At 40.4% G+C, this 72,089-nt stretch overlaps 1 protein-coding gene across 2 annotated transcripts, besides 4 other annotated features; it reads right to left on the bottom strand.

Annotated features, from left to right (window-relative positions):
- Positions 1–14,708: 14,708 nt before the first annotated feature.
- PBDC1 (polysaccharide biosynthesis domain containing 1) lies at positions 14,709–19,961 on the bottom strand. 2 transcript variants are annotated; one of them, NM_016500.5, is made up of 6 exons: positions 19,855–19,961; positions 19,373–19,438; positions 18,074–18,133; positions 17,410–17,550; positions 16,031–16,142; positions 14,709–15,407 (listed from the first exon to the last, which is right to left on the bottom strand). In NM_016500.5, the coding sequence occupies exons 1-6, from the start codon at positions 19,882–19,884 to the stop codon at positions 15,115–15,117; spliced, it is 702 nt and encodes a 233-aa protein (NP_057584.2). In that variant the 5' UTR covers positions 19,885–19,961; the 3' UTR covers positions 14,709–15,114. The 2 variants fall into 2 exon arrangements, with proteins under 2 accessions (NP_057584.2, NP_001287817.1); NM_001300888.2 differs by lacking the exon at positions 16,031–16,142.
- Positions 19,092–19,949: an enhancer, noted in NCBI's record as "H3K27ac hESC enhancer chrX:75392909-75393766 (GRCh37/hg19 assembly coordinates)". NCBI's record gives its function as "activates a minimal SCP1, AML or CMV promoter by ChIP-STARR-seq in primed H9 embryonic stem cells {active_cell/tissue: H9 hESC(primed)}" and the evidence as "EXISTENCE:reporter gene assay evidence [ECO:0000049][PMID:30033119]".
- Positions 19,579–19,878: an enhancer, noted in NCBI's record as "active region_29775". NCBI's record gives its function as "activates an Ori minimal core promoter by ATAC-STARR-seq in GM12878 lymphoblastoid cells {active_cell/tissue: GM12878}" and the evidence as "EXISTENCE:reporter gene assay evidence [ECO:0000049][PMID:35858748]".
- Positions 44,042–44,576: an enhancer, noted in NCBI's record as "H3K27ac hESC enhancer chrX:75368282-75368816 (GRCh37/hg19 assembly coordinates)". NCBI's record gives its function as "activates a minimal SCP1, AML or CMV promoter by ChIP-STARR-seq in primed H9 embryonic stem cells {active_cell/tissue: H9 hESC(primed)}" and the evidence as "EXISTENCE:reporter gene assay evidence [ECO:0000049][PMID:30033119]".
- Positions 46,900–47,719: an enhancer, noted in NCBI's record as "H3K27ac hESC enhancer chrX:75365139-75365958 (GRCh37/hg19 assembly coordinates)". NCBI's record gives its function as "activates a minimal SCP1, AML or CMV promoter by ChIP-STARR-seq in naive and primed H9 embryonic stem cells {active_cell/tissue: H9 hESC(naive and primed)}" and the evidence as "EXISTENCE:reporter gene assay evidence [ECO:0000049][PMID:30033119]".

Genomic DNA, 72,089 nt, shown 5'->3' with positions numbered 1-72,089 from the left:
AAGAAAATATTGGAGAAAATCTCCAGGACATTGATCTGGGCAAAGATTTTCTGAGTAATACCCCACAAGCACCGGTAATCAAAGCAAACATGGACAAATGAGATTACATCCAGTTAAAAAACTTCTGCACAGCAAATAATACAATCAACAATGCACAGAATAGGAGAATATATTTGCAAACTACCCCTCTGACAAGGGATTAATAAGCAGAATATATAGGGAGCTCAAACAATTCAAAAGAAAAAAATATGATCCAATCAAAAAGTGAGCAAAAGATCTGAATAGACATTGATCAAAAGAAGACATAGAAGTGACAATCACATGAAAAGGTGCTCAACATCATCGATCATAAGGTAAATGCAAATAAAAAGTACAGTAAGATACCATCTCACCCCAGTTAAAATGTCTTACATTCAACAGACAGGCAGTAACAAATGCTGGTGAAAATGTGGAGAAAAGGAAGCCCTTGTATACTGTTGGTTAAAATGTAAATTAGTACAACCACTATGAACAGTTTGGTGGTTCCTCAAAAAACTAAAAATAGAGTTACCATATGATCCAGCAATCCCACTGCTGGGTATATACCCAAAAGACAGGAAATCAGTATATCAGGGATATACCTGCACTCCTATGTTTGTTGCAGCACTGTTTACAATAGGTAACATTTGGAAGCAACCTAAGTGTCCATCAACAAATGAATTGATAGAGAAAATGTGCTACATACACACAATAAAGTCTGCAATAAAAAAGAATGAGATTCTATCATTTGCAACAACATAGATGGAACTGGAGATCATTATTTTAGGTGAAATAAGGCACAGAAAGACAAACGTTGAATGTTCTCACCCATTTGTGGGATCTAAAAGTCCAATAAATTGAACTAATGGACATCAAGAGTAGAAGGATGGTTACCAGAGGCTGGGAAAGGTAGTGGGAGGCTGAGGGGGGGAGGAGGTGGGGAGAGTTAATGGGTCCAATAAAATAGAATGAATAAGATCTACTATCTGACTGTACAAGAGGGTGATTATAGTCATAATAACTTAATTATATATTTGTAAATAACTAAAAGAACATAATTGGATTGTTTGTAATTCAAATAATAAATGGTTGAGGTGATGGATATCCTATTTCCCCTTATGATATGCTTATTTCACATTGCATGCCTTTATCAAAACATCTCATGTACCCCATAAATATATACACCATGTACCCACAAAAATGTTAAAAAATAATTTAATTTTTTTAAATCTTTTTAAAAAATATATATGACAAGCCTATAGCTAACATCATACTTAATTGTAAAAAACTGAAAGTTTTATCTCTGAGATTGAGAAGAAGAAAAGAATGCCCACTCTTGCCACTTCTATTTAAAAGCACTGGAAGTCCTAGAGAGCAAATAGAAAATAAAAAGAAATAAACAGCATCCAAATAGGAAAGGAGTAAATTATCTATTTATTTATTTGTTTGTTTTTTATTTTATTATTAATATACTTTAAGTTTTAGGGTACATGTGCACAATGTGCAGGTTTGTTACATATGTATACATGTGCCATGTTGGTGTGCTGCACCTTTTAACTCATCATTTAGCATTAGGTATATCTCCTAATGCTATCCCTTCCCCCTCCCCCAACCCTACAACAGTCCCCGGTGTGTGATATTCCCCTTCCTGTGTCCATGTGTTCTCATTGTTCAATTCCCACCTATAAGTGAGAACATGTGGTGTTTGGTTTTTTGTCCTTGTGATAGTTTGCTGAGAATGATGGTTTCCAGCTTCATCCATGTCCCTACAAAGGACATGAACTCATCATTTTTTATGGCTGCATAGTATTCCATGGTGTATATGTGCCACATTTTCTTAATCCAGTCTATCATTGTTGGACATTTGGGTTGGTTCCAAGTCTTTGCTATTGTGAATAGTGCTGCAATAAACATATGTGTGCATATGTCTTTATAGCAGCATGATTTATTTAAAGATAGCACTGTCTTATATATAGAAGGCCCTAAGTACTCCACCAAAATAACTGTTAGAACTAATGAATGAATTGAGTAAAGTTGCAGGACACAAAAGCAACATAAAAAATTGTAAGCATTTTTATAAACTAAAAATGAACTATCTGAAGAAGTAATCCAGAAAACTGCCCCATTTGCAATGGTTGTAAAAAATAAAATGTCTACGAATAAATTTAACCAAGGAGGTAAAAGATCTCTACACCCAAAACTATACGACAATGATGAAAGAAACTGAAGAAGACTCAAACAAATAGAAAGATATACCATGTTCATGGATTGGAAGAATTAATATTGTTAAAAAATCCATATTACTGAAAGTGGTCTACAGATTCAATGCAATCCCTGTCAAAACTCCAATGAAATTTTCACAGAAATAGCAAAAGAAATTATAAAATTCACATGGAACCACAAAAGATCTGAATAGCCAAAGCAATCTTGAACAAAAATTTAAAAACTGTTTCTAATTATATTACAAAGCAACAGTAATCAAAACAGCATGGTACTGATATAAAAACAGATACATAGATCAATGGAAGAAAAGAGAGAGACCAGAAATAAATCCAACAGTTTATGGTAATTTGATCTAAAAAAAAAGCCAAGAAAACACAAGGGGGATATGACAGTCTCTTCAATAAATACTGTTGGCAAAAGTAGATATCCACATGCTGATGAATGACATTGGACCCTTATTCACCTCATATACAAAAATCAACTCAAAATAGATCAAAGATTCAAATGTAAGATTTGAAAGCATAAAATTACCAGAAGAAAATAAGGCCAAAGCTTTATGACATTTGTCTTGGCAGTAATTTTTTTTAATGGCACCAGAAGCACAGGGAACAAAAGGAAAAATATACAACTGAGACTTCATCAATCTAATGTTTCTCCATAGCAAAGAAAAAAATGAAATCAATGGAAGCGTAGGTAATGAGAAAAAATATTTGCAAGTCATATATCTGATTGGAGGTTAATATCCAAAAATATAAGAAATTCATACAACTCAATAGCAAAAAAAAAAAGAAAAGAAAAATTATCAAAGACCCTGAATAGAAATTTTTTCAAAGAAGAAATGCAAATGGCCAACAGGTATGTGAAAAAATGTCCAACATCACCAATCACCAGGAAAATGCAAATCAAAACTACAATTAAATATCACCACACACCTGTTAGAATGGCCATTATCAAAAGTAAAAAGATAAGTATTGGTGAGGATGTGAAGAAAAGGAACCCCTTGTACACTGTTGTTGAGAATGTATTATAAATTGGTAAAGTCATTATGAAATTAGTATGGAGGTTCCTCAAAATCTTAAAAATAAAATAACCGTATTATCTGGCAGTCTCCCTTTCTGAGTATATATACAAAGAAAATAAAATCACTTCTCAAAGACATACTGCACCCCCAGTGCTCACTGGAGCATTATTCACAATAGCCTAGAAAACAACTTACATGTTTATTGATGGGTGAATGAATAAAGAAAATATGGTGTATATATACATATGTATATATATACACACACCATATATATATGTATACACCATATATATATATATATATATATATGATAAAATAATATTCAGCCTTAAAAATGAAGAAAATTCTGTTATTTGTTACAACACATATAAACCTGGAGGGCATTATGCAAAGTAAAATAAGCCAGATACAGATAGTCAATTACTGCATGATCTCACTTATATGTGAACTCTGAAACAGTTGAACTTATAGAAGCAGAGAGTGGAAGGGTGATGGCCAGTGGCTGGGGTGAAGGAAATGAAGAGATAGTTTTCAAAGGGCACAGACCTTCAATTGCAAGATGAATGAGTTCTGGACTCCTGATGTACAAAATGATGACTATAGTTAATAAAGTATTGTATACGTGAAATTTAAGAGAGTTGATCTTTAGTATTCTCACCAGAAAAAAACAAGTGGTAATAACGGGAGGTGATAGGTATGTTAATTAGCTTGATTGTGGTAATCCATTCATAATGTATTGTATATGTGTATCAAAACATCATGTACAACTTAAATATATACAATTTCATTTCACAATTATACCTCAGTAAAGCTGGTTTAAAAAAAAAGAAGTGTGCAATTAGAAATTCATTGGGTAACAGAGTAACAGACTGGGAACTTGTTTCTAGAATTTGAGAAATGAATAAGCTGAATAAGCTGAAATCAATCATATGCATAGGAGACAAGAATAACTACCTACTGTAACAGTGACTGGGTAGGTAATCATCAAAACATTTTTCTCCTCATTTTCCTGGGCACATGCCTAGAATAAATTTCCCCCTCTCCTCTGCAGTCCTCTTGCAGGGGACTGAGTTATATTTGAAAGAATGTGAGTAGAAGATACATATCAGTTCTAGGACTGGCCAATAAAAATCTCCCATGTAAAATCCTCCATGGGCAATCAGGCAAGAGAAATAAAAAGAAGGTATCCAAATAGGAAAAGAAAAAGTAAAATTATCTCTCTTCACCAATGATATGATTTTATACCTAGAAAACAATACTCTGCCCAAAAGCTCCCAGAACTGATAAATTACTTCAATAAAGTTTCAGGATACAAAATCAATGTACAAAAATCAGTAGCGTTTCTATACACCAATAACATTCAAGCTGAGAGCCAAATCAATAATGCAATTCCATTTACAAAAGCCACAAAATATAAAATACCTAGGAATACACCTATCTAAGGAAGGAAAAGATCTCTACAAGGAGGACTATAAAACACTGATGAAAGAAATAATAGATGACACAAACAAATAAGAAAACATTACATGCTCATTGATTAGAAGAATCAATGTTGTTAAAATGGCTATACTACACAAAGCAATCTACAGATTCAATGCTATCAAACTACCAACATCATTTTTCACAAAAATAGAAAAAAAAATTCCAAATGAAGCCAAAAAAGAGCTGGAATAGTCAAAGCAATCCTAAGCAAAAATAAAAAAGCTGTAGGCATCACATTACACAACTTCTAACTATACTACAAGGCTACAGTAAGCAAAATAGCATGATAATGGTACAAAAACAGACATATAGACCAATGAAAGAGAGTAAGAGAACCCAGAAATAAAGCTGCACACCTACAACCAACTGATCTTCAATAAATTTGATAAAAATAAGAAATGGGGAAAGAAGTTTCTAGTTAGTAAATGGTGCTGGAATAGCTGGCTAGCCCTATGCAGAAGAATGAAACAACCCCTTCCTTTTACCACATACAAAAATTAACATGCTGGATAAAACATTTAAATTTAAGATCTCTTACTATAAAAATCTTAAAAGAAAATCTAGGAAATTCCCTTCTAGATATCAGCTTTGGCAAAGAATTTATGACTAAGTCCTCAAAAGCAATTGCAACAAAAACAAAAATTAACAAATGGGACCTAATTAAAGAGTTTCTGCACACCAGAAGAAACTATTAACAGAGTAAACAGACAGCCTACAGGATGGAAGAAAATATTAACAAACTGCATCTGACAAAGGTGTAATATCCAGAGTCTATAAGTAACTTAAACAATTGAACAGGCGAAAAACCAATAACTTCATGAAAACGTGGGCAAAAGACATGAACAGACACTTCTTAGAAAAAGACATACAAGTAGCCAACAAATATATTTTTAAAAATGCTCATCTTTAATCATCAGAGAAATAAAAATCAAAATCACAGAGATACCATCTCACAACAGTCAGAATGGCTATAAAAATTTAAAAAATAACAGATGTTGGTAAGGCTGTGGATAAAAGGGAACATGTATACATTGCTGGGGGGAACGTAAATTAGTTCAGCCATTGTGGAAAGCAGCTTAGAGGTTTCTCAAAGAATTTAGAATTACCATTCAACACAGCAATCCCATTAGTGGGTATGTACCAAAGGAAAATAAATTGTTCTAGGCCATCACACCTGTAATCCCAGCACTTTGGGAGGCAAAGGTGGGTGGATCACTTGAGGCCAGGAATTCGAGACCAGCCTGGCCAACATGGTGAAATCCCATTTGTACTGAAAATACAAAAATCAGTCGGGTATTGTGGTGCATGCCTATAATCTCAACTACTCAGGAGGCTGAGGCATGAGAATCACTTGAACCTGTAAGGCGAAGATGGCAGTAAGCCGAGATCATGCCACTGCACTCCAGCCTGGGCGACAGAGTAAGACTCTTGTCTCAAAAAAATAAATCATTCTATCAAAGAGCCATATGCATTCATATGTTCATAGCAGCACTATTCACAATAGCAAACATGTAAAATTAACCCAGATGCCCATCAATGGTGTCAGGGATAAGGAAAATGTGGCACATATACACCATGAACCATGAAATACTACACAGCCATAAAAAAGAATGAAATCATGTCCTTTGCAGCAACATGGTCTCACTCGTAAGTAGGAGCTAAACATTGAAAACAAATATACATAAAGATGAGAACAACAGACACTGGGGACTACTAGAGGGGGAGAGTAAAGGAGGAGGTTATGTGCTGAAAAACTACCTATTGGGTACTATGCTCACTATCTGGGTGATGGGACCATCTATACTCCAAACTTGAGCATCATGCAATATACCCAGGTAACAAACCTGCACATGTGTTCCCTGAATCCAAAATTTAAAACATTTCAAAAACTAGCCAGTTATATAGTCAAGTGGCAGCAGTGTAATTCAGGAAACCAACAACGTATTGACAGTCGTAATGTTTTCACAATTCTAGAGATAGAAACATTTAGGCATGGCAAAATGACTGTTTACATAACATACATACATGCCTTTATTTTTGAACAATCAGTTATGATACTATTTATCTGAATGACAAATTTGTGAAAACAATAATGATGTAGCAAAGTTGGGTAATGAGAATTGTCCACACTGAGTGCAGGCTATAAAAAAGGTGTATTCTCTGTAGAAAATTTAAAAACAGAAAAACCAACTTTGTCTGCTTAAATTTTCATCATGCTCTGGCAATTTTAAACAATGTTAATGATAAAATACTTTTCCCCAGAAAAATATTTTCTTGGTCCAAGCTCTATACAATCGATGAAGTTACTGTTGAGTTTTATTAATATGTATACGTCAGCTTCAAATTAGCACATTCTCTTTAATAAGAATCCTATCGTCCATAAAGGTAAATTTAGAGAACTTCCAGTTATACCAATACCACCCAACACACACAAACTCAGCTATAGAGTTCCTGTGGAGAGTAAATTAAAAATGGTTTACAACCATTCAAGCTCACTTTGTATGCAGGTTATGTCTTCAGTCCTCTGGTACGACATATCCCTGTGTTTACAGTTTCAAAATAAACAATGACAGTGCAGTGAATGTCTCTACTTTTGGGGTAGTGCTCAGCATGTCTTCTTTATTAATTTCCTATTATTGATGTAACAAATTACCAAAAATTTTGTGACTTAAAACTTAAATATGGCTGCAGTTTTCCCTTCTGCAAGTGTAAAAAATTACTCTATACCTTTTTCCTGCCTCCAAAAGATGTCTTATTGGAATGCTACCACATTCCGAATAAATAGTTGTTTGCACACTATGGTAAGTCTGAATAACATCTTTCAAATAATTCAGAACAAGGACTCAAATCTCAAATTTCCTGCTAACTACAACGCTACAGTCCCCCTTCCTCTACTTTCCAATAATCTGTTCCTTACTTCCTTCTGAGCCCTCACCAGCAGCGTCCTTAAAGTCCTTATTTCTACTGAAAGTCTGTTTAAGGCAATTTGGGCTTTCTCTATCATGCTCCTCAAAATTCTTCCAGCCTCAATTCAGTACCTGATTTCAAAGCCCCCTTTCACATTTTAGTCATTTGTTACAGTGGCACTCCACTCCAAGTACCAAAGTCTGTGGTCGTTTTCTATTGCTCTGTAACAAATTGACATGTAATTAGTGGCTTAAGACAACACCCATTTATTATCGCACAGTCCTATGGGTCAGGAGTCCAGGTACAGTTTAACTGAGTCCTCTGTTCAGGATCTCACAGGGCTGAAGTCATGGTATCAATCTCATCTGAGGCTTGAGGTCTTCTACAAGCTCACTGGTTGTTGGCAGAATTCAATTACTTGCAACTTAAGAGTGAAATCCTGTTTTCTTGCTGTCGGACAGGGAACAATCTCAGGTCCTAGAAAGCCACTCTCATGTCCTTACCACAAAGTACCCTCCTCTCACAACATGGCTGTTTGCTTCCTCAAGGCCAACATGAGAACATCTGCTGTGGCCACTTGTCTAAGAGCTCACTTGATTAGGCAAGATCCACTCAGGATAATCTCCCCTTTGATTAACTCAAAATAAAATGATCAGTAACTTAATCACAGGAATAAAATTTCTTCATATTCACAAGTCATGCCCACACTGAAACAGATGGGAATTATAAAGGACATGTATGCCAAGTGGTGGTTACCTTAAGTCCATCTTAAGAATTGCTTACCGCACCAGAGCACCATTCTGCCCGCTCCTTTACCTCTAACTTTGGATACTGCCTTGAATTCCTGTTCCCTTATAGGGCAGCCACAGTATTCTTTGTATTTCCCTCCCTTTCCCCAGATTTCATCAACCAGTCTTTGGACAGATGCCTCTTGCTTTAAAGTACTCTGACTTTCAACTGCATGTTTCTTATTCTCTAAAACCAATCAGAGAGAAGTCATTAAGCACATTTTCTTACTGGTGAGCTACCTGGAAAAGGCCATCAGGGGCACAATTGTATGTGGCCAATAATCTTTATTCTTCCTCAGCCTGAGGCAATGTATATGAATGCACTTTTGTTAATATTTAATAAGATATGAACTAGAAAAAGTTAATACAGTAAAAGTTCTTAATAACAAAGTCTGTCTAGTATGAAGTATTTAACATTCTCTTACCCCTTTTAAAAATGACATTTTTATAAAACGAAGACTGTAACAAATGTTTTAAATATTTCTAAGAATTTGCCAAAGACAATTCATGGAGAAACCTATTTGCTTTGTGCACAATTGTTGCTGCTAGATGTATGCATCTACAGTTCAGCTCTTGCCTAGGGCATAACTTGTCAATTAGTTTTAATTTTATTTTTTCCCTGTGTCCACTGGAATAAAAAAAGCCTCATTTTCCCCTTCTCTGCTTTGGTAAATCCTTTCTTGCATCATCATGCTGTGGTTAGCCTTGTATTTACTGTATGTACTATAAACATTGTGGTTTCTTCTAACCAGTTTCAGCAGTCAAGTTCAGTGTGTCTATGAGGTAATGAATAAACTTTTATATACATGTGGAGATAACTGAAGCACGTACTCTGAAAAGCCATTAGACGGTGGCTGGCAAGATGGCCAAATAAGAACAGCTCCGGTCTGCAGCTCTAAGCGAGATCAACACAGAAGGCAGGTGATTTCTGCATTTCCAACTGAGGTACCCAGCTCATCTCATTGGGACTGGTTAGACAGTGGGTGCAGCCCACGGTGGGCAAACTGAAGCAAGGTGGGGCGTTGCCTCACCTGGGAAGGGAAAGGGATGGGGAACTCCCTCCCCTAGCCAAGGGAAGCCATGAGGGACTGTGCCCTGAGGACACTCAGGCCAAGATACTATGCTTTTCACATGGTCTTCGCAACCTGCAGACCAGGAGAGTCCCTATGGTGCCTATGCTACCAGGGACCTGGTTTCAAGCACAAAACTGGAATACCTTTTGGGCAGATACCAAGCTAGCTGCAGGAATATTTTTTCAAACCCCAGTGGCACCTGGAACGCCAGTGAGACAAAACCGTTCACTCCCCTGGAAAGGAGGCTGAAGCCAGGGAGCCAAGTGGTCTAGCTCAGCAGAACCCACCCCCACGGAGCCCAGAAAGCTAAGATCCACTGGCTTGATTTCTTGCAACCAGCACAGCAGTCTGAAGTCCACTTGGGACTCTCAAGCTTGGTGGGGGGAGGGGCATCTGCCATTACTGAGGCTTCAGTAGGTGGTTTTCCCCTCACAGTGTAAACAAAGCCTCCCAGAAGTTTGAACTGGGTGGATCCCACCGAAGCTGAGCAAAGCCACTGTAACCAGACTGCCTCTCTAGATTCCTCCTCTCGGGGCAGGGCATCTCTGAGAGAAAGGCAGCAGCCCCAGTCAGGGGCTTATAGATAAAACTCCCATCTCCCTGGGACAGAGCACCTGGGGGAAGGGGCGACTGTGGGTGCAGCTTCAACAGGCTTAAACGTTCCTGCCTGCCAGCTCTGGAGAGCAGTGGATCTCCCAGCACAGCGCTGGGGCTCTGCTAAGAAACAGACTGCCTCAAGTGGGTCCCTGACCCCTGTGTGTCCTGACTGGGAGACACCTCCCAGCAGGGGTCGACGGACACTTCATACAGGAGAGCTCCGGCTGGCATCCGGCGGGGGCCCCCTGGGATGAAGCTTCTAGAAGAAGGAAGAGGCAGCAATCTATGCTGTTCTGCAGCCTCTGCTGGTGATACCCAGGCAGATAGAGTCTGGAGTGGACTTCCAGCAAACTACAGCAGACCTGCAGGAGAGGGGGCTGACTGTTAGAAGGAAAACTAAAAAACAGAAAGGGATAGCATCAACATCAACAAAAAGGACGTCTAGACAGAAACCTCATCCAAAGCTCACCAACATCAAAGAGCAAAGGTAGATAAATGCACGAAGAGGAGAAAAAAACAGCACAAAAAGGCTGAAAATTTCAAAAACCAGAATGCCTCTTCTCCTTCAAAGGACCACAACTCCTCGCCACCAAGGGAACAAAACTAGGTGGAGAATGAGTTTGACAAACTGACAGAAGTACGCTTCAGAGGGTGGGTAATAAGAAACTCCTCTGAGCTAAAGAAGCATGTTCTAACCCAGTTCAAGGAAGCTAAGAATCTTGAAAAAAGGTTAGAAGAATGGCTAACTAGAATAACCAGTTTAGGGAAGAACATAAATGACCTGATGGAGCTAAAAAACACAGCATGAGAACTTCGTGAAGCATACACAAGGATCAATAGTCAAATCGATCAAGCATAAGAAAGGCTATCAGAGAATGAAGATCAATGTAATGAAATACAGTGTGAAGACAAGATGAGAGAAAAAAGAATGAAAAGAAGTAAACAAAGCCTCCAAGAAATATGGGATTATGTGAAAAGACCAAACCTATGATTGATTGGTGTACCTGAAAGTGACGGGGAAAATGGCACCAAGTTGGAAAACATTCTTCAGGGTATTATCCAGAAGAACTTTCCCAAAATAGCAAGAGAGGTCAACAATCAAATTCAGGAAATACAGAGAACACCACTAAGATACTCCTCGAGAAGAGCAACTCCAAGACACATAATCGTCAGGTTCACCAAGGTTGAAATGAAGGAAAAAATGTGAAGGGCAGCCAGAGAGAAAGGTCGGGTTACCCACGAAGGGAAACCCATCAGATTAACACCGGATCTCTATGCAGAAATGCTACAAGCCAGAAGAGAGTGGAGGGTAATATTCAACATTCTTAAAAGAATTTTCAACCCAGAATTTCATATCCAGCCAAACTAAGCTTCATAAGCGAAGAAGAAATGAAATCTTCTACAGTCAAGCAAATGCTGAGAGATTTTGTCACCACCAGGCCTGCCTTACAAGAGCTCCTGAAGGAAGCACTAAACAAGGAAAGGATCAACCGGTACTAGTCACTGCAAAAACATACCAAATTGTAAAGACCATCAACACTATGAAGAAACTGCATCAACTAACAGGCAAAATAACCAGCTAATATCATAATGACAGAATCAAATTCACACATTAAAAATATGAACCTTAAATGTAAATGGGCTAAATGCCCCAATTAAAAGACAAAGACTGGCAAATTGGATAGAGTCAAGACCCATCAGTGTACTGTATTCAGGAGACCCATCTCACGTGCAAGGACACACATAGGCTCAAAATAAAGGGATGGAGAAATATTTACCAAGCAAATGGAAAGCAGAAGAAAGCAGGGGTTCCAATCCTAGTCTCTGATAAAACAGACTTTAAACCAACAAAGACCAAAAGAGACAAAGAAGGGTATTACATAATGGTAAAGGGATCAATGCAACAAAAAGAACTAGCTATCCTAAATAGATATGCACCCAATAAGGAGCACCCAGATTCATGAAGCAAATTCATAGAGAACTACAAAGAGACTTAGACTCCCACACAATAATAGTGGTAGACTAACAGCCCACTGTCAATATTAGAAAGATAAATGAGACAGAAAATTAACAAGGATATTCACGGCTTGAATGCAGCTCTGGAACAAGCAGACCTAGTAGACATCTACAGAACTCTCCACCACAAATCAACAGAATATATATTCTTCTCAGAACCACATCACACTTATTCTAAAATTGACCACATAATTGGAAGTAAAAACTCCTCAACAAATGCAAAAGAATGGAAATCATAACAAACAGTCTCTCAGACCACAGTGCAATCAAATTAGAAAGTAGGATTAAGAAACTTACTCAAAACTGCACAATTACATGGAAACTGAACAACCTGCTATTGAATGCCTACTGGGAAAATAACGAAAAGAAGGCAGAAATAAAGATGTTCTATGAAACCAATGAGAAAAAAGACACAACATACCAGAATCCCTGGGACACAGCCAAAACAGTATTTAGAGGGAAATTTATAGCACTAAATGCCCACAAGAAAAAGCAGGATATATCTAAAATCGACACCCTAACATCACAATTAAAAGAACTAGAGAAGCAAGAGAAACAAATTCAAAAGTTAACTAAAGATAAGAAATAACTAAGATCAGAGCAGAACTGAAGGTGACAGAGACACAAAAACCCCTTCAAAAAATCAATGAATCCAGGAGCTGTTTTTTGAAAAGATCAAAAAAATAGATAGACTGCTAGCCAGGCTAATAAAGAAGAAAAGAGAATCAAATAGACACAATGAAAAATGATAAAGGGGATATCACCACTGATCCCACAGAAATACAAACTACCATCAGAGAATACTAAAAAGACCTCTATGCAAATAAACTAGAAAACTTAGAAGAAATGGATAAGTTCCTGGACCCATACACCCTCCCAAGTCTAAACCAGGAAGAAGTCGAATCCCTGAATAGACCAATAACAAGGTCTGAAATTGAGGCAGTAATTAATAGCCTACCAACCAAAAAAAAAGTCAAGGACCAGACGGATTCACAGCCAGATTCTACAAGAGGTACAAGGAAGAGCTGGTACCATTCCTTCTGAAACTATTCCAATCAATAGAAAAAGAGGGACTCCTCCCTAACTCATTTTATGAGGCCAACATCATCCTGATACCAAAGCCTGGCAGAGACACAACAAAAAAAAGATAATTTTAGGCCAATATTCCTGAAGAACATCAATAGGAAAATCCTCAATAAAATACTGGCACACCGAATACAGCAGCACATCAAAAAGCTTATCCACCACGATCAAGTCAGCTTCATCCTGTGGTTGCAAGGCTGGTTCAACATATGCAAATCAATAAACATAATCCATCACATAAACAGAACCAATGACAAAAAACACATGATTATCTCATTAGATGCAGAAAAGGCCTTCCATAAAATTCAACACCCCTTCATGCTAAAAACTCTCAATAAACTAGGTATTGATGGAACGTATCTCAAAATAATGAGCTATTTATGATAATCCGACAGCCAATATCATACTGAATGGGCAAAAGCTGGAAGCATCCCCTTTGGAAATCGGCACAAGACCAGGATGCCCTCTCTCACCATTCCTATTCAATGTAGTATTGGAAGTTCTGGTCAGGGCAATCAGCCAAGAGAAAGAAATAAAACGTTTTCAAATAGGAAGAGAGGAAGTCAAATTGTCTCTGTTTGCAGATGACATGATTGTATATTTAGAAAACCCCATCGTCTCAGCCCAAAATCTCCTTAAGCTGATAAGCAACTTCAGCAAAGTCTCAGGATATAAAATCAATGTGCAAAAATCACCAATAAACCAAAAATAGACAAACAGAGCCAAATCATGAGTGAACTCCCATTCATAATTGCTACAAAGAGAATAAAATACCTAGGAATACAACTTACAAGGGATGTGAAGGACCTCTTCAAGGAAAACTACAAACCACTGCTCTAGGAAATAAGAGAGGACACAAACAGATGGAAAAACATTCCATGCTCATGGAGAGAAAAAAATCAATATAGTGAAAATGGCCATACTGCCCAAAGTAATTTATAGATATAATGCTATCCCCATCAAGCTACCATTGACTTTCTTCACAGAATCCCCGTCTCTACTAAAAATACAAAAAATTAGCTGGGCATGGTGGCACGCACCTGTAGTCCCAGCTACTTGGGAGGCTGAGGCAGGAGAATCACTTGAACCCAGGAGGCCAAGGTTGCAGTGAGCCAAGATTGTGCCACTACACTCCAGCCTGGGAGTCAGAGTAAGACTCCATCTCCAAAAAAAAAAAAAAGGGGGTAGCTACTCTGTCTGGTTTTCCCTTTTTTTTTTTTTTTTTTTTGCTAGCTTTCAGGTAACATTCTGGCTACCAAAAGAAAAGCAAATACTGAAGCATGTCCAGTCTCTTGCTCTTCTAATATGAACTGGGCTGCATTCACTAGTTTGACAGGTTCAGGTTGCTGCTATTTATCAAATATTTTGTCATATATAGCAAAGAAATCAGGGAGTTATAGTCACTCAGAGATTAAGAGTCAATTCTTATGTAAGGACTTCTAATCCCAACACCAGGTATAACTTAACAAGTTTAGAGAACTTCACTACAGGAAACAGTGAGAAGCAGTAAGAAACAGGAGTAAATTATCTTATATAAGACATGGTGATGAGATTACATATTTGAAAAAAATTTCAAGTGTCAAATACCTTTTTAAAGTCAGTCACAGATATAGATAATAAGAACCAAAAGAAATTTATTTACAAATTTCTTACTTGACCAGTAGTGTCAGCCAAGAAACAGTATACCAGGAAAAATCAACTAACACCCCACTAACAGTCTTTAGACCAGTTCATACAAGGGAATGACCAGAGCAGCTCCTGACTGTTAGACTAGAAAGATGTCCTTCTGCGTATCCTTCAATTGTACAAGAATTTACATTTAACCAAAGGGGTCTGTGCAAGTAGCACCGTGGTACTTGTAGTCTCAATTGAGTCATAGCTTCTAGAGTGCTGTTCCCTGTATACCTTACATAGCTTTTTCACCACTTTTGTTGATTTCTTTGTCAGCTTCTTTCCCTTTTTCTCCTCCTTTGTCAGTTTTGTCTTCTCTGTTGATTCCTTCCTCTTTTTCTTCTCCACTATCAGCTCCTTTCTCTCCTCCATTCTTGGTGTTCTCTTCTTCTCCACTGTCAGCTCTTTTTTCTCCTCCATTGTTGACTCCTTTCTCTCCTTCTTTGTCCTGAACACTGATATAAACAGCTTTGTTATAGCCTTCCCGGTTCCGAGCAATTTCAATGGCAAAGAATTGTATCCTGGGGGCTGAAAAGTGAACAGAATTGATTATCATCCTACTCTCAGCTTATTCCCTAAATCTCTTTTTTTTGAGACAGGGTCTCACTCTGATGACCAGGGCTGGACTGCAGTGGCACAATCACAGCTTACTGCAGCCTCAATTTCCCTGGTTCAAGCAATCCTCCTGCCTCAATCTCCTGAATAGCTGGAACTACAAACACTCACCACTATACCTGGCTAATTTTTTAAACATTTTTGTAGAGATGGGGTCTCCCTATGTTGCCCAGGCTGGTCTCAAAATCCTCAGCTCAAGTGATCCTCCCATGTCAGCCTCCCAAAGTGCTGGTATTACAAGGCATGAGACACTGTGCCTGGCCTGTTCCCTAAATATGCTGGAAATCTACTGACAAAATTGAAATAACATGCAAACCATTCCAGTATAGTCATAAACTTCAGAGATCTTTAATTCCAATCTCATATTAATGAGATTGAAAATACTTAACTATCTTCAAGTTACATAAAAATAGCAACAAGATCTTTAAAGATGAAACAAGATAAGGTGACCTAACTATACACATCACTGATTCATCAGTAAAGCCAGACTGTTCAGTCTCCTTACACAGAAACAATTCCAGAGGGAAGAAACTCACCAAAGATGGTGTTTTCCTCAGTGTAGCCCTGAGAACAATCTAGTCGCAGCAAAGTACCATAGTTGAAGTCTTCAACAATCCCATTAAACTTCAAGCAGAATGGCCTCCACTTCTATAAAGGCAAAAACGATGCTTTAGCTGACAAATGCAAGAGGCTGACGTACTAAGGCCAGGAGAGGGACTTCCATTTTCCCAGTAAGGAAAATAATCATAGTGAGACTGGGATTGAGGTGATTGTTGGTTTCACAGTGAAACTAGCAATGCGTTTCTGTGCTACCTATTGTGTCTTTAGACTGCCATTTCCCAAGATGAACAATATTTTACTCTGAAAAATATATAAATCCTTTACTGCAGAATTAAAATATTATTTCTTAAGTCAATTGTTTTGTTTTGAAGTTATTGGTCAGTTCAGCCCAAAATGGTCATCTATCCCCACTAAAACACAAATGATTTTAATAAAGAAGTCCATTCAGTAGTGACAGTTTTCCAAAGACAAAGATCACTAACTGCCTGCTAGGAGTTAAAAGTGTAGTTTCTTGGCTGGGTGTGGTGGCTCACGCCTGCAATCCCAGCACTTTGAAAGACCGAGGCGGGCGGATCGCTTGAGCTCAGGAGTTTAAGACCAGCCTGGTCAACATGGTGAAACCCTGTCTCTACCAAAAATACAAAATATTAGCTGGGCATGGTAGCATGCACCTGCAGTCCCACCTACTAGGGAGGCTGAAGCAGGAGGACTGTTTGAGCTTGAGAGGCGGAGGTTGCAGTGAGCTGAGATGGCACCACCGCACTCCAGCCTGGGCAACAGAGTGAGACCCTGTATCAAAAAAAAAAAACCAAAAAACAAAAAACAAAACAAAACAAACAAACAAACAAAAACTTTAGATTCTTCATTAGCCAAGGGTTTACTCTCAAGGAAAACATTTTTTTCCTAACTGTAAATGTGTTAGTTTCCTATCAAAGTATAGGATAATCACATAAGCAATGAAAAACAAAAGTTTTCCAGTTACCCATGGCCTGTAATCACATGAACTTAAATCCAGAGAATCAAAACACCTTCCTATACCCTATTTGCCACTCCCCATCCAAGCCTTCTGGCTATACTACCTAAATAAACTGATCCATCCTCCTCTGAAAGGGCTGATGGGTGGAGATTTAAAATGTCCAAGACAAAAAGGAGAAAAAAATAGACTCAACAACATGAAAAGTCCATAAACTGGAAAAACATTCATTTCCTAACTTAGTTGATTACAACTAGAAAAGAAGTTCTGGTTCTTTACATATTTTTCTCAAACAAAAAAAGAGCTTAAATGTAAAAAAACATTCGCAATCAAAAATTGTTGGTTAAATGCTAAGTAATATTTAAGAAAGAGAATTTTTACCTCTTTGGCTGATTCTGACTTGAGTTCTTCTGGGTCCAACACATCTATCCTAAGGGTCTCAAAATTTTTCCGGAACTCAGAGTAAATTTGGTCATCTACTTTGGTGAGTTTCAGGAACTGTGGGTCAACTGATGAAATCAGCTGCGAAACAGTAAGACAACATACAGATGCTAGTCTGTAATTTACTATACTTCTATCTTCCCCATCCCCACCAGAAAACCTTTATGGTTCTCAGGGCAGAAGATCTCTTCAGGAAGTGTCGACAGTCTACATCCTAGATGAAATCATGACACAGTTTAAGGCCATAATATATTATTACAATCCCTTCCACCAATTTGGCAGTTGGCTTACTTAACCACAGTACTGCCTGGCTATTGCCCTCCGTGGATTGTTCATTCATTCAACAAACATTTATTAAGTGCCTACTATGTATGGGCCAGACGCCCTTTTGTCAGTTAGCATTATAACGCTGGGCAAAGCAGCAGAACTCATTGTAGAAACAAATTTGCCTTCGCTCCTCTGTTGTCTGTGGGTAAGAACTTACATTAATAAAAACGATCTCCAAAACACAACTGTTTAACTTGCTGAGAATAGTGATAAGCAGAGCATCATACACTATAATTACATGTTTAATTCTGCTTAATGATGAAGAAAGACAACTCACCTTGTAATAGACTTCAGCATGCTGCATTGCTCTCATGGCCCAAGCCATCTCAATGTCAGGCTGCAAAGGAGTGAAGAATGCCAGGTCATAAATCTCCCCATCCTACTACTGAATAGCAAATTAAGGAAGTATGTGGATGTCTAGTTAATGCTCAAGAGGGCTACCAAACTTGATGTTACTGTCAAATGATAAAAACTGGAGTAATAAATTTGGACAATAATTATTTTGTCTGTATGACAACCAAAAAAAGCTACCTACACAGTATAATGAACACAATGAGCCACCGGCTATCTTTTCCCAGCTGCTAGTGAAAGCTGGGAGACTAAATAAAGCAGGAGATAAATCACCTTCTCAGGATTGAGTTAAATCATTGTAAAACTGAAATAATATACCCATCAATTCCACTGAGTTGTTGGGAGAACAAAGAATCAAAATGAAAATTACTTTTCACTTTTAAGACTGAAGCATGTCATAATCATTTTTGTTTACCAAACAGCCAATTCCCCATACTGTAACACCTAGAAATGAATTAGCACATGAAACAGGTCAAGGTTATAATAAGTCTTACCAAGCACCCCACTGGAGGTTCCACTGGAATCTCCCATTCCAACGAGACCGAGCTATTTCACTGACTCCAGAAAAAGCCATTTGCATTTGTTACCTCCATGCCTTAGACCATGCACTTTTCCCACGTGCCAATCCATGTCCTTTGTCCACCTACACTTTGAGGATACAGGTAAAGCTCCATTTCCTCAGTCAAGTCTTCCACTGCCTTGGCCCCTTAGGGATTTCTCCTTCAGCTAAATTATTTGGATCTTATGGCCTGACCCACTCATTATATGTATCACACTCTTATTTGGGTGTTTTTACTATTCTCACATCCTCTTGTCTTGTTTTGGAAAATACCTCATATACTTTCTCAGTAATTTTCTAAACCAGACACACCATAAGCTGCACAATGGAATCCCTCAGAGACCCTTTAAAAATACTGATTCTTGGCTCTCATTACCCAGACATTCTGATTTAGGTGGTATGAACTGCAATCTAGGCAGCGGGATGTTTAAAAGCTCCCCAGTAATTCTAAAGCGTGGCCAACTTGGGGAACCACTTCCACAGGCGTTAGTCCTGCGTTTGTGGACCAAGATTAAAACGAACTGAACGAAGGTGCAGTTTCTGGTGTAAGTGGAGAGGGTCTGCAGTAGATTATCAGGACGTGAAGTTATAACTTAGTGGCAGGCAGGTCCTGCAGAGATCCCAGGCTAGCTGAGTGGGTGGGAGCTGTGGGTGAGTCATACTCACATCGTTGCCATACGACTCTGCTGGGAGAGAAAGCGCATGTGCCACAGACACCAACTCCCCGGAAACCTAGAAAGGAGGAAAAAGAGTTCAAGGCTCCCCCCAAGGCCGGGCGCGGTGGCTCCCCCCAAGGCCAGTCGCAGTGACTCGTGCCTGTAATCCCAGCACTTTGGGAGGCCGAGGCGGGCGGATCGCCTGAGCCCAGGAGTTTGAGACCAGCCTGGGCAACATGGCGAAACCCCGTCTCTACAAAAAATACAAAAAATGTAGCTGGGCGTGGTGGCACGGGCCTGTAGTCCCAGCTCCTCGGGAGGATGAGGTGGGCGGAAGATCTGAGCGCTGGAGGTCGAGGCTGCAGTAAGCGGTGATCCCACCACTGCACTCCAGCCTGGGCGACTGAGTGACACCTTGTCTCAAAAAAGAAAAAAAAAAGGCTCCACCTGGCTCGACCTCCCCACTCACCCGACCCCAGAACAGCGTCTCACCGGCTCATCAGTTCCACTGGTGGCCGCCATCTTGCAACCCCCGAAAGCGTGGCTCCTTCCGCAGCTGATTGGAAAGCTGAGCCGGATCAGAGTCCTTCTCAACTGGCGGCTCCACCGTGCGCTCTCCCTCCAGCTGAGGAAGTTGCTGGCCCCGCCTTACCCTCCCCGCACAGGCGCAGAGGTGGAGTACTGTTGCGTAGGCTGGACTGCTTGAGAGATCTGAGGTGATTGACTCGTCAGTAATTTTCGGTGGTGATCACGGGAAAAGGTTGTGTTAAAATAGTGCCCCTTTCTTGTCTTCACTGCGCCGTGTGCCCAGCAAAAATTCAAATTTACTCTCCATTCATATGCGCATATACGCACATGCGCATACACATACACACCAGTACCCCAAACCAGGGAGTGATTCACGAAAATGCATGGTGCTAGGGCGCAGAGTGCAGGAATGAAGAATTTAGTCCCTGCCTTGGAACAACTAGATATAGTGAGGGACCGGATACAGTAGTGCTCACAGCATAGCATCGGATGATGTGGGAGCATGAATGGGGGATACCTAAGCTGAATCATGAAGGGGAGCTTAGCCAAGCAGACAGGGAAAGACAGTCCAGGCAGAGGGAATAGCACAAACAAAGCCATTAGTGGCACCTTGCTGGGAATTACAAAAGCAGTATAGCTGAATCCAAAGTGGAGTCATCTATAATCATTTGAGGGAGCACAGGGCCTTTGGTATGCTGAATGTTAAAGAGTAGAGAGTTTACCCTTAGAGCAACAGTAAGCTACTGAAGATTTTTAAGTAGGCCAGCTTCATGGTCAGATTTAACTTTTATGATCACTCTAACACAACATAGAAGATTAATTTGAGGAAGACAAAATTGGAGACAGAGACACCAGTTTGAAGGCAGTGGGTGATGAAAATCTAAACTAAAGCAGTGGCAGTTGAGATGAATTTTGAGAATTAATGGGGCTTAGAATCAATAGAACTTTTTGACTAATTTCATGTAGAGGATAAAGGGGAATTTGGATTCTAGTATGACTCCCAGATTTCAGAATAGGATTTGGGCATAAATATCGTTGAGCAAGGGAACACAGAGGAGAAATGATGAGTTTAATTTGAGAAGTTAAGTTATAAGAGCCTATGGGTCATTCAGATAGAATTGACCAGGCAGAGGGAGATCTGATCAGAGATAAATTTGATAGTTGGTACTTCAGGTTTAGTTGAGCTTTCATAAGAAATCTCTAAAGTACTGTAAAGACATAAAAAGCAGCAGGTCAAGCATTTATGAAGGAAAAAAGGCAGCAAAAAAAAAAAGTTGTCGATTGTCTGTCAAAGAACAAGGCAGAGCCTCACAGAAACCAAAGGATGTAAGAGCTTCTAGAAATAAGTGGTGAGCAGACCCCAGTACTCTCAGTTGAGTATACTAAGCATAAAAATATAGGGAGGTTGACAACCTTAGCAAGAGCAGGTTTAGTGGAATGGTCATTGACAACCTGAACAAGGGCAGAAGTCAGATGGTAGTGGGTTGAAGAGGGAGTGGGAGATAAAGAAGAGATGTTAGTGATCATGGAAAGTTCTTCCAAAACAGGTGCAGCTAGAAAGAAACATGAGGTCTAGGGACTTTAAAAAAAAAATCGGGGTAAAGATCAGATAATATAAAAATTTACCATTTTAATCATTTTTAAGTGTACACTTAGGTAGTGTTAAGTATATTTACATTGTTGTGTGACAGATCTCCAGAACTTTTTCATCTTGCAAAACTGAAACTCTGTATGCATTAAAGAACGATTCTCCACTTTCCTCTCCTTTTGGCCCCTGGTAGCCACCATTCTATTTTCTGTTTCTATGAATTTAACTATGTTAGACACTGCTTATAACTGGAGTTATACAGTATTTTTCTTTTGGGGACTGAATAATGTCCTCAACTTTCATCCACGTTGTAGCATATGACCGGATTTCCTACATTTTTAAAGCTGAATAATATTCCATTAACGCCGGGTGCGGTGACTCATGCCTGTAATACTAACACTTTGGGAGGCTGAAGTAGGCGGATCACTTGAGATCAGGAGTATGAAACCAGCCTGGCTAACACGGTGAAAGCCTGTCTGTACTAAAAATACAAAAAAATTAGCCAGGCATGGTGGCGGGTGCCTGTAATCCCAGCTACTTGGGAGGTTGAGACAGGATAATTGCTTGAACCTGGAAGGCAGAGGTTGCACTGAGCCGAGATCGCGCCACTGCACTCCAGCCTGGGCAACAGAGTGAGATTCTGTCTCAAAAAAAAAAAAAATCCGTTGTATGTAAATACAACATCTTGTTTATCCATTTATTCATCGATAAACACTTGGGTTGCTTTCACCTTCTGGCTATTGTGAATAATGCTGCTATGAACATGAGTGTACAAATATCACTGTGAGAACTTGCTTTCATTTTTTTGGATATTTACCCAGAATTGGGATCACTGGATCATATAATTAATCATATGGTTAATGGGTCTTATTTTTAATGTTTTAGGAAACCCAGGCACTTCAAAAATTATTTTCAGTTTAGAGAAACTTAAGAGTACAGAGTAACTGGCCTTATGCAAAATACCGTCCTGGAGGATGTGCTAGCTCTATCTCCAGAGAAACTTCATGAATGAAGAGAGATAGCAAAAGTAGGAAATTGTGGTGTTCCCTCCAGACACCTTCTGTTTTCTCCATAAAGTGTAAGAGGGCAGCTCAGCACAAGAGGGAATATGTTAAAGTCTTGTCTTTAACAAGTTGCTTGCTCTGAATAGCAACTCAGGGGAGTGGAAGAACCAATCAAACAGGGAGATGGAGGGAAGTTTTTAGGGAACTACTAAAGCTGGAGGACATGGTTTTTCAAAGGCAGCAGTCTCCATGTAATACAGAACTCTGAATGTAAGATAAATCATCCACATGTATGCCGAATGTTAGTAAATGCAGGGGCATTACCAGGAGGTCAGTAGAGTAGCATAGAGGTATAGACTCAAGTTGATGGCCAAATTGGTTCATAATAAATAGACAAGAATAAATCCAAGAGACCCAACTGGTCTTTTACTTGAGGAAGCATTTGAGTAATTTGCTTTATCTAATATTTTGAGGAAATTCATTGCCTTTAAATTTATTTATTTATTTATTTATTTATTTATTTATTTATTTATTTATTTTTGAGACAGTCTCACTTTGTCATCCAGGCTGGAGTGCAGTGGCACGATCTCAGCTCACTGCAACCTCTGCCTCCCAGGTTCAAGTGATTATCCTGCCTCAGCCTCCCGAATAGGTGGGATTACAGGTGCGCACCACCTGTAATAGCTGGGCTATTTTTTTTTTTTATTTTTAGTAGAGACGAGGTTTCACCATGTTGACCAGGCTGGTCTCGAACTCTTGACCTCAAATGATCCACCCACCTCGGCCTCCCAAAGTGCTGGGATAACAAGTGTGAGCCACCACGCCTAGCCTGCCTTTCAATTTAAAAACCCATTAAAATGTGTAATATGTGAATACTTTGTTTTTTAGGGTTATTTTTTATTGTTTTAAATAAGGTAACTAGGCTGGATGTGGTGGCTCAAACCAGTAACCTCGGCAGTTTCGGAGGCTGAGGCAGGCGGTTTGCTTGACTCCAGAAGATTGAGACAAGTCTGGGCAATATGGTGAAACTCCATTTCTACAAAAGAAAAGTTTTAAATTAGCCTGGAGTGTTGGCACATACCTGTAGTCTCAGCTATTAGGGAGGCTGAGGCAGGAGGGTTGCTCGAGGCTGGGAGGCCAAGGCTAGCTACAGTGAGCCACGACCGTGCCACTACACTCTAACCTGGGTGACAGATCAAGATTCTACCTCAAATAAATACATAGATACATATATACATACATAACTATAAAATAAGATAAATACTCACTACTCAACCACTCAGACTTAGATACTTGTAGAGACCAGGAATTGACTCCTCCCAATATTGCAAAAGCCAACTGCTTCTGTATCACAAAACAGCAGGAGATAAAACTGTCACCTGGAGCTTTTCATATTGCCAGGCAAGGAAACCAGCCTAGGCAAAGTTATCAGAATATGTGTTTGCCTTTACCTTATTTCGGATAGACTCAAAATAGTTGGCTGTTAAAACAAAGGAGAGAGGAATCAGTCAAGAACAAAAGGCAGGAAATAAAAAGGGAGGGTTGGTGGACTTTAAGAGCTATATCAGGCCAGGCACAGTGGCTCAGGCTTGTAATCCCAGCACTTTGGGAGGCCGAGGCAGGTGGATCACGAGATCAATAGATTGAGACCATCCTGGCCAACATGGTGAAAGCCCATCTCTACTAATAATAAAAAAAATTAGCCGGGCGTGGTGGCACACACCTGTAGTCCCAGCTACTCAGGAGGCTGTGGCAGGAGAATCGCTTGATCCGGGAAGGTGGAGGTTGCAGTGAGCCAAGATCGCACCACTGCACTCCAGCCTGGTGACAGAGCGAGACTCCGTCTCCAAAAATAAAAATAAAAAATAAAAATAAAAAAAAAAACTACATCAAGAAAAGACCTTTTGGTGTTGAGTAAGAAAACTGGGGATGGAAATCCACTGGTATGATTTCCTCTATTTTTTTGGAAGGACTCCAATGAGTTGTTCTTTAGCTTCCTAGACGGGTAATGGGAATATGCCATCAGTGGAACCAAAAGGCATCACTAATCCTGATTAAAAGGCTAAGGCATCTATAACACAAGGTATCCAAGGAGTGTGGAGAAGGTAAAAATTATAATTGGTAGGAGACAGGGTAGAGGAAGGCAGTGAGTTATCAAACATGAGTTTGTCAGTAGCAAGGTAGTTAGATGAGTACTGCTATTTGCAGTTGGTTAAACCATGTACATACTACCTAAGAAAATGGATTACATGGTCTTGGTGGCTGTCAGACTATATGAGAAAGGCAATTTGAAAAATGTCGAAGCTGGTCATTAAAAGCTGGGAGGACAAATAGGGCTACAGTGAGAAATCATGTAAGTTAGTTTGCTATAAAAATATAAAATCTGGATAATAAAGGTGTTTCTTGTGACAGGTGTGGTTCATGATAATTACAGGAGATGACTCATATCCTCGTATAAGGCTGCTTAATGTGAAAGCAGGATGTTAAAGAGGACATCTCTATTAATCATGTTAACAGGATATGTTCTATGGTCAGGAGAAAGTGCAACGGTGACCTCGGGATGCCTTCCCAGATTAAGTCTTGTCCCAGACACCTTGTAGTAATACAGCTTCAAGATATATAAAGCAAAAATTGAAAAAAGTACAAGCAGAAATAAGCAAAGTCATTAAAAGATATATTTTAACACGTCTCTCAGCAATTGATAGCTCAAACAGCCAATAATTTAATAAGAATTTAGAAGTTTCAAACAACATAATAAAAATACTTGATTTCATGAGTACACAGCCCTAAACCCAACAATTATATACTATGCATTATTTTCAAGCATCCATGAAACAGTTGTAATAATTACATTACAATATGTGGTGAAGTATGTCTCAAAAAGTAACAAAGAGTTAATACCAGGTATGGCTTCTAGCCTAAATTGATGTATGAACTAGGTATAAACTAGCCATACCTGGGATAATGAGCTCAATGAGTTACTGAACATGAATTGAGTAGCAAAATAGGCCATGTAGACACTCTTCAGGGACATGATTCTTATGGTCTGTTTGGCTATTAGACTACAGACAGGAAAGCAAACTTGGTTGGCTTAGAAACCTGTTACCAAAAGCTGGAAGCAAAAAAAAAAAAAAAAAAAAAAACCCTGGGGCTGTAGTCAGAAATATTGTGATAGAGTATTCCATGAGAGGAGAAAACCTGGTTAACAAAATGTAATGGGGAGCAAGTAAAATAAGTTGTTTGTGCCATCTTGCTGAAACTGTTACATGTGAGAATGGTGATCCTGTCCCCGGACTGTTTTGTGGTCAGGAGTAAGTACAATAGTTCTTTGAGATGCCATTCTGGCCAACCTGACACAGTTGTTACAGGAGATGACACAATGTATTGCATCCCTTATGACATGAGGACTCACAAATCCCTGAAGATCTTGTTGTCTTGAGGTGCAGTGGCCATCATGACACGGATGCCATCAATGTCCCTCCCTTTTACATTCACTAGTCTCCATAAACCCCTCTCGGCATTTTGTCATATCCAGAATTTCTTCTCCATCCTTTCTCTTTGTCATTAACAGTAACTTTAGTGCTCCAAAGGGTACTGTAGTAAGATAGTGCTGCCAGGCTGGCCATGAACTACAGGTACTGCTATATTGTAGCTGGTAAACAGATTTGCTTCTCAGGAAGGGAAACTCAAGAAAAACCATCCAGTATCCATAATACCATCTAGTGATAAACTTAGACCTTGAAATCAAGTCCTAATTCTTTTACATACCATTTTAGAACAGGGTCTCATTTAAAAGAATTAAATGAGCACAAAAATACCTAACTGTGGCATTATTCTGAAATCATTCATGTAGTGTGGAACATAATCTAATTAGGAGAGTGGCTCAATTAATGGAAGTTATGCTCTATAGTATAAATGTTTTTGTCCCCTCCAAAACTGACTTTGAAACTTCATCCCCAGAGCAACAGTATTGGGAGTTGTGGCCTTTGGGAGGTGATTGGGGTAGAGCCCTCATGAATGGGATCAGGCAATCTTATAAAAGGGCCTGAAGAGGAAGTTCACCCCTTGTTGCCTTGTCTGTTCCCTTTGCCATGCGACAGACAACACAGAGTTCCTACCCTCAAGAGGATGCAACAACAAAGTATCATTCATAGAAGCAGAGAGGCCAAGCCCTCACCAGCTGGTGCCATGATCCTGGATTTCCAAACCTCCAGAACTGTGATAAATAAACGTCTACTGTCTATAAATTACCTAGTCTGTAGTATTTTGTTAAAGCAGCACAAATGAACTAAGATACTATGATTTTATTTACTGTAATAAGCAGCTGCATGCAGAAACTATGGGCTGCTCCCTCATGCTATCTGCAGCACAACTGAAAAAAAAAAAAAAAAGCCCTGCATGATCCTTGAACACTGTACCAAGGACCATAAGATATTTCAGGCTTCTTGGAGAGCAGAAAGATTTGATGACACATTGAAAGCAGCAATGTCTTATAAATAAATGGAACCTGAAGAATATGAGATGGGCCCAATCAACAGAACTCACAGATAAATTCTACTATCCCTGGGGAAACTGGGAAGCAAAGTTGTCCCTTCAACCTTGTGCATACTTAGGGAGCATGTAGGTTTTGTGCAAGCAGGTTTTGAGGGTACAAAAATTTTATACTTTGAGAAACCGGCAAGAGAGGCCAGTGAGTCAGAGTAGAAAGTATCCTAGAAGGAAGGGCTTCCTTCCTTCCATGGAGATATTTATCTTTCACATCTCACTTACGCTGTCCCTGGTGTTGTAGGAGATTATGTCACAATCAACAGACCAGGCCTCAAAGAGACCTGAGATTGATAAGAGAGGGCTCCCATTATACAGCTGGATGTAATTTCGCCATCCTATCTAAGATGTATTAATATCTTAGTGTAGAGACCATGGTTCATTTTGCAGAGCATTTTAGGGTAGCACAAGAGATGGTATCCACTTTCAGTGTGATACCATCGCTTTACCCTTAGTGGGGCTTGCATTTCATTTAGTTTACATGTTATCTCCTTTGTGTGTTCCTTATTTCTATATATATACTTTAAGTTCTGGGGTACATGTGCAGAACATGAAGGTTTGTTACATAGTTATACGCGTGCCATGGTGGTTTGCTGCACCCATCAACCCATCACATACATTAGGGATTTCTCCTAATGCTCTCTCTCCCCTAGCTCCCTACCCCCCAACAGGCCCCAGTGTGTGATGTTCCCCTCCCTGTGTCCATGTGTACTCATTGTTCAACTCCCATTGATGAGTGAAAACATGCGGTGTTTGGTTTTCTGTTCTTGTGTTAGTTTGCTGAGAATGATGGCTTCCAGCTTCATCCATGTCCCTGCAAAGGACATACACTCATCCTTTTTTATGGCTGCATAGTATTCCATGGTGTATATGTGCCACATTTTCTTTATCCAGTCTATCATTGATGAGCATTTGGGTTGGTTCCAAGTCTTGACTATTGTGAACAGTGCCACAATAAACATACATGTGCATGTGTCTTTATAGTACACTGATTTATAATCCTTTGGGTATATACCCAGTAATGGTATTGCTGGGTCAAATGGTATTTCTAGTTCTAGATCCTTGAGAAATCACCACACTGTCTTCCAGAATGGTTGAACTAATTTACACTCCCACCAACATTGGAAAAGTGTTCCTATTTCTCCACATTCTCTCCAGCATCTGTTGTTTCCTGACTTTTTAATGATTGGCATTCTAACTGGCATGAGATGGTATCTCATTGTGGTTTTGATTTGCATTCCTTTAATGACCAGTGATGATTAACTTTTTTTCATATGTTTTTTGGCTGCATAAATGTCTTCTTTTGAGAAGTGTCTGTTCATATCCTTTGCCCACTTTTTGATAAGGTTGTTTGGTTTTTTTTTTTTTGGTTTTTGGGTTTTTTTGTAAATTTGTTTAAGTTCTTTGTAGATTCTGGATATAAGACCCTTGTTAGATGGATAGATCGCAAAAATTTTCTCCCATTCTGTAGGTTGCCTGTTCACTCTGATGATAATTTCTTTTGCTGTGCAGAAGCTCTTTAATTTAATTAGATCCCATTTGTTAATTTTTACTTTTGTTGCCATTGCTTTTGGTGTTTTAGTCATGAAGTCTATGCCCATACCTATGTCCTAAGTGATATTGCCTAGGTTTTCTTCTAGGGTTTTTATGGTTTTAGGTCTTACATTTAAGTCTTTAAATCATTTGAGTTAATTTTTGTATAACGTGTAAGGAAAGGATCCAGTTTCAGCTTTCTGCGTATGGCTAGCCAGTTTTCCCAACACCATTTATTAAGTAGGGAATCCTTTCCCCGTTGCTTGTTTTGTCAGATTTGTCAAAGATCAGATGGCTGTACACATGTGGAGTTATTTCTGAGGCCTCTGTTCTGTTCCATTGGTCTATATATCTGTTTTGGTAGCAGTACCATGCTGTTTTGGTTAATGTAGCCTTATGGTATAGTTTGAAGTTAGGTAATGTGATGCCTCCAGCTTTGTTGTTTTTGCTTAGGATTGTCTTGGCTATACGGACTCTTTTTTGGTCCCATATGAAATTGAAAGTAGTTTTTTCCAATTCTGTGAAGACAGTCAATGGTAGCTTGATGGGCATAGCATTGAATCTATGAATTACTTTGGGCAATATGGCCATTTTGACGATATTGATTCTTCCTAGCCATGAGCATGGAATATTTTTACATTTGTTTGTGTCCTCTCTTATTTCCTTGAGCAGTGGTTTTTAGTTATCCTTATAAAGGTCCCTCACATTCATTGTGAGCTGTTTTCCTAGGTATTGTGTTCTCATTGTAGCAATTGTGAATTGGAGTTTACTCATGATTTGGCTCTCTGTTGATCTGCTATATTGGTGTATAGGAATGCTTGTGATTTTTGTACATGGATTTTGTATCCTGCCACTTTGCTGAAGTTGCTTATCAGCTTAAGGAGATTTTGGGCTGAGATGATGGGGTTTTCTAAATATACATTCATGGCATCTGCAAACAGGGACAATTTGACTTCCTCTTTTCCTAATCGAATACCCTTTATTTCTTTCTCTTGCCTAATTGCCCTGGCCAGAACTTCCAATACTATGTTGAATAGAATTGTTAAGAGAGGGCATCCTTATCTTGTGCTGCTTTTCAACAGGAATGTTTCCAGTTTTTGCCCATTCAGTATGATATTGGCTGTGGGTTTATCATAAATAGCTCTTATTATTTTGAGATATCTTCCATTAATACCTAGTTTATTGAAAGCTTTTAGCATGAAGGGCTGTTGAATTTTATGGAAGGCCTTTTCTGCATCTATTGAGATAATCATGTGGTTTTTGTCATTGGTTCTGTTTATGTGATGGATTACGTTTATTGATTTGCATATGTTGAACCAGCCTTGCAACCCCCGGGATGAAGTCAACTTGATCGTGTTGGATAAGCTTTTTGATGTGCTGCTGGATTCGGTTTGCCAGTACTTTATTGAGGATTTTTGCATCGATGTTCATCAGGGATATTGGCCTGAAATTTTCTTTTTTTGTTGTGTCTCTGCCAGGTTTTGGTATTGGGATGATGCTGGCCTCATAAAATGAGTTAGGGAGGATTCCCTCTTTTTCTATTGTTTGGAATATTTTCAGAAGGAATGGTACCAGCTCTTCTTTGTACCTCTGGTAGAATCTGGCTGTGAATCCGTCTGGTCCTGGACATTTTATGGTTATTAATTGCTACCTCAATTTCAGACCTTGTTATTGGTCTCTTCAGGGTTTCAACTTCTTCCTGGTTTAGTCATGGGAGAGTGTATGTTTCGAGGAACTTATCCATTTCTTCTAGATTTTCTAGTTTATTTGCATAGAAGTGTTTATAGTATTCTCTGATGGTAGTTTGTATTTCTGTGGGATTAGTGGTGATATCCCCTTTATAATTTTTATTGCATCTATTTGATTATTCTCTCTTTTTTTCTTTATTAGTCTGGCTAGTGGTCTATTTTTTTGGTCTTTTCAAAAAAACAGCTCCTGGATTCATTGATTTTTTGAAGGTTTTTTTGTGTCTCTATCTCCTTCACTTCTTTGACCTTAGTTATTTCTTAACTTCTGCTAGCTTTTGAATTTTTTGCTCCTGCTTCTCCAGTTCTTTTAAATGTGATGTTAGGGTGTTGATTTTAGATCTTTCCTGCTTGCTTTTATGGGCATTTAGTGCTATAAATTTCTCTCTAAACACTGTTTTAGCTGTGTCCCAGAGATTCTGGTACATTGTGTCTTTGTTCTCACTGTTTTCAATGAACATCTTTACTTCTGCCTTCATTTTGCTATTTACCCAGTAGTCATTCAGGAGCAAGTTGTTTAGTTTCCATGTAGTTGTGTGGTTTTGAGTGAGTTTCTTAATCCTACCTTCTAGTTTGATTGCACTGTGGTCTGAGAGACTGTTTGTTATGATTTCCGTTCTTTTGCATTTGCTGAGGGGTGTTTTACTTCCATTTATATGGTCAATGTTAGAATAAGTGCACGGTGGTGCTGAGAAGATGTATATTCTGTTGATTTGGGGTGGAGAGTTCTGTAGATGTATATTAGGTCTGCTTGGTCCAGAGGTGAGTTGAAGTCCTGGGTATTCTTGTTAATATTCTGTCTCATTGATCTTTCTAATATTGACATTGAGGTATTAAAGACTACCACTATTATTGTGTGGGAGTCTAAGTCTCTTTGTAGGTCTCTATGAACTTGCTTTATGAATCTGGGTGCTCCTGTATTGGGTGCATATATATTTAAGATAGTTAGCTCTTTTTATTGTATTGATCCCTTTACCATTATGTAATGCCCATCTTTGTCTTTTTTGGTCATTGTTGGTTTAAAGTCTGTTTTATCAGAGACTAGGATTGCAACCCCTGCTTTCCTTTTTGCTCTCCATTTGCTTGGTAAATATTCCTCCCTTCCTTTATTTTGAGCCTATGTGTATCTTTGCACGTGAGATGCATCTCCTGAATACAGCACACTGATGCTGTATTCTTGACTCTTTATCCAATTTGCCAGTCTGTGTCTTTTAATTAGGGCATTCAGCCCATTTACATTTAAGGTCAATATTGTTATGTGTAAATTTGATCCTGTCATTGTGATCCTAGCTGGTTATTTTGCCCACTAGTTGATGCAGTTTCTTCATAGTGTCGATAGTCGTTACAATTTGGTATGTTTTTGTAGTGACTGGTACCGGTTGATCCTTTCCATGTTTAGTGCTTTCTTCAGGAGCTCTTGTAAGGCAGGCCAGGTGGTGACAAAATCTCTCAGCATTTGCTTGTCTGTAAAGGATTTTATTTCTCCTTCACTTATGAAGCTTAGTTTGGCTGGACATGAAATTCTGGGTTGTAAATTCTTTTCTTTAAGAATGTTGAATATTGGCCCCCACTCTCTTCTGGCTTGTAGGGTTTCTGCCAAGAGATCCACTGTTAGTCTTATGGGTTTCCCTTTGGGGGTAGCCCAACCTTTCTTTCTGGCTGCCCTTAGTAGTATTTTATTCCTTCATTTCAACCTTGGTGAACCTGACAATTACGTGTCTTGGGGTTGCTCTTCTTGAAGACTATCTTTGTGGTGTTCTCTGTATTTCCTGAATTTGATTGTTGGCCTGCCTTGCTAGGTTGGGGAAGTTCTCCTGGATAATATCCTGAGGAGTGTTTTCCAACTTGGTTTCATTCTTCCTGTCATTTTCAGGTACACTAATCAAACACAAACTTGGTCTTTTCACATAGTCCCATGTTTCTTGAGGGCTTTGTTTCTTTTCACTCTTCTTCCTCTAATCTTGTCTTCTCACTTTATTTCTTTGAGTTGATCTTCAATCTCTGCTATCTTTCCTTCTGCTTGATCGAATCAGCTGTTGATTCTTGTGTATGCTTCACAAAGCTCTTGTGCTGTGTTTTTCAACTCCATCAGGTCATTTATATTCTTCTCTAAACTGGTTATTGTGGTTAGCAATTCGTCTATCCTTTTTAAAGGTTCTTAGCTTCCTTGCATTGGGTTAGAGCATGCTCCTTTAGCTCGGAGGAGTTTGTTATTAACTACCTTCTGAAGCCTACTTCTATTAATTTATCAAACTCATTCTCCATCCAGTTTTGTTCCCTTGCTGGAGAGGAGCTGTGATCCTTTGGAGGAGAAGAGGCGTTCTGGTTTTTGGAATTTTCAGCCTTTTTATTCTGATTTCTCCCCATCTTTGTGGATTTATGTACCTTTGGTCTTTGAAGTCAGTGACCTTCTGCTGGGGTCTCTGAATTGATGTCCTTTTCGTTTATGATGATACTATTCCTTTCTCTTTATTAGTTTTCCTTCTGACAGTCAGGCCCCTCTGCTGCAGGTCTGCTGGAGTTTGCTGGAGGTCCACTCCAGACCCTGTTTGCCTGGTTATCACCAGCGGAGGCTGCAGAACAGCAAAGATTGCTGTCTGTTCCTTCCTCTGTAAGCTTCTTCCTAGAGGGACACCTGCCAGATGCCAGCCAGAGCTCTCCTGTTTGAGGTGGTGCTCCTACTGTGAGGTGCCTCCTAGTCAGGATACATGGGGGTCAGGGACCCACTTGAGGAGGTAGTCTGTCCCTTATCAGAGCTCGAACACTGTGCTGGGAAATCCGCTGCTCTCTTCAGAGCTGCCAGGTAGGGACGTTTAAGTCTGCTGAAGCTGTGCCCCCAACCGCCCCTTCCCCCAGGTGCTCTGTCTCAGGGAGGTGGGTGTTTTATCTATAAGTCCCTGAATGGGGCTGCTGCCTTGTTTTCAGAGATGCCCTGCCCAGAGAGGAGGGAATCTGGAGAGGCAGTCTGGCTGCAGTGGCCTTGCTGAGTGAGGTGTGGTGGGCTCTGCCCAGATGGAATTTCTAGGCGGCTTTGTTTACACTGTGAGGGTGAAACCATCTACTCAGGCGTCAGCAATGGCAGACGCCCTTCCCCCCACCAAGCTGGAGCATCCCAGGTCGAGCTCAGACTGCTGTGGTAGCAGCGAGAATTTCAAGCCAGTGGATCTTAGCTTGCTGGGTTCCGTGGGGGTAGGACCCACCGAGCCAGACCACTTGGATCCCTGGCTTCAGCCCCCTTTCCAGGGGAGTGAACGGTTCTGTCTTGCTGGCGTTCCAGGTGCCACTGGGGTATGAAAAACTTCTGCGGCTAGCTCAGTGTCTGCCCAAATGGCCGCCCAGTTTTGTGCTGGAAACCCAGGGCCTTGGTGGTGTGGGCACCAGAGTGAATCTCCTGGTCTGTGGGTTGCCAAGACTGTGGGAAAAGCACAGTATCTGGGCCTAAGTGCAAAGTACAGTCCCTAATGACTTCCCTTGGCTAGGAGAGGGAGCTCCCGGACCCCTTGCGCTTCCCTGGTGAGGCAACACCCCACTCTGCTTTGGCTCACCCTCCTTGGGCTGCACCCACTGTTCAACCAGTCCCAGTGAGATGAACTGGGTACCTTAGTGGGAAATGTAAAAATCACCCACCTTCTGCATTGATCTCGCTGGGAGCTGCAGACTGGAGGTGTTCTTATTTGGCCATCTTGCCAGCCAGGGCTCCAGTGTTCCTTATTTCTTACATACGCTATATACCCCATGAAATTTGTCATTTAATCCCCCATATTTGTTGATCGCCTACTCAGAGCTATGTCCATATGTGTCTAAGACCTAGACATGTAGTGATGAAAAATGCACAGTACCCTCTTATAATGCACTCATCCTAGTGAGATATATTGTTATACTAAAACTGACCATTACCAAAAAAAAAAAAAAGACAGTAGTAATTATAATGATAGTGATTCCAAGGAATAGCACAGTGGCTGACACATATTAGAGGAGTGCCATGACTTTTTGTTGCATGAATGGATTAATGACAATACATTCAAAGCATTACTGGAAGACAAAGACATGAAAACTATCCTGTGACCATGCTGGAAGGCGCTTGACTCCTGAAGTGAATACATCTTAAGGTTAAGGTTAAAATCTCCTGACACATTAAGTTCCCATGAAAACCTTAGCAATTGCCACTTTTGATTGAATGTCTTCCATAGGTAAGGGTACAGAAATAATTATTGTTAACTGCTGAGTATGGATCACATAAGACTCAGACTGTCCCATACCAGTCTGTGTTAGTATATGAGTATGTGTGTGCACATATGTACATATGCATGTGCATGAATGCATTTAAGAAAAAGAGTGGGTCGGGTGTGGTGGTTCATGCCTGTAATCCCAGCAGTTTGGGAGGCCAGGATGGGTGGATCGCTTGAGCTCAGGAGTTCGAGACCAGCCTGGGCAACAGGGCAAAACTCCGTCTCTACTAACAATACAAAAAATTAGCTGGGCGTGGTGGTTCCAGCTACGTGGGAGGCTGAGGCGGGAGGATCACCTGAGCCTGGGAGGTGGAGGTTGCAGTGAACCAAGATCATGCCACTGCACTTCAGCCTGGGTGACAGAGTGAGACCCAATCTCAAAAAAAAAAAAAAAAAAAAAAAGAGAGAGAGAGAGAGAAAAGAAAAAGAAAAAGAGTGACACCTCTCCAACTATACCAGGGGCAGTACAAATGATCTGGAATCAGGATAGATTTAAATTCACCTCCTCCTTGGAAGTTACCAACCTTACTCTCATAGTTTCAGGGCCATGATGGTTTGTGGTTAAAGTTATGTCATCTTTTATTTCGGAGGTAACTGAGTTTTATTATCTATGTGAACTTAGGCAAGTCTCTTAAATGCAGAGTCTTGGCTTCTTCACTTTGAAAGTGAAGATTACAGACACATTTGACTTATGTGCTTATTTCAATGATGGAATTATATAAGACATGAATGTATGAGCTCTTAGCACAGGGACTAGAATACAGCAAATGCTCAGTAAATTATAGATTATTCAGAATGCCATGGACTTTCCAGACATAGCTCAGGTTTAAGCTCTAAGATTATTTTCTGCAAAGGTTATTTTGCTCCACATCTGCTAAGGGAGATACCTAGGTTGAGCATGGGGGAGAAATAGGCATATGTTAGCCCTAGTACTTGTGGGTCCAGCTGCAACTCCTTGATACTGTGGTGAGTTGGGGCTATCACACTGGATGTGCACTGACCTCAGACATGCCCATCTCTTTGCAGTGCATCATAGGCTTTCCCCAAGGGAAGTTCTGAAAGCCCCACTCAGAAAGCACAACACCAGGATGTTATAGACAAGACTTTGAACTTTAGAGGCAGGTAGCTCTGGATTTTAAAGAGGAAAATGAACTGAGCCCATGCTTTTTCTCTATATATCGTCCCTGTTTTCTCCTTCCCTTCATTGGCTTTGTTTACTCTGTCTCAATGCTTCCTTTCTTCCTTCTTTCTTGTTTTACTTTCTTATAGTCACAGAGCAATTTTTCATAGAAACATAAAACATTTTTAAATACTATTAACACTTGGTAATTCAAGCCCCATCTTTAAATTTTCTCAGCTAGAAATGTAGAAAAGTTTCTGCCTCCGTTGTGCTTTTTTTCTAACTAATCAGAACAATTTGGTCATTTAGGAATTGGACTAATTTTTCACTCAGAATTGTCTGAAACTTTTCTCACACCCATAATTCAGATCTCCTTTGTCATTCCATTCCATTCTCAGGTAAGGATATGGCACTGTATGTCAGAATATAACATCAAGCCTTCCTCTGTCTAAGCCTGGTGATAACATTGGTGGCCATCACACCCTGGCTGGGGCTACTAAGCATATTGCTGCAGAGCTCACTAGGTGAGCAGCCAGAGGAGAGATAGGAATGAGAGTAGTGATGAGCTTTTCCTGCTAACTTGGTATTTACTCTGTTCTGATTCAGACACATCTACAGGATAATTCAGGGCTCTGGACCAAGGAATAACCAGACATCTCTAAGAATGGCTCCTTGGTGCTGGTGGCACAAGAGTAACCTTTGTTTTGACCACCGGCCCACCAGTTGCACTGACCAACTGCTTTCAGATGGAGTTATTTAGGCTGTGCCAAGTGACTTGCACTGTTTCTGAACTCATAAATATAACTTGCAGCCCTCACTGGATTCATATTTGATCCCATGGGAGCTGGGCAAAGGAGACACACCTGAGAAGGCAATGTAGTCCTCTCTTCAAAATCACCACTTTCCTCAAATAGCCACAGTGTTACGTAGTTGGCCAAGCTGAGCTTCCCGGATATTACTTCCTAAGGATGTCATTTTCTAGTACCCTTTTTAGTCCCCAAATCAAAGAGTTATCTGATAGAAAAGAAATAGTATCTCACCATGATTAAAATTTTTATTACCTGATTAACTTTGATATTAAGTATCTTTTTCTGTGAAAGATGGGTGGGCGAAAGAAAACAGGAAAGTCATTTATGATAGTAACCACACATACCCAACAATACCTGAAATGTAGCAAGTGACACCATTTAATATCATCATAGTAGCATGCATACAACATTATTTTACTCCCATAGAAAAGAGTCAATTGGGAAGTAAACTAAAGAACTAAGAGTCATTATACATTGGTTGTAGAATTATGGCAACTTTTTCATTTATTGTGAAAACCTTCCCCTACTTTCCAAGTTTTCTCAAGTAAGGATTTCAAGTGCATATGGTGGGTTAAATATAACAACAAAATCTGGAATGAAGGGCTGGCATTACTGGTGAGAAAAGATTGAGTAAGCTGGCTCCAGAAGCATTGCCTGAGGGCATTCACTGAGGTAAAAGGAAGCAAGGGAAGCTTTCTGGGCCTTAACACTGAAATGCAGATAATTATTTATGATCTTTAATCTATCTTTACCCCAAGGCCACCTGGTGCACCTGTACACTGATGAAATCCTATAATGTGTATACAAGAAGGCTGCATTTCTAAGGGGTTACTTGTTGGAAAATTTTTACTTGACAAGGGCGGTTTTCAAGTGGTTCTATAAATGAGCCCAATAGGCAGGATTTTTCTTTCCTTTTATTTTTTCTTTCTTTATTTTATTTTATTTTACATTAAGTTCTGGGATACCTGTGCAGAACATGCAGGTTTGTGATATGGTATACATGTGCCATGGTGGTTTGCTGCACCCATCAACCCCTTGTCTAGGTGTTAAGCCCCGCATGCATTAGGTATTTGTCCTAATGCTCTCCCTCCCCTTGTCCCCCACCCCCGACAGGCCCTGGTGCATGATATTCCACTCGCTGTGTCCATGTGTTCTCATTGTTCAACTCCCACTTATGAGTGAGAACATGCGGTGTTTGGTTTTCTGTTCCTGTGTTAGTTTGCTGAGAATGATGGCTTCCAGCTTCATCCATGTTCCTGCAAAGGACATGAACCCATTCTTTTTTATGGCTGCATAGTATTCCATAGCATGTATGTGCCACATTTTCTTTATCCAGTCTATCATTGATGGGCATTTGGGTTGGTTCCAAGTCTTTGCTATTGTGAACAGTGCCGCAATAAACAAACGTGTGCATGTGTCTTTATAGTAGAATGATTTATAATCCTTTGGGTGTATACTCAGTAATGGGATGCCTGTGTCAAATGGTATTTCTGGTTCTAGATCCTTGAGGAATTGCCACATTGTCTTCCACAATGGTTAAACTAATGTACACTCCCATCAACAGTGGAAAAGCGTTCCTATTTCTCCATAGCCTCACCAGCATGTGTTGCTTCTTGACTTTTTAATGATCGCCATTCTAAGTGGCGTGAGATAATATCTCATTGTGGTTTGATTTGCATTTCTCTAATGACCAGTGGTGATGAGCTTTTTTTCATATGTTCGTTGGCTGCATAAATGTCTTCTTTTGAGAAGTGTCTGTTCATATCCTTTTCCCACTTTTTGATGGAGTTGTTTTTTTCTTTTAAATTTGTTTAAGTTCCTTGTAGATTCTGGATATTAGACCTTTGTCAGATGGATAGATTGCAGAAATTTTCTCCCATTGTGTAGGTTGCCTGTGCACTCTGATGGCAGTTTCTTTTGCTGTGCAGAAGTTGTTTAGTTTAATTATATTCCATTTGTCAATTTTGGCTTTTGTTGCAATTGCTTTTGGCATTTTAGTCATAAAGTATTTGCCCTTGCCTGTGTCCTGAATGGTATTGCCTAGGTATGTTTCTAGGGTTTTTATGGTTTTAACTTTTACCTTTAAGGGTTTAATCCATCTTGAGTTAATTTTTGTGTAAGGTATAAGGAAGGGGTCCAGTTTCTGTTTTCTGCATATGGCTAGCCAGTTTTCCTAGATTTTTGTTCTAAACGCTTTTTATTCCTTTTTATTTTTATTTATTAAATAGGGAATTGTTTCCTCATAGCTTGTTTTTGTCAGGTTTGTCGAAGATCAGATAGTTGTAGACGTGTGGTGTCAATAGGCTGGATTTTTCAAGATAGTGATGTCTTAGAAATGTCACAATGCCCCTGAAAATATAGCCATTGGTATATTTAATACTCCATTTCTAAAACCCAGATTAGGTTGCTGGAGATATTACAAATAGGGAGTAAACAGTCAAAACAGGTTAGTCAGGAGAAAGGGACTGTGAATGTGACCGGGGTAAGGTATCTGAGCTACCACCAGCAGCGAATCCAGACACGGGTCTGCAGCAACCTTAATTCTTGCCTTCTCAGAAGAAAGAATTCCACTGAGAGGCAGAAGGCAGAAAAAGAGACCGAGGCAAGTTTCAGAGCAGGAGTGGAAATTTATTTAAAAAGCGTTTAGAACATAAAAGAAAGTACACTTGGAAGAGGCCCAAGCGGGCATATGAAGCTCAAGTGTGGTGTTTAACCTTGATCCTGGAACTTCATAGACTGGCTCATTTCCCATGATTCTTCCCATGGGTACTGTGCTGCCCCATGCACAGTACCCTCCTTACCCTTGGGAGGTGAGCATGCACAGTGGGTTTAGGAAGTTGTATGGATTCCCGCCTGAGGCTTTCTTCACTTTTCTGGTGAAGTGTCAATAGGAAGGTCATACTCCGTCATTTTGTGTCTTAATTCACATGCTTGAGCTCACTCCCACAATGCTTGAGCTCAGTCCCACAATACTTGATTTTATTGGAAGCTCTTTTTGTTTCTACCTGGCATTCAGTTAACCACGTTAATGTTAACAGCTGTAGATCAGCAGGAGATTATCTCTCCCTGACTCCAGGTGCCAAAGTACCATTTTTAGACAGGCAATGTGATAATTGTTGAACCATCACCCGATCACGTGACATTCCCGGTGGGTGTTGGGGAAAAGGACTCTCCTGCCCCTCTCATGTGTGTCTAACTACATGTAACATGAAAGTGTGTTGGAATCAGATGCAAAGAGAAAAGCAGAGATGAATGGCTACCGGTAGGTAGTTTAACACATTTTTTTTTCCAGCAGGCAATATAAATATGCTAAGATGAAAGGCACTTGTCATCACCAATCTAATGGGCTCAACTGGGACAAGTGATTGCATTTTTCTTCTCAAATGGTGGGCTACATAACAAGAATTTAGCATTAGACAGGTATGCCAGTGTTGCTGCTAGTGGAAAGTGCACCAATATACATGCTACTCCAGGATAAGGTTGGCAGATATGCTTTGGTCAAACACTGGCATGCACAAGGGACGAACAAACAAACGTAGACAGCCGTCATATCTTGCCATCAAGAACAAGATTTAAGAAAAGACCTGTGGCCGTGGTCATGTATGATGTAGCTCAATCACCCCAGAAACAGAAGATGTTATTAAAAGTATAAGCTGATTCCAGTTTGGCTCTGGCAGAGTGAGGGCAGAAGAGAGGACAACATGTTGGAGGGGAAGCCAGAGAGTTAACCAGAGATTAAATCCTGTTGGCTCTTACCGGACAAGGACTGGGCTTTTACTCTGAGTGAGATCAGAAGCCATTGCTGGGCTGGGACCGGAGGAGATACACAGCTCACAAAACACATCAATACAGAGAATTCAAACTTCTGAAAAACATATTGGATGAAGAAATGAAGTCCAAATTAAAATGAGGAAGTCCAGTCAGATGACGAACTTGAACACAAAGAGCAAGCCATTGAGCACTAGTTGGCCACAGATGTGGATTTAAGTTTTCTAGCTGCCAAAATGTAAAGAGGGAAACACGATCCTCTGCAGGACTCAACAGTATCCCTGAGATCGAATCTGACAAACTGCTCAGAAGGGGCACCTATGCTTTTCCCTGAGATGAATGTCTCCCATCGTCAGATGTCAGATTCTGGATCTATTTTGACAAGAGAGCTCAAAGGATTTCTTCACAGATGGAAATGAGGGGTGAGTAAAACAGTGGCGTGAAGGATCACCCTCAAGTCTATAGCATGAACAATTGGAAGGATAAGAGTGGCCTTAACTGTGAGGGGTGGGGCGAGGGGGGACGCTGCAGTGGGAGGAGGTTTCTAGGGGAAGATGGGAGAGTTCGATTTTTGACTTGTTAATTTGGGTTGACTCTCAGGCAATTTTCTCAGCGAATTAGAAAGGAAGGTCAGAGGCTGAATGTGAGGAGTCGGGAGGCAGTGTTGGAGGCTTGCAGAGAGAAAATAAGTTGTGAAATAGAAGGGTGAACGGAGACGAAGGCTTGAGAGAAATGAGTAGTTGGAAGATTTGGACTACAAACCTGGCAGAAAGATGTTTTGGTTTAAATGGATAGGGACCCTGGGTGTTTCCAGATCAGACAATGTTCATTCTTTATGATCCAGCCAGAAAACTGTGGCTTTTGCTAGCCTTTCCCACCTCTGAACACAGGTTTCCCCTTGCTGGTGAGGGTGGCGTGGAGAGATCCGAGTGAGGAAATAAGTTGTCAGTGTTTACGCTTATTTCTTCAGTCATGCTGAAGAGGCGGATAGGCCTAATACATAATAGGATAGAACACAATCCACCCGGACTTCCGCCTTATGCACAACTGCACTTTCAGTTTTGCTCAGAGAGATAGAGCTCACACAATTAGGTAATTGGGCCCAAATCTGAAAGTGAGAAACAGGCCAGAAAGGACACTCAGAGGATGAAAAGGGAAACCAGTAAGCCCCACTGTTTTATACACCGTTGTCATCATGGTTTTAACTTCATGCTGAGACATAGAATTCCTTAAACTATCACAGCCCTGGTCACTTGTGCCAATTCTACAAGGCCTCCAAAACCGCATAGGAGATACTGCACCGTGGGCCCATTCCAAACACTTATTCAGAATTAAAATTCCACTGGCTTTCCATTGATAGCACTAGAGGTCTGTCTGTGACACGCTGCTCCATTACAGCAAAGCAAAGCCCCATAATGACCTAATCCAGAAGGATAAGATCCCAGGACCCATAGAACAAGGAGGCCAGAGGGAAGGCAGGCCACAAAGAAGAAGGAAACCAGACTTCCCCATCCCTCTGGGCTCCTGGGGGGGTCAGTGGAAAAAGGCCTTTAACCTAAGTGCTCAAGGCCCTAACCTAACAGCTTTTGTTTTTCACGCTGGAGCGCTGGCACTTCCTGACCCCGCTTAGTCCTTCTATTAGAATTTTGTACTCTGATGCTAGTTTTCAGAGTATAGGAGCAACTGCAGGGAATGAAGCAGCAGACCTATCAATATTTTGTGGTGATCTAAGTCTCTGTTAATAAGCCTGAGACAAGGCAAAACCAGGAAGAAGCCTTGACCCTTATCAAGGTCATCAAAGCCATACAGGACCCTTCCTAATGTCTTCAACTGTCATTTTTGAAAGAAGCCGAGTCTGACCACCAAGTATAAATGGGTATAACATCCACCGCATTTCTTTGTCATATTGTTACAGGAAAGGGGTCTTGATCCAGACCCCAAGAGAGGGTTCTTGGATCTCGCGCAAGAAATAATTCAGGGCGAGTTCACAGTGCAAAGCAAAAGCAAGTTTATTGAGAAAGCACAGTGGTGAAAGGGCAGCTACTCCATAGACAGAGTAGGACGTTCCCAAAAGTAAGAGGAGGAATGCGTCCACCCTAGGTACAATGCTTGTTATATGAGGAGATGTGCTCTGCTACAAGGGTTTGTGATAGAGGATTAATTTTCTTAATTACTATGTTTTGCAAGAATCAGTGTTGTTATCTTTAAGGCAAAATTAGGAATGCCTTTCTTCTCCAGATATCGGAATATCTGGACACTCCCAAGTCTGGGTCTGTTTAGTAAACGTTATTAATTTGTTCCCTTAACCGTAAACATCTAGAGGCTGGGAATACCTAACTTTCTGGGAATGCAGCCCAGCAAGCCTCAGCTTCATTTTCCTAGCCCTCACTCGGAATGGAGTCGCTCTGGTTCAAACGCCTCTGACAATATCACCCCGTTTTATTTTCTATCACTTACCACTATCTGAAATTAAGTAGATAATTTGTTTACTCTCTGTCCCCACCCACTAGAATGAGAACGCGGCCCTTGCATCCTTACGTGTGTCTGGCATATAAGGGGTGCTCAATGATTATTTGTTTCATGGATGAACAGATTTATGGATGGCTGGGTGGATGACGATCTTAGAAGGGGTTCCAGGGCTAGCTGGCTTTCTGTTTCTCCCACTCAAGCACCCAAGCCCTGACCCACAAAGTAAAGGAACAGGCGAAACTTCTCGCCAAATAGCTTCAAGGCAGAAACTACGCAGCTGGCTTGGGAATTCCGTACAACGCGAACGCGCATGCACAGGCAGGACTGAGCGTGTCCATCTTCGCATTACTCCCGGAGATGACTCTCGGAAACGGTCCGAGGACTAACGTCTTTCTCTTCCTCGCCCTCATTCCTCCCAGTAACGTCCGCTACAAAAGAAACCGTGCACAAAATAAACTCGGGCGGCGGGTAGAAAGGAGACAGCCGAATTCCCTACACCCATGATCAACACGCCCACACCTCCCATCAGGCACGGCGCTCCCGCCTCCCCGAAGAGGCGGTGGAACGTGGTGGTGGGGGGGGTGCTGGGGGAGGGCTGGCGGGGGGAGGGCCGGGGGAAGGAGCGGGGCGGGAACGTCCTTCTGCTACTGCTATGGCTTCCGGGGCAGCACTTCGGCAGACCGCCCGCCTCCCAGTTGCAAATCGACTTCCGGGGCACCCCCACCGGCTGCCCGGTGGGTTCTCTGCTCGAACTTCTGGCGCTTTTCCCTTCCCGTTTATCTTGTTCAGGTCCCTCAGTGGACTGCTCCAGATCTAAAGAGCAGAAATTGGGCCGCAAAGAGAACGTCCTCCCAGACTTTCTCCGTCGCGGTGAAATTATGCCCGTTTGGTGGCAGTATGTATTCACAGATGCGTGCAGCTCTGCTCTTACCCCGCCCTTCGCGTTTAGAAAAAAAGCGCCGTTCCTCAGAGTCAAAACAAAGTTTCTTTCCGCTGTAGAGGCACAGCTTTTAGGGTGGCCTACTAACTCCCGCTTTTTCTTTTCTGAAATCTCTGTGCCAATCTGATGGACAGAAGAGCGACAAAAAATATTTTTAACGTGAGATTCTTTGTTGACTAGCCTGCTTGTAAACTTTCTGACATATGCCTTTTTTTTTTTTTTTTTTTCCATAGGGCTGTGAACCCCTGATATCTGAGAGGTGTCTCAGTCAATTTAGAAAGTTTATTTTGCCAACGTTAAGGACCCGCCCATGACAGCCTCAGGAGGTCCTGACGACACGTGCCCAAGGTGGTCAGGGCACAGCCTGCTTCCATACATTTTAGTGAGACATGAAACATCAATCATTTTATGTAAGATGTAAAGTGGTTCGGTCGGGGAAGGATCTTGTGCTGTGAGAGGATTTGACCTTGGCGTGTGTAATGGTAGATGAGAGCTACAAAATTACAAGTGGCTGAAGACAGTTTACAGGAAATGGTCATAGCTGCCCCTCTCTTTTTTCCCCTCTTAGGAAGTTATTGTTTAGGATCCGAATTCTAATTTGGAGATGCATTCTACAGTGTCTTCTCCATTGCTTTTCCTCCCCAAATTAATCTTGTTGTTTTGTGTGTGCATCTGCGTGAAGAGCTGTACTGTTGTTTTCATAGATACATGAGAGACTGTTTCCTGACCTCCAAAGGGAAAGGGCATTTTGCTCTTCCCAGCAGAAAGGCACCCCTGGGTGACTTGGAGCCCAGTGGGAGTGTCTGGGGGTGTTGACCCCCGTGACAACCAGCAGCCCTACAGGGAACCTACAACAAAATAGTTTTAAAAAGCTCATCCAGGAAATGCCTATTAGAGCTGATCACTTTGCTTTGACCCTCCCATAGGTGCTAGACCTCCAGAGAGAGAAAATGAGACACATAAGGTGGAAATTACTCTGTGGTGACACACTGTGGAGTCCTGCCCACAACCCGGATACTTGGACCCACTCCACTGAAACCTTAGGCCACAGCTAAGTTCCTTCCTTCAAAAAATAAATCTAAGAAAGAGGAAAAACAGGAATGACCTCCTTTCAGGCACTCTGTTGGTTTTATGGCGCCTCTTCTTGCGAATGTTTGTGTAAAATTGACATACTGTGGTCCTTTTCTGCACAATTACGGCAAGGAAAATTCAGATCGCAAAGGTCCACCTGTGAGTATAAAGTTCCTAAGTTCTCTGTGTATGGCTCTGCTTTCTTTTTTGCCTGCATTAAGTCTGCTGTTACATTTCTACTGAGATAAAATCCACCATTTGCATCCATCCATTTCATTTTGTTATTGTTTTTGTAAACCAATGAGTTTGTATTAATATCTCATGACTAGAGTTCTGAAGTAAAAGCTATAGGATTTTTGGTTGTGTGGCAGGGCAGGTCTCACAGCTGAACAGGGAGGCCTCCTTAACAACTGTTTCAGCACTGACTGGTTAAATATTAAAAGCTGAAAGAGCCAGTGCCCTTATACAAAGGCTGGGATTTAACAAAAGCCCACCAAGAATTTTGCCTATGTCCTCCTGGGCCTTGAAGCATGACAAGATAAAGGAATTCTTAACAGGACCCCTTTGGGATTAAACAAGTTTTTATTGGAGGTCTGAAGAAACTCCCCAGACCTCCACAAACAAGTTTTACTGGTGGTCTAAAGGAACTTCTAAAACCTCTATGGATTTACAGCAGACAAGATAAGGGTAATCACCCCAAGCACCTGGACCCATCTAGATTAAGTAAATTTACTGAGGCTCCAGAGGAAGGTCTTCAAAACTGAGAACTTAGTTGTAGATTAAAAGAAGTTAATAACTTATGTCTTTAGATGAATGCAAAGTTATATGTAAACATATAGCTTAAAAGGTATATAAGCTTTGGAAAACTTTGTAATTTTGAGTTGGTCTGACGACAGTCTCTCCACAGGGAGAAGGCCTCGAAAATATTGGCAGACCAAGTAAAAATTACAAAGTTTTCTGAGCTTATATAAACTCTCTTCTTTCCCAGTTCATCTGCATCTCATTACCGGGTAGCAGGAATAAGTAGGCTGACCCTCAGTTTGGACCGGGAACAGCTGTGTAAGTGTGTATGTGTGTGTTTATATGTATGTACACGTATTTTGTTGTGTTTTGGGCCACAAGGTACCACACTGGCTTAACAAGTACTCATAAATTAATTAGCCCAAATGCTTTTCATCTTTATATGACTTAAGTAAAATCTGTCATATGCTTGCTTAAAAATTATTGGTAAACTAATAACAGAAATTTCTTAAAAATTGCCAGCATACATTTTTGCATTTATTAATCAAGCAATTTCATACTTATCAAAATGTGGCACATATACACCATGGAATACCATGCAACCATAAAAAATGATGAGTTCATGTCCTTTGTAGGGACATGGATGAAATTGGAAATCATCATTCTCAGTAAACTATCGCAAGGACAAAAAACCAAACACCGCATGTTCTCACTCATAGATGGGAATTGAACAATGAGAACACATGGACACAGGAAGGGGAACATCACACTCTGGGGACTGTTGTGGGGTGGGGGAAGGGGGGAGGGGGGAGGGACAGCATTAGGAGATATACCTAATGCTAAATGACGAGTTAATGGGTGCAGCACACCAGCATGGCACATGTATACACATATGTAACTAACCTGCACATTGTGCACATGTACCCTGAACCTTTAATAATTAAAAAAAAAATTTGGCATGCGGGTTACAAAACTATAAATCCGGCAAAAACAGAATTTTTGCTTGTATAATTTTTGATAAAAAAATTAATATTGGATTAATGAAAATCGCTAAATATCCAATTATTCAGTAAAATAACCATATATTTAATCTTAAGGCTTTTACTTAGGTAAACACCTGAAATTCACAGGCTATAAAATGGTTGAAAAGGAAATAAAATGACTATCGCAGTTTCATAAATAATCTAGGTAAACTATTAGAAAAAGTAGGTAAATGTAATGAGATAAATGCTTTTAGACAAAACTTGTTATAATTTAGATTCTGAAGTTATAGTAAGATAAGTTATGACATTAACTGGGTATTTTTCAATTTAAAAAATATGGAAAGCTAATCAGAAACTCGAATGCAACCAGTGTGTCTTTATCTACCTATGACCTTCCTAGTCACCTCACCAATTCAAGTTGTCCCACCTTTAGAGACCGAACCAGTATACATCTTACATATTGATGTTTCATGTCTCCCTAAAATGTATGGAAGCAGGCTGTGCCCTGACCACCTTGGGCACGTGTCGTCAGGACCTCCTCAGGCTGTCATGGGCGCGTCCTTAACGTTGGCAAAATAAACTTTCTAAATTGACTGAGACACCTCTCAGATATCAGGGGTTCACAGCCCTATGGAAAAAAAAAAAAAAAAAAAGGCATATGTCAGAAAGTTTACAAGCAGGCTAGTCAACAAAGAATCTCACGTTAAAAATATTTTTTGTCGCTCTTCTGTCCATCAGATTGGCACAGAGATTTCAGAAAAGAAAAAGCGGGAGTTAGTAGGCCACCCTAAAAGCTGTGCCTCTACAGCGGAAAGAAACTTTGTTTTGACTCTGAGGAACGGCGCTTTTTTTCTAAACGCGAAGGGCGGGGTAAGAGCAGAGCTGCACGCATCTGTGAATACATACTGCCACCAAACGGGCATAATTTCACCGCGACGGAGAAAGTCTGGGAGGACGTTCTCTTTGCGGCCCAATTTCTGCTCTTTAGATCTGGAGCAGTCCACTGAGGGACCTGAACAAGATAAACGGGAAGGGAAAAGCGCCAGAAGTTCGAGCAGAGAACCCACCGGGCAGCCGGTGGGGGTGCCCCGGAAGTCGATTTGCAACTGGGAGGCGGGCGGTCTGCCGAAGTGCTGCCCCGGAAGCCATAGCAGTAGCAGAAGGACGTTCCCGCCCCGCTCCTTCCCCCGGCCCTCCCCCCGCCAGCCCTCCCCCAGCACCCCCCCCACCACCACGTTCCACCGCCTCTTCGGGGAGGCGGGAGCGCCGTGCCTGATGGGAGGTGTGGGCGTGTTGATCATGGGTGTAGGGAATTCGGCTGTCTCCTTTCTACCCGCCGCCCGAGTTTATTTTGTGCACGGTTTCTTTTGTAGCGGACGTTACTGGGAGGAATGAGGGCGAGGAAGAGAAAGACGTTAGTCCTCGGACCGTTTCCGAGAGTCATCTCCGGGAGTAATGCGAAGATGGACACGCTCAGTCCTGCCTGTGCATGCGCGTTCGCGTTGTACGGAATTCCCAAGCCAGCTGCGTAGTTTCTGCCTTGAAGCTATTTGGCGAGAAGTTTCGCCTGTTCCTTTACTTTGTGGGTCAGGGCTTGGGTGCTTGAGTGGGAGAAACAGAAAGCCAGCTAGCCCTGGAACCCCTTCTAAGATCGTCATCCACCCAGCCATCCATAAATCTGTTCATCCATGAAACAAATAATCATTGAGCACCCCTTATATGCCAGACACACGTAAGGATGCAAGGGCCGCGTTCTCATTCTAGTGGGTGGGGACAGAGAGTAAACAAATTATCTACTTAATTTCAGATAGTGGTAAGTGATAGAAAATAAAACGGGGTGATATTGTCAGAGGCGTTTGAACCAGAGCGACTCCATTCCGAGTGAGGGCTAGGAAAATGAAGCTGAGGCTTGCTGGGCTGCATTCCCAGAAAGTTAGGTATTCCCAGCCTCTAGATGTTTACGGTTAAGGGAACAAATTAATAACGTTTACTAAACAGACCCAGACTTGGGAGTGTCCAGATATTCCGATATCTGGAGAAGAAAGGCATTCCTAATTTTGCCTTAAAGATAACAACACTGATTCTTGCAAAACATAGTAATTAAGAAAATTAATCCTCTATCACAAACCCTTGTAGCAGAGCACATCTCCTCATATAACAAGCATTGTACCTAGGGTGGACGCATTCCTCCTCTTACTTTTGGGAACGTCCTACTCTGTCTATGGAGTAGCTGCCCTTTCACCACTGTGCTTTCTCAATAAACTTGCTTTTGCTTTGCACTGTGAACTCGCCCTGAATTATTTCTTGCGCGAGATCCAAGAACCCTCTCTTGGGGTCTGGATCAAGACCCCTTTCCTGTAACAATATGACAAAGAAATGCGGTGGATGTTATACCCATTTATACTTGGTGGTCAGACTCGGCTTCTTTCAAAAATGACAGTTGAAGACATTAGGAAGGGTCCTGTATGGCTTTGATGACCTTGATAAGGGTCAAGGCTTCTTCCTGGTTTTGCCTTGTCTCAGGCTTATTAACAGAGACTTAGATCACCACAAAATATTGATAGGTCTGCTGCTTCATTCCCTGCAGTTGCTCCTATACTCTGAAAACTAGCATCAGAGTACAAAATTCTAATAGAAGGACTAAGCGGGGTCAGGAAGTGCCAGCGCTCCAGCGTGAAAAACAAAAGCTGTTAGGTTAGGGCCTTGAGCACTTAGGTTAAAGGCCTTTTTCCACTGACCCCCCCAGGAGCCCAGAGGGATGGGGAAGTCTGGTTTCCTTCTTCTTTGTGGCCTGCCTTCCCTCTGGCCTCCTTGTTCTATGGGTCCTGGGATCTTATCCTTCTGGATTAGGTCATTATGGGGCTTTGCTTTGCTGTAATGGAGCAGCGTGTCACAGACAGACCTCTAGTGCTATCAATGGAAAGCCAGTGGAATTTTAATTCTGAATAAGTGTTTGGAATGGGCCCACGGTGCAGTATCTCCTATGCGGTTTTGGAGGCCTTGTAGAATTGGCACAAGTGACCAGGGCTGTGATAGTTTAAGGAATTCTATGTCTCAGCATGAAGTTAAAACCATGATGACAACGGTGTATAAAACAGTGGGGCTTACTGGTTTCCCTTTTCATCCTCTGAGTGTCCTTTCTGGCCTGTTTCTCACTTTCAGATTTGGGCCCAATTACCTAATTGTGTGAGCTCTATCTCTCTGAGCAAAACTGAAAGTGCAGTTGTGCATAAGGCGGAAGTCCGGGTGGATTGTGTTCTATCCTATTATGTATTAGGCCTATCCGCCTCTTCAGCATGACTGAAGAAATAAGCGTAAACACTGACAACTTATTTCCTCACTCGGATCTCTCCACGCCACCCTCACCAGCAAGGGGAAACCTGTGTTCAGAGGTGGGAAAGGCTAGCAAAAGCCACAGTTTTCTGGCTGGATCATAAAGAATGAACATTGTCTGATCTGGAAACACCCAGGGTCCCTATCCATTTAAACCAAAACATCTTTCTGCCAGGTTTGTAGTCCAAATCTTCCAACTACTCATTTCTCTCAAGCCTTCGTCTCCGTTCACCCTTCTATTTCACAACTTATTTTCTCTCTGCAAGCCTCCAACACTGCCTCCCGACTCCTCACATTCAGCCTCTGACCTTCCTTTCTAATTCGCTGAGAAAATTGCCTGAGAGTCAACCCAAATTAACAAGTCAAAAATCGAACTCTCCCATCTTCCCCTAGAAACCTCCTCCCACTGCAGCGTCCCCCCTCGCCCCACCCCTCACAGTTAAGGCCACTCTTATCCTTCCAATTGTTCATGCTATAGACTTGAGGGTGATCCTTCACGCCACTGTTTTACTCACCCCTCATTTCCATCTGTGAAGAAATCCTTTGAGCTCTCTTGTCAAAATAGATCCAGAATCTGACATCTGACGATGGGAGACATTCATCTCAGGGAAAAGCATAGGTGCCCCTTCTGAGCAGTTTGTCAGATTCGATCTCAGGGATACTGTTGAGTCCTGCAGAGGATCGTGTTTCCCTCTTTACATTTTGGCAGCTAGAAAACTTAAATCCACATCTGTGGCCAACTAGTGCTCAATGGCTTGCTCTTTGTGTTCAAGTTCGTCATCTGACTGGACTTCCTCATTTTAATTTGGACTTCATTTCTTCATCCAATATGTTTTTCAGAAGTTTGAATTCTCTGTATTGATGTGTTTTGTGAGCTGTGTATCTCCTCCGGTCCCAGCCCAGCAATGGCTTCTGATCTCACTCAGAGTAAAAGCCCAGTCCTTGTCCGGTAAGAGCCAACAGGATTTAATCTCTGGTTAACTCTCTGGCTTCCCCTCCAACATGTTGTCCTCTCTTCTGCCCTCACTCTGCCAGAGCCAAACTGGAATCAGCTTATACTTTTAATAACATCTTCTGTTTCTGGGGTGATTGAGCTACATCATACATGACCACGGCCACAGGTCTTTTCTTAAATCTTGTTCTTGATGGCAAGATATGACGGCTGTCTACGTTTGTTTGTTCGTCCCTTGTGCATGCCAGTGTTTGACCAAAGCATATCTGCCAACCTTATCCTGGAGTAGCATGTATATTGGTGCACTTTCCACTAGCAGCAACACTGGCATACCTGTCTAATGCTAAATTCTTGTTATGTAGCCCACCATTTGAGAAGAAAAATGCAATCACTTGTCCCAGTTGAGCCCATTAGATTGGTGATGACAAGTGCCTTCAATCCTAGCACATCCATATTCTCTGCCGGAAAAAGAAGCTGTGAGGTTATCTACTGAGTCTTTTCACAAAAATGATTATCTTTGTTTATTTTCATCTTACATGTCTTGTATTAATGAGAATCTGTGAAACTTTTCTTGCATCTTTCTCTAGCCTGATCAGCTTGACTCAACCCTCTCAATTTTTGCCTTCTTATTTATTTATATCCAGAGCAAGTCCTAGTAGGCACCAACTACTGTATCAAAAACAAAGAGGTCATTTGACTTATAAATACTTTCTTCTCCACCCTTTTACTACCTGGGAAGTGTCTCCTATTCAGTTTAGCAATACGTGTATGTAAATAGTTTTATATCACATCCTGGCTTTAAATCACTTCAGGTATGTTTCTTTCTCATTTTCTGTCCTTTAGCTTTGTTATTCAAGACAAGCCTGATTTATCAGCCTAATCAGTCAAGGTACAGCTTATCTTTGCCTTGCCCTCCATCATCATTAAACTCGTTCTGGAATTTAGCTGCATGTCTCCTGATTCACATGTGGTGTAGATTTCACTTTGTATTGGAATTACCTTGGAATTTTTTTTCTGAAATATGTGGCTCATGAACTTGAAGTACTTGAGCATCTTGCTTTTATTCTAAATTCTTCTTTTAGTTTGGGCGATCCATCTCACACCTTAGCTCTGGGCAAGAACTAATATGCATCTCTCTACAACATTCCAAATTACTACCCAGTTTGCAAAAAGAATAAAAAAGGTGAACTCAGACAAAGGTTTTCTAAGTGACTCAGCAGCAATACTTTGGGGAGGTTTTGTTTTGGACTGAATTTTTATATTCCATCAACATTTATATGCTAAAATCTAATTCTCAGTCTAACGGCATTTGTAGGTGGAGTCTTTGGGAGGTAAATTTAGGTCATGAGGGTGGCATGCTCTCTCTCTTTCAACCATGTGAGTATACAATGAGAAATCAGCACTCTGCAACCTGAAAGAGGATCTTCATCAAAACACTGGTCTTGGACTTCTAGCCTCCAGAACTGTGAGAAATAAATGTCTGTTTCTTATAAACCACCCACTTTGCTTTGTTATAGCAGCCTGAACTGTCTAATACAGGCCTGCAGGTCAATGACCATACATTTGGTCACTGCAGCCTAAAGAAGTTTTAACAGATGAAGAACGAGGTTATACTAAAAAATGTAGGCTGCCTTATTTCAGCCTGTTAAGTTTGCCATCTCCTATGTTCTAGGCATCTGAGTGAAGAGTCTGTCTCAGTATCCTGAGTCCCAGGTCCTAGAAGATGTGTTCCTTCCCCAGGGTATTCCCTATGTGGAAACTGTGATCATTATGTTCTGCTTAGAGGAAAGCTGAGGTGAACATGGGCAAAACCCAGGCCCATGTGTAGAACAGCTCAACTAAAAACTCCAGAGTCTCCCAAGAAGGCCTTTCATAGAAGTCAAGCAGATCAGCAATATGTCAGTAAGTGTTCTATTCATCTAGGCTGGAAAGGTCACACATAGGTTTTATGTGTTGGACACAAAACTAATGGCAGCCACACTAAATAAGATCCACAAGGACATGCTTGTGATATGTATTTCTGGTGAAAGGACTACCTAAGTAGCCTGAGGGATTATTGTATGTCATAACAATGCTGAATATCACTGAGACACAATAATTTGGGATTTTCTATTTGATGTGATTTGACAGGCACTTTTGTATTAACTGTAAAGTGACATGCCTTGCTCTATTCCAGAATTAATGATATTTGAGATGTGGAGATTAATTAAACCCATAAGTTAAACATAAAAGTTTATATTATTGGAATTTTGGAGAGGTCCCTGAAAATGTAATATCTCTCTTATTTCACTCCCATGCAATATTTCAAGACCTCCATCTCTATTCTCCCAATGAAGTCTCAGGAGTATTTATTGAAGTTTCATTAGGGCTTTCACACATACTTAAGAGAGAGATGCATTAGCACTCCCATACATGGTTAAGTAGCTCACTTTGTCAAAACACTCTCATCTGCTACCTGGTGCACCCATCATTTGTACAAATTCAGTTGTATTTCTCCCTAGAGGTCAAACAGTGCAAGGACCGTGCCCTTAAACAGATCCAGGCTTTTGTCCAAAATTTCCTCCAGCTGAAATTCAGATTATCTTCTTCTGGTTTATAGATCTATAACCATCTAATTCCACATAAAACTGATTTTACTCTGAAATTTTTCCTGAACTTTGGTGTGAAATCTGTCCCTTGGTAGCATCTATTTACTGAACCTGCAGTATAGCTATTGGGTCAGGTTTGAAGTCACTCCATTTTCCCCACAACACACCTCTGTTATGGTTTGAATGTGTCCCCAAAATTGTATGTGTTATACCTTAATCTTCAATGTGGCAGTATGGAAAGATAGGGCCTTTAAGAAGTGTTTGGGTTATGAGGGCTTTGCCCTTATGTATGGATCAATCCATTCATGGATTAATGGATTAATGGATCGTCATGGCAGTGGACCTGGTAGCTTTATAAGAAGAGGATGAGAGACCTGAGCAAGCACACTCAGCCCTCTCACCATGTGATGTTTTTCTGGAGTTCCTTATGCCCTTTATTAATGCTACCTCAGGACTCTGCAGAGAGTCCCCACCAGCAAGAAGGCCCTCACCAGATACAGCCCCCAAACTTGGACTTCTCAGCCTCTATAATTGTAGGAGATAAATTCCTTCTCTTTATAAATTATCCAGTTTCAGGCATTCTTTGATAGGCAACAGAAAACAAACTAATACACCCTCTTCCCCATAGGAGCCAAAACCAGGGGCCAAGATGTTGCTGGAGGTCTTCTCTTGGTTACTTATCCCCAGGCCATTCTGCTCTTCCTCATATGACACAGTTCAGAGTTCCCTCATCACCTTAGCTACGGCCCTGAAATAGCTCCAGCCTCATGGTGTCCTCTCTAAAATGTGATGATCGGCTCTGAGCACCATACTCCTTTTTTGCTATGACAGGTAAGAAGCAGAGTGGGCCTATTGGCCACTTTCTTCCTGGATTCTGAATTGCTATTTATGCAGCCCCATCACAAGGCTAACACACACTGGCTCCACTAATTGGGAACTGATTTAGGAAATGTTCATTTAATTGGAAAAACATTTTATGTACCCTGGGAAGGTCACACTTTACCCAGCCTGTTCATTTCTCTGCTCAAATCATTATCATACTGAGCAGAAGAATTTCCAGTACTATTCAGCTTTCATGAATTATAGAATGTTTGAGATGGAAGATGTTTGAGGAAACAGAGATTCAGGGAAATGAATTTGTCTGCCTAAGGTCACCCAGGGAGTTCGTGGCTGAGCATACCCTAGGACTCAGATTCCTTGAAGCCCAGGCCAGACTCTTTGGGGCCTCAAAGAAGTCAGCCCCAGATGACTCTTCTACAGCTCTTATTCAGGGCACACCTTAAGAGTGGAAACAGAAAATCCCTAAAGCTGCCAAATATTTCTGTCTTGACCTGATACCTTCCCCATACCTTGAACGCTACTGCCTGACTTCTTGAGGAGCCAAACCATGAGAGAAACTCAGAGTGCATTAATAAAGGGCTTAAGTAACCATAGGAAAACATAAGCCTGTGCCAGAAATGCTGCCACCAGGAAATTTAAATCTCTGCAGGACTTATGGTACTTGATTGGCTCCATGCTCTGTGGGCTGATGCCAAGCCCAAGAACCAAGGTAACTAATTCTTAGGGAAGTCCAAGTAGACACCAGAAGAGGAAACCAAACCCTCATGGTAAATAAAAATCATTACCAGAATATTGTTTCCTTGACACAGCCTCTGACAGCCATGAGTGGCTCTCCACATCTCTTAAACTGTGACAGGTGGCAGTAACCCAAAAAAGCTCAGACAATGGTCCCAAAAGTAGCATCCCCTTGGGTTTTCATCCATTTTCTGAGTGTGTCAAGTTCCTACTGGACTTAACTTAAATCTACAACTAGGGAAGAGAATGAGTGCCATGAGCAAGAGAACAAGTAGGAAGGGGTAAAGCAGGGAAAAGACATATGGAGGTACAGCTGAGACTAATGTCTTGAGCAAAAAATATTTGTGTTCCCTTCTAGTCCTATTCATGCTTGACCACCCTTCCAAATTCCACCCCAATGAACTTAGAGTCTCAAAAACCGCATAAAAAATTCCAGGTTCAGACACTGAAGCAAGGAAAGGGACAGCCACTTATACAAAATTATAAAGTAAACTAGCAGCAGTATCACAGAAGCCTCCTGACTTCCAGAGCAAAGATCTTTTTACAAACATCCCAGCAAGTAATTTCACTTATTCAAGCTTCCATTTCCTCATCTAGAATGAGGGAATAATAATATTACCTACCCCAAGAATCTGCTGTAATAAACTAATGCCTGGAAAACACTTAGCGAAGTCCCTGACCACTGTAAAAGCTCAATCTATATTAACCATTATTATTATATTGGGTTATCTTCTCCACTTGCCAGAATGCAATGGGCTGCCAGCTGCAACCCTATTGTCACTTCTACATCTAGCCTCCTATCTTGCACATACACTTTGAGTTTCCAACTTCTAGTTTCTTTATTGACATAGAAAGGAAGATACTATCTGTGGGAAGGAATAGAAAAAGGAAAGGTGTTTTGAACTACCTCAGATATCAGTGCTAATAAAGTTTTGAGGGAGATGGCAAATTTTCTGACTGGTATAACTTTTCTGTTGCTGAGCCAGGAATCAAAGTGTGAGAGGGATAAAGCATGTGAAATACTGAAAAGAGTTCTATTATAGTTTGGAGTCTGGCATGCCTGTGTTTGAACCTCAGATGTGCCTCTTATTACATGGCCTTAGGCAAGTCAGTCACTTCAGTTTTCCAAGACAAAGTTTCTTCACTTGTCAAATATGGCTCATAATTTCACATCCTCACAGGATCATTATGAAGAGTTCCAAGGGAGAAATGATGAAGTGTGTGTGTGTGTGTGTGTGTGTGTACACAGACAGATATACGTTCCTCCACATATAGTGAGTATTCAATAATTGGGTACTACATCACTCAATTTAGAATTTATGGGAATGTTTCATATATTCTGGCAATGGGTTCATTCTCAGTCTTACTTTTCAGAGTTACTGCAAGCTTTCCTCCTCTTCTGGATCTTCTTTTGTATATTAGTCAGAAGCCAAGAAAGGCAACATCAAGTACTGCTTATTAAAGACCATTTTAAGCTGGAAACCCATTACTAAAAATCAAAGATATGTGACTATTTTTTCACCAATTGTAATTACAAAAAAATTCACCCAAAAAATTGATAAAATACTGTTAGCAAGGCTATGGGAAATTTTGACACATTGTTGGTGACAGTATAATTTGGCACACATGTTGAAGGCAATTTAGGGCGTCTATCAACTTATGAATGCATAAGGCTCTAACAAAACAAATTAACCTCTGGAAATTTATCCCACAGACATGCCGGTATTTGTATATATTTTAAAAAAATATGTGCCAGGTTGTTTACTGAAGCATTGTTTGTAAGAGCAAAACCTTAATGTCTATCATCAGAGCAACACATTAAATAAATTATGGTACAACCATACAATGAAGCTACAAAAAATAACAAGGAAGTGTTCAATGTACTGACATGGAAAGACCAGTGAGATATATTTTAAGTGACTTAAAAAGTGTATATTGTGCCTAGTGCTGTGGCTCACTCCTGTAATCCCAGTATTTTGGGAGGCCGAGGCGGGTGGATCACCTGAGGTCGGGAGTTCAAGACCAGCCTAACCAACATGGTGAAACCCCGTCTCTACTAAAAAAAGAAATACAAAATTAGCCAGGCATAGTGGCGCATGCCTGTAATCCCAGCTAATCGGGAGGCTGAGGGAGGCGAATCACTTGAACCCGGGAGGCAGAGATTGCGGTGAGCCGAGATCGCTCCGCTGCACTGCAGCCTGGGCAACAAGAGGGAAACTCCATCTTAAAAAAAAAAAAAAAAAAAAGAAAGAAAGAAAAGAAAAGAAACAAAAAGTGTATATTGTATGCTACAAATTATATGAAAAAGTGGGTGGGGGCTATCTCCTTATGTAAACACACACAAAGTTTACAGAAGAAATGAATAAAAATAGTTAACTGTGTGGGTGGAGAAGGTGGGAACTGGGGAGATGGGAGATTAAGCTGGAATAGATACTTTATGCTTCTTCTATTTGGTTTTTGATACATGAAATATATTACCTTTTCGGTAAGTTTTATTTTAAAAAGACAATCAGCCCGGGGCGGTGGCTCACGCCTGTAATCCCAGCACTTTGGGAGGCCGAGGCGAGCGGATCATGAGGTCAGGAGAACGAGACCATCCTGGCTAACACGGTGAAACCCCGTCTCTACTAAAAATACAAAAAAAATAGCCGGGCTTGACGGTGTGCGCCTGTAGTCCCAGCTGCTGGGGAGGCTGAGGCAGCAGAATGGCGTGAACCCAGGAGGCAGAGCTTGCAGTGAGCCGAGATCGCGCCACTTCTCTCCAGTCTGGGTGACATAGCAAGACTCCGTCTCAAAAATATAAATAAATAAATAAATAAATAAATAAACAGACAATGATAAAGTTGGAAAACTTTACAATATACATGATACAAAATTGATATCCTTATTGTATAATCTTACCAACTAACGTACATTCCCAAATCATTATGTACAAAGATGATAGTCATTGTACTTTATTAATGGTAATGAAATACGAAGAGCTAAATGTGTGATAAGACAGTGAGTAAATAAATGATAAGATATGGATCTTTGGCAGGTGAATTATTTGGCAACCTTTAGAAATACTGTTCTGGGATAATTTTTGAATTTTATTATGTATAAATATATATTATTTCAATAGCTTTTGGGGCACAAGTGGTTTTTGGTTACAAGGATGAATTGTATAGTGGTGAAGTCTGATTTTAGTGCACCTAACATCTGAGTAGTGTACATTGTACCCAATATGTAGCTTTTTATTCCCCACACCTTCCCACCCTCTCTGCTTCTGAGTCTCCAGTGTCCATTATACTACTCTGTCTGCCTTTGCATACCCATAGCTTAGTATCCACTTATAATTGAGAACATAAGGTATTTGGCTTTCCATTCCTGAGTTACTTCATTCAGAATAATGGCCTCCAGCTCCATCCATGTTGCTGAAAATACATTTTTTTTATGGTTGAGTAGTATTCCATCGTCTGTGTGTTTGTGTGTGTGTATACATACCACATTTTCTTTATTCACTCATCAGTTAATGGGCACTTAGGTTGGTTCCATATGTTTTCAACTGTGATTTGTGCTGTGATAAACATACATGTGCAAGTGTCTTTTTGATATAATGACTTCTTTTCTTTTGGATAGATACCCAGTAGTGGGATTGCTGGATCGAATGTTAGATCTACTTTTAGTTCTTTGAGAAATCTCCGTACTATTTTCCATAGACGTTGTACTAACAACCTCTATTTCCGTCCCCACCAACAGTGTAAAAGTGTTCACTTTTCACCATATCCATGCCAACAGCTATTGTTTGTTGACTTTTTAGTAATATTCAGTGTACCTAGGGTAAAGTGGTATCTAATTGTGATTTTAATTTGCATTTCCCTGATGATTACTGATGTTGAACATTTTTATATGTTTATTGGTGATTTGTATATCTTCTTTATAGAAGTGTCTATTTGTGTCATTTGCCCACTTTTTGATGGGATTATTTGGGTTTTTTTTTCTTGCTGATTTGTGTGGGTTCCTTGTGGATTTTAGATATCAGTCCTTTGTTGGATGCATAGTTTGCAAATATTTTCTGCTATTCAGTGGGTTGTCTGTTTACTCTGATGATTATTTCTTTTGTAGTGCAAAAGTTTTTAGTTTAATTTAGGTCCCATTTATTTATTTTTCTTTTTGTTGCATTTGCTTTTGGGGTCTTTTTGTTTCTCTTTTCTTTTTTCCTTCAACTTTTATTTTAAGTTTAGGGGTACATGTGCCTTATGTGCAGGTTTGTTACATAGGTAAACGTGTGCCACAGTGGTTTGCTGCAAAGATCATCCCATCACCTAGGTATTAAGCCCAGCATCCATTAGCTATTCTTCCTGATGCTCTCCCTCCCTTCACACCCCCTCTGACAGACCAGATGTGTATTTCCCCCCAACCCATGTGTCCACGTGTTCTCATCATTCAGCTCCCACTTAAAAATGAAAACATACAGTGTTTGGTTTTCTGTTCCAGGATTAGTTTGCTGGGGATAGTGACTTCCAATTCCATCCATGTCACTGCAAAGGACATGATCTCCTTCCTTTTTATGGATGCATAGTATTCCATGGTGTATATATGTAGCACATTTTCTTTATCCAGTCTATCACTGATGGGCAATGGGGTTGATTCCATGTATTACTCTTGTGAATAGTGCTGCAATAAACATACGTGCACATGTATCTTTGTAATAGAATGATTTATATTCATTTGGGTATATAGCTAGTAATGATATTGCTGGGTCAAATGGTATTTCTGCCTCTCTGTCTTTGAGGAATTGCCACACTCTGTCTTCCCCAATGGTTGAACTACTTTACGCTCCCACCAACAGTGTAAAAGTGTTCCTTTTTCTCCACAACCTCGCCAGCATCTGTTGCTTTTGACTTTTTAATAGTCACCATTCTGACTGGCATGAGATGGTATCTCGTTTTTGACTTGCATTTCTCTAATGATCAGTGATGTTGAGCTTTTTTTCCACGATTCTTGGCCACATGTATGTTTTGAGAAGTGTCTGTTCATGTCCTTTGCCCACTTTTTAATTTTTTTCTTTGTAAATTTGTTTAAGTTCCTTGTAGACTCTGGATATTAGACCTTGGTCAGGTGCATAGATTGCACAAATTTTCTTCCATTCTGTAGGCTGTCTGTTCTTTCTGATGACAGTTTCTTTTGCTGTGCAGCAGTTCTTTAGTTTAATTAGATCTCATTTGCCAATTTTTGCTTTTGTTACAATTGCTTTTGGCATTTTTATTATGAAATCTTTGCTTGTTCCTATGTCCTGAATGGTATTGCCTAGATTTTCTTCTAGGTTTTTTATAGTTTTGTGTTTTACATCTAAGTCTTTAATCTATCTTGAGTTAATTTATGTATATGATGTAAGGAAGGGGTCCAGTTTAAATTTTCTGCATATGGCTAGCTAGTTCTCCCAGCACCATTTATTAAATAGGCAATATTTCCTCCATTGCTTTTGTCAGGTTTGTCAAAGAACAGATGGTTGTAGGTGTGCAGTCTTATTTCTGAGTTCTCCATTCTGTTCCATTGGTCTGTCTGTCTGTTCTTGTACCAGTACCATGCTGTTTTAGTTACTGTAGCCTTATAGAATAGTTTGAAGTCAGGTAGTGTGATGCCTCCAGCTTTGTTCTTTTTGCTTAGAATTGTTTATAGCTATTCAGACTCTTTTTTGGTTCCATATAAATTTTAAAAAAGTTTTTTCTAATTCTGTCAAGAATGTCAGTGGTAGCTCAATGGAAATGGCATTGAATCTATAAATTACTTTGGGCAGTATGGCCATTTTCACAATATTGATTCTTCCTACTCATGAGCATGGAATATTTTCTATTTGTTTGTGTCCTCTCTGACTTATTTGAGCAGTGGTTTGTGGTTCTTGAAGAGGTCCTTCACTTCAACTGTCAAATATATTCCTTGGTATTTTATTCTTTCTTTCTTTCTTTTTTTTTTTTGACAGAGTCTCAGTCTGTTGCCCAGGCTGGAGCGCAGTGCCGCGATCTCGGCTTACTGCAACCTCCACCTCCTGGGTTCTAACAATTCTCTGCCTCACCCCCCTAGTAGCTGATATTACAGGTGCACGCCACCATGCCTGGTAATTTTGTGTGTGTGTTTTTAGTAGAGATGGGTTTCACCATCTTGGCCTGGCTGGTCTTGAACTCCAGACCTCACAATCCACCCACCTGGGCCTCCCAAAGTGCTGGGATTAAAGGAGTGAGCCCCTGACTACAGCCGGTATTTTATTCTTTTTGTAGCAATTGTGAATGATAGTTCATTTAGGATTTGGTTGTCTGCTTGCCTATTGTTGATGTATAAGAATGCTAGTGAATTTTGCACATTTATTTTGTATCCTGAAGATGCTTATCAGCTTAAGAATCTTTCAGGATGAGATGATGGGTTTTTCTAGATATAGGATCATGTCATCTGCAAACAAAGGCAATTTGACTTCCTCTCTTCTTATTTGAATACCCCTTATTCTTTTCTCTTCCCTGATTGCTTTGGCCAGAACTTCCAATACTATGTTGAGTAGGAGTGGTGAGAGAGGACATCCTTCTCTTCTGCTGGTTTTCAAGGAGAATGCTTCCAGCTTTTGCCCATTCAGTATGATATTGGCTGTGGATTTGTCATAAATAGTTCTTATGATTTTGAGATATATTTCCATCAATACCTAGTTTGTTGAGAGTTTTTAACATGAAAGGAGGTTGAATTTTATTGAAAGCTTTTTCTGCATCTATTGAGATAATCAGGTGGTCTTGTCTTTAGTTCTGCTTATGTGATGAATTGTGCTTATTGATTTGTGTATGTTGAACCAGTCTTGCATCCCGGGATGAAGCCAACTTGATGGTCGTGAATAAGCTCCTTGATGTGCTACTGGATTCAGTTTGCCAATATTTTACTGAGGATTTTTGCATTGATATGCATCAAGGATATTGGCCTGAAGTTTCCTTTTTTTGTTGTATCTATGCCAAGTTTTCATATCAGGCTGATGCTGGCCTCATAGAATGAGTTAGGGAGTTGTTCCTCTTCAAATTTTTGGAATAGTTTCAGTAGAAATGGTACTGTTACCAGGGGTCCTTGTTCTTAGAGCTCCCAAGATGGTGGTGGGCTGCTTCCAAGATGGCAGCAAGCCTCTTGTTCTCTAACCCGGGGTTCTTGGCCTTATGGATTCCAAGGAATGGAATCTTGGGCCATGCGGTGAATGTTACAGCTCTATTCAGCTCGATTAGGATGAACCCCAGGCACTTAGCCTGCTCAGGAACAATGGCGAGCCTCTAGCCCAATTGGGAGCAGCAATGGGCACTGTCTGGCTGGATCAGAAGTGCAGTGGACACCCTGCTGGATCTGGAGGGGTGGAAGTCAGCAGTGGGTCTGTGATGGCAGCAAACAGCAGTGGTGGATGGTGAGTGAAAGCTCAGCTCGACCCATAAAAAAACACGGACCAGAAGAGTGTGCAGTTGCAGGATTTAAATAGAGTGAAGAGAGCTCCCATAAAATGGGAAGGGACCAAAAGGGGGTTGCTCCTCCCTGGTCCAATGCCTGAGTTTATATTCCGATCATTGTCCCTCCCCCTGTGCTCTCAGGTGATATATGATTTGACTATTTCTTTACCTCGTGCATTGGCCTAATTTGTATTTTAGTGAGACCTCTTTACTACCTGACGGGTTGGGTGTGAGCTGAGTTACAGGCCCCATGCTTAAAGGTAGGTGTGGTCACCTTTTCCAGCAAGGCATACGAATTCTTAGTTGGCCTAGGAAATCTAGCTAGTCCTGTCTCTCAGTACCAGCTCTTCTTTGTACCTCTGGTACAATTCAGCTATGAATCTGTTGGTCCTGGGCTTTTTTTGGTTGGTAGGCTATTTATTACTGCCTCAATTTCAGAACTAGTTATTTGTCTATTCAGGGATTCAATTTATCTCTGATTTAGTCTTGGGAGGGTGTATGAGTCCAGGAATTTAATGATTTTTTTTCCAGATTTTCTAGTTTATGTGCATAGAGGTTTTTATAGTATTTTCAGGTGGTTGTTAGTATTTCTGCAGGGTCAGTGGTGATAAACCCCTTATCATTTCTGATGGTTTTTGTTTGATTTTTCTCTTTTCTTCTTTATTAGTCTAGCTAGTGGTCTATCTATTTTATTAATTTTTTAAAAAACTCCTGTATTTGTTGATTTTTTGAAGGGGTTTTTATGTCTCTATCTTCTTCAGTTCCACTCTGATCTTGGTTATTTCTTGTCTTCTGCTAGCTTTGGGGTGTGTTTGCTCTAGGTACTCTATTTCTTTTAGTTGTTATGTCAGGCTGTTAACTTGAGATCTTTCTAGCTTTTTGATGTGGGCATTTAGTGCTATAAATTTTCCTCTTAACACTGCATTAGCTGCATTCCAGAGATTCTGGTATGTTGTCTCTTTGTTCTCATTGGTTTCAAAGAACTTTTTGATTTTTATTATTTATCCAGGAGTCAATCAGAAGCAGGTTGCTTAATTTCCATGTAGATTAGTGGTTTTGAGTGAGTTTCTTAATCTTGAGTTCTAATTTGATTGTGCTGTGGTCTGATAAAGAGTTTGTTATGATTTCCATTCTTTTGCATTTGCTAAGGAGTGTTTTACTTCCAATTATGTGGTCAATTTTAGAATTAGTGCCATGTGGTGATGAGAATAATATGTATTCTGTTGTTTTGGGGTGGAGAGTTATGTAGATATTTATCAGGTCCACTTGATCCAGAGCTGCGTTCAGGTCCTGAATATCTTTGTTAATTTTCTGTCATGATGATCTGTCTCATACTGACAGTGGAATGTTGACGTCTCCCACTATTATTTTGTGGAAATCTAAGTCTCTTTCTAGGTCTCTAAGAACTTGGTTTATTAATCTGAGTGCTCCTGTATTGGGTACATATATATTTAGGATCGTTAGCTCTTCTTGTTGAATTGAACTTGTTACCATTATATAATGCCCTTCTTTGTCATTTTTGACCTTTGTTGGTTTGAAGAATTTTGTTCAGAAACTAGGATTGTGGCCCCTGCTTTTTTCTGTTTTCCATTTTCTTGGTAAATTTTTCTCCATCCCTTTATTTTGAGCCTATGTGTGTCTTTATTCAGCTTGCCATCCTTTGTCTTTTTATTGGGGCATTTAGCCCATTTACATTTAAGGTTAGTATTGTTATGTGTGAATGTAATCCTGTCATCATGATGTTAGCCAATTATTTTGCAGACTTGTTTATGTGGTTGCTTCATAGTATCACTGGTCTGTATACTTCAGCATGTTTATGTTGTGGCTGGTAATGATTTTTTTCTTTCAATATTTAGTGGTTCATTCAGGAACACTTGCAAGGCAGGCCTGGTGGTGATAAATTCCCTCAGCATTTGCTTGTCTGAAAATAATCTCATTTCTCCTTCACTTATGAGGCTTAGTTTGGCAGGATGTCAAATTCTGGGTTGAAAATTCTTTTCTTTAAGAATGTTAAATATTGGCGCCCAATTTCTTCTGACTTGTAGGGTTTCCACTGAGAGATCCTCTGTTAGTCTGATGGGCTTCCCTTTTTAGGTGACCTGGCCTTTCTCTCTGGCTTAACATTTTTACTTACATTTCGACCTTGGAGAATCTGATTATTATGAGTCTTGCAGCTGATTTTCTCGTGGAGTATCTTAGTGGTGTTCTCTGCATTTCCTGAATTTGAATGTTGGCCTGTCTTGCTAGGTTGGGGAAGTTCTCCAGGATGAAATCCTAAAGTATGTTTTTCAACTTAGTTCCATTCTCCTCATCTGTTTTAGGTACTCCAATCAGTTGTAGGTTCAGTCTCTTTACATAATCCCATAATTCTCGGAGGTTTTGTTCATTCCTTTTTATTCTTTTTACTGTATTCTTTGTTTGCCTGCCTTATTTCAGAAAGATAGTCTTCAAGCTCTAAGATTCTTATCTCCACTTGGTCTGTTCTGCTAATAATACTTGTGATTGCATTGTCAAGTTCTCGTGATGTGTTTTTCAGCTCCACCGGGTCAGTTATGTTCCTCTCTATATTGGCTATTCTGACTATCCATTCTGGCATTGTTTTATTATGATTCTTAGCTTCTTTGCACTGGATTACAACATGCTCCTTTAGCTCAGCAAAATTTATTATTACCCACTTTCTGAAGCTTACTTCTTTCAATTCAGCTATCTCAGCCTCAGCCCAGTTCTGTGCCCTTGCTAGAGAGGTGTTGCAGTCATTTGGAGGAGAAGAGGCCCTCTGGCTTTTTGCACTTTCAGCTTTTTTGCATTGATTCTCATATTTGTAGGCTTCTCTACCTTTGATCCTTGAGGTTGCTGACCTTTGAATGAGGTTTTTGTGAGGTCTTTTTTGTTGATGTTGTTGCAGTTGTTGTTTTCTATTTGTTTGGTTTTCTTTTAGCAGTCAGGCCCCTCTTCCATAAGGCTGCTGTGGTTTGCTTGAGGTCTGCTTCAGACCCTACTTGCTTCAGTGTTTCTCATACCCAGAGGTATCACCAGTGAATGCAAACATAACAGCTTGCTATCACCAGTGAAGGCAAAGATAACAGCAAAGATAGCAGCCTGCTTCTTCTTCTGGCAGCTCAAACCTAGAGGATAACTGACCTGTTCCTGGCCTGAACTCTCCTGTAGAATGTGCTGGAGACCCCTGCTGGTAGGTCTTACCCAGCCAGGAGAAACAGAATCAGGAACCTCTCCAAAGAAGCAGTCTGGCTGCCCTTTGGTAGAGCAGATGCATTGCATTGGGTGGGACCGTTCCTCATCCAGACCGTGTGTATTTTCCAAAGCTGGCAGACTGAAATGGCTGAGTCTACTGAACCACAGAGTTGTGGCTGCTCCTCTTCACTAGAGCTCAGAGTTCTGTCTCTAGAACCCTTGCTGGAGTGGCTGAAGCCCCTGCAGGGAGGTCTCGCCCACTGGGGAGGGATGGATTAGGGTCCCGTTTAAAGAAGCAGTCTAGCCACAATCTGGCAAGGCAGCTGTGCTGTGCTGGGGGGACACCTCTTTGTCTAGACTTCCTGTATTCTTCAAAGCAGGTGGGCTGAAACGACTGAGTCTACTGAACTGCAGAGATGGCGACTGCCCTTCCCCCCAGGAACCTGGTCCCAACTCAGGCAGATTCCAGCCTGCTGCCACCGACTGGCTGGAATTCCAAGCCAGTGAGTCTCAACTCATGAGGTGACCGAAGAACAATGTCACTTGGCTCCCTAGATCTAGACCCCTTCCCGGGAACATGCATGGATAGATCTCCCACATTGTCATGGATCCTGGGGCTGGTGTATGCAAAACTTTTGGGTTTCTCTGTGTGCCCGAGTGGCCATTTTGGCAAGACTCTGCACAGCTCCATGTATTGGACCCAAGGCACTGGTTGTGTGGGCTCACAAGGGGATCTCCTGATCTGTGGGTTGCAAAGATCCATGGGAGAAGTGTGGTTTCTCGGGTGGGATCGCTCAGTTACTCACCACTTCCCTTGGCTGGGGTTGAGGGTTCCCTTGGCTCTATGCTGCTCCTGGGTGGACCATCACCCCACCCTGCTTCTCTTTGCTCTCCATGGGTCGAGCTGTTTGCCTAGTCAGTCCCAATGCAAGAACTCGGATATATCAGTTGAAGGTGCTAAATTCACTCACTCCTTTTATTCCTTTCCCTGAGGGCCACGTACCACAGCTGTTTACAATCAGCCATCCTGGATCCTCTTGCTTTTGAGGTCTTAATCATAAATTTTTTGCCTAGGCAAATATTCAAGAGAGTTTTTCCTAGGTTTTCTTCTATAATTTTAATGGTTTCAGGTCTTAGATTTACATATTTTGTATATCTTTAGTTGATTTTTGTATATGGTGAGATGTGGGGATTGAGTTTCATTCTTCTACATGTGGTTATCCAGTTTTCACAGCACCATTTATATAATAGGGTGTTGTTTCCTCAATTTATGTTTTTGTATGCTTTGTAAAATAAGGTAATGCGATGCCTCCAGATTTGATCTTTTTGCTTAGGTTTGCTTTGGCTGTTTGTGCTTTTTTCTGATTCCATATAAATTTTAGGATTGATCTTTTCTAATTCTGTGAATAATAATGTTGGTATGTTGATAGATATTGCGTTTAATCTGTAGGTTGTTTTGGACAGTATGGTCGTTTTTACAATATTGATTATTTCAATTCATGAGCCATGAGCGTTGGATATATTTCTATTTGTTTGTGTCATCTATGATTTCTTTCATTAGTGTTTCAGGTAATAGTTGTCTCTGTAGAGATCTTTCACCTCCTTGGTTAAGTATATTCCTAGGTACTTTTTTTGCAGCTATTATGAAAGGGATTTAGTTCTTCATTTGATTCTCAGCTTGGTCATTGTTGGTGCATAGCAGTGCTGCAGATTTGTGTATATTGATTTCTTAACCTGAGATTTTATCAAATTCATTTATCAAATATAAAAGTCTTTTGGAGGAGTCTGTAGGGTTTTCTAGGTATACAATCATATTATCAGCAATCAGAGATAGTTTGACTTCCTCCCTTCCTATTTGGATGCCCTTTATTTCTTTCTCTTGTCTGATTGCTCTGGCTAGGACTTCCAGTACTATGTTAAGTAGAAGTGATGAAAGTGGGCATCCTTGTCATGTTCTAGTTCTGAGGGGGAATTCTTTCAAATTTTTGCCAGTCAGTATTATGTTTGCTATTGGATTGCCATATATGCATGGCTTTTACTATGTTGAGGTATGTTCTGGAAGAATTTTTTAAGAGATGAAAAAATGTTCATTAATTCAAAACATCACATAGAAATCTATAAAATATGGCCACCATTTCATTATGTATGTGGGTACATGTATGTGTAATTATCTGAACTACATGCCAATAGAGAAAGTCATATTGGAAAACACCATAGAAATCCACCAAAATAATAATAGTGAGTGATCATGAGTTATTTTTCACTCTAGCTTCTGCACTGGTGAATTTTTCAAATTCTCAACAATAAAGATATGTTAGTTTAATGTGGAGGAGGTAATAAATTTTATTAGACCATAAAAACCCTAAGAGAAAAATAGATTAAAGATAAAAGTAGGCATTTCAATTAAAAAGACAGCCAAATAGACAATAAACAGTGGAAGAAAATGCTTAATCTCAGAAGTAATTTTTTAAAAGGACAAATTAAACAGTAATAGAATAATGCTTTTTTATTAAATCATTAAAATTTTAACAAAGGCAATAGTCAACACTGTCTAGAATGATTAATAGAGCCTTCAGTTCTAGAGCACTTCACATATCTGTAGAAAACAATTTTTTTAGTTTTCAAAGGCTAGGAAATTTGTGTTTTATCTGTTATACTTTAAGTCCCTATATCAGGATATTGGTAAGGGGCAAGACTAAGATGAATAAGGAGGGAGAGAAAATGTTAGTGTCTGTACACATTCAAAGAGCAAACTTGCCTACGTAGACCACCCAGGAATAGTCAGACTTGTATCACAAGAATTTTTCCCAATTCCATCCTTGAAACCACTATACCAATCTTATAATACATCCCAGAGTGAAGGGGTTATGGTTGCTTAGGAGATCAGCAACATGGGGAAAATTTTTAAAGCTGTAGACTTCACTTCTGCTAGACTTTCCTAAACCCCCAATTCCCTCTCTGCTTTAGAAATTATGTTACAGGTAATTTGTGCTATCTTTCTCTTCGTCAGTCCATATGTTTGTTGAATTGGAACTAGACCTCTTGATCCTTCACTGTCAGGACACTTTCTTTCTCCTATTACACCAAACACATTAGAAATCTCATAGGAAATAGAAGGGAAGGGATATCCATTAAATAGACAATCAGACAAAGAAGAATAACCAAGCAGGCCTTTGGACTAGGTGTCCAGGGTCTCCCCTGGAATCTGTAACTGCTGCTCTCTTTCCCCTTAACAATATTATCCTCATTACATAGACCCTACCAGATAAGACCAGAGACTGAAGGAAGGAGAGGCTTCCTTCCAAAAGGAAGGAGATTGAGTAAAAAGCCGATTTTAATCATCTTGGTGGAAATGATAATAAAAAAGACATCAATATTTATTTAGCGCTTGCTTTGTCTCAGGCACAATTCTAAGCATGTTGCACATATTAACTCATTTAATCTTCAGAAGAACCCTATGAGATAGGTACTGCTATTGTCCCTATGTTATACATGAGGGAGAGGTTAAATATCTAGCCCAGGGCTACCCAGCTAGTAAATTGATTTCCCCAAATCTGCCACAGGAAGTCCAACACCAGCAGAGTGGCATCTCTTATAAACATGCTAAATTATGCCCTATAATTATCTGTGGGTGAGAACCAATTTCTAGGAAAGTAGGAATATGAGTATGTGTTGCTAAACCAACTTGTGCAAGCCAGAGTTATTCTGTACTTGAAGCTTTTCATTTGGTCTATGAGCCAAGAAATTACAAATGTTCTGCTACTGCTTTCTGTCTTCAGGAAGTTCCAGGTTACCATTAGTATAATCTGAGCTGTGTCCATGACTTCCTTTACTCTCTTAGAATTTCCTCAAAGTCAACTGATAAGAGTATTCACTCTTTTTAATAGCCACAAAATTCTTATAAGCTATTATTATAACCTGAGCTGTGTCCATGACTTGCTTTGCTCTCTTAGCAATTACTCAAAGTCAACATATAGCCACAAAAAATACTCCATGGTATGGCTATTCCTCTATTTAATTCAATCATTTCCCCATTTATTAACATTCACTTTGTTTCTACCTTTTTTGTTTTTGCCTCTACTCATAATGTTACAATAAACATTCTTCATTTTTTGTGATAAATTCCAAGTCATAGGGTTGCTATGTGGAAGAGTATTTATAGTTTTAATATTTAACATTACCAGATTATTTACATATACATACACAGAGATGTAACAATACTCATTTTCACCAAGCCCCACCTTACCTTCAGAGCTAAATATTATCACACTTGAAACTTTTTGCCAATAATAAGGGTTAGAAAGAACATCTGAGTTTAGCTTTAATTCATATTCCTCTATTAGTGAGAATGAGCACTTTTTCATATGCTTCCTGGGCGTTTTGAATTTGTTAATCTGTGAATGGACAATTGATACCCCTTGTATATTTTAAAAATTGGGTTGAATATTTTGCCATTTAAAATTATTAATTTTATGGAGTTGAATGTATCATTTTTTTCTCCAGTGAATTATAGATTTCCTGACTTGCTTAGGAATATCTTAAGTTATGCATAATTTTTCTACAATTTTTAAATTTTGAGACAATTGTAGATTCATACGCAGTTTTATGAGCACATGTATTCTTTATCCAGATTTCCCTAATGATTACATCTTCCAAAGCTATGGTACAATATCACAACCAGCAAACTGGTGTTAATGTAATCCACTAATCTAATTCAGATTTCTCTAATTATATTTGTATAGTACTCATTTGTGAATGTGTATATATTTGTCACAATTTTATCATATGTAGGCTTGTGAATTCACCACCATAGTCAAGATATAGAACAGTTCCATCACCACAAAGACTCCCCAAGTGTTGACCTTTTATAACCACAATTGCCTCCATTCCTTTTGCTTCCTGCCCCTGTCCCTAACCCTTGGCAGCAACAAATCTCTTCACCGTCTCTATAAATTTGACATGTCAATTGTGTTATATAAATGGAGTTATACAGTATGTGTATTAGTCCATTTTCATGCTGCTATAAGGACATACCCAAGACTGGGTAATTTATAAAAGAAAGAGGTGTAATTGACCCACAGTTTTGGGGAGGGCTCAGGAAACTTACAATCATGGTGGAAGGCACCTCTTCAGAGGGCAGCAGGAGACAGAATGAGTGCCGAGCAAAGGGGGAAGCCCCTTATAAACCCATCAGATCTCGTGATAACTCACTCACTATCATGAGAACAGCATGGGGGAAGCCACCTCCATGATTTAATTATCTCCACCTGGTCCCGACCTTGACACATGGGGATTATTACAACTCAAGGTGAGATTTGGGTGGGGACACAGAGCTAAACCATATCAGTATGTAACACTAGAAGTTGATTTTTTCACTTAGCATAATAGCCTTGAGATTCAACCAAGTTGGTTATATCAATAGTTTATTCTTTTTGTTGGTGGTTAGTGATCCGTGGTATGTGTACCATAGCTTTTTTTAAAAAAAGCATTCACTCATTGAAGCAATCTGTGTTGTTTCCAGTTTGGGGCTCTTAGGAATAGAGTTGCTCTAAACATTTGTGTACAGGTTTTTGTGGGGAAAAACGTTTTCTTGTCTTCAAAATAAATGCCCCATAGTGCAATTGTTGGGTCATACAGTTGTCATGTATTTAGTTTTATACGAAATTGCCAAATAATTTTCACGAATTACTGGGGCATTTTACATTCCAACTAGTAATGTATGAGGGATCCAGTTCTCCACATCATCATCAACATATGTTATCACTAATTTTATGCCAGCTATTTCAGTAGTGATATTTCTCTTTTATTGAGATATTATTCACATACTATAGAATTCACCATTTTAAAGTATACAATTCAGTAGACTGTTTAGCATATTTACAAGGTTGTGCTTCTATTACCACTATCTAATTTCAGAAACTTTTATCACCACTAAAAGAAATCCAATACCCATTAGTATTCTGTATTAGTTTATTTGCATTGCTATAGGGCAATACCTGAGGCTGGGTGATTTATGAAGAAATGAGGTTTATTTTGACTCACAGTTCTGCAGGCTGTTCAAGCATGGCACCAACATCTCCTCAGCTTCTGATGAGGGACTCAGGAAGATTACAATCATGGCAGAAGGTGAAGGGAGAGCCAGAACATCATATAGCAAGAGAAGGAACAAGAGAGAGGGGGCAAGAAAGAGAAGGGTGAGGTGTCAGACACTCTTAAACAGCCAGATCTCATGTGAACTAACAGCAAGAACTCACTCCTTACCAAGGAGATGGCAGTAAGTCATTCATGGGGGATCCACCCCCATGTTTCAAACATTGATTCCCCATGATCCTCCAACATTAGAGGTCACATTTCAATGTGAGATTTGGAGGAGACAAAACACCCAATTCATATCATAGTCATTCTTCATTCTTCTTTGTCCCTACCCCCCATCAACCACCAGTCTGCTTTCTGCCTCTACGGACTTGCTTTTTTCTGAATGTATAATATAAATAGACTCTTATAAGCTGTTTCCTTTTATGTCTTGTTTCTTTCACTTAGCATAAGGGTTTCAAGGTTCATTCATGTTCTGG

This window comes from Homo sapiens, chromosome X (genome assembly GCF_000001405.40).
Source record: "Homo sapiens chromosome X, GRCh38.p14 Primary Assembly".
Classification (NCBI taxonomy): domain Eukaryota; kingdom Metazoa; phylum Chordata; class Mammalia; order Primates; family Hominidae; genus Homo; species Homo sapiens.
The sequence above is the reverse complement of the archived record's forward strand: the minus strand, read 5'-3'. Positions and strand labels throughout refer to the sequence as shown.

Bases quoted from the DNA above. Each gene is read 5' to 3' on its own strand.
- PBDC1 (NM_016500.5), bottom strand. From the start codon at position 19,884: ATGGCGGCCACCAGTGGAACTGATGAGCCG. The intron at 18,134-19,372 runs GTGAGTATGACT...ACTCCTTTGCAG, and splicing joins CAGAGTCGTATGGCAACGAT to CCTGACATTGAGATGGCTTG. The intron at 16,143-17,409 runs GTAAAAATTCTC...TTGCCTTTATAG, and splicing joins AGTCAGAATCAGCCAAAGAG to AAGTGGAGGCCATTCTGCTT.